The sequence below is a fragment of the Populus trichocarpa genome, chromosome 11 (genome assembly GCF_000002775.5).
Source record: "Populus trichocarpa isolate Nisqually-1 chromosome 11, P.trichocarpa_v4.1, whole genome shotgun sequence".
NCBI lineage: Eukaryota > Viridiplantae > Streptophyta > Magnoliopsida > Malpighiales > Salicaceae > Populus > Populus trichocarpa.
The window spans coordinates 11,525,305-11,597,393 of record NC_037295.2 but is presented as its reverse complement, the minus strand read 5'-3'; the positions used below and the strand labels follow the sequence as shown (position 1 = coordinate 11,597,393).

The following is a 72,089-nucleotide window of genomic DNA, read 5'->3' as shown; positions in this document are numbered from 1 at the left end:
TAGTGCACCCCTTGTATCTTGAAAAGAAAAGGGAAATCGAAAACACACTATGTATATCATTGCTGCAGGTTGCTATCATAGGCAAATACCCTATAGAACACCAATCTCCTTTCTTGGTTTGTAAATGCTTCACAATATTCTGAGTCTTGATAGTCATATTAATCTTGAGTATGAATACTGAAAAGAAACAAAACTGTAGATTTGTAGAAAATGGATTGGTTACAGTTCTTTAGTGGAGAAAGAAATAATTATTTATGCGTGTTCTTTTAATAAGCAGTTCAAAATAAATAGATGGATAATGATGCTAGAGCCTAAATATTTGTGTAACATTCAAGTTTTGCATCTTTAAGAAAATCTTTTATCTTACAAAATATGGACCTTGTTTCTTGTATTGTTAGAAGAAACTTTGGGGGTGTATGTTTGTTTTTTTTTTTTGTAATGTATTTACTGTTTTCTAGATTTTCTTATGTCTTTTTGTGTAAAATGTTTTACAGAAAATTGGCCAAGGTGAAATGTTTCACAGACAGCCTATATAATTAATTCAATTGCAGTGCAATGTTTTCAATTCATTAAGTTCCATAATGTATTTTCTCAATTCACAATTTTCCTCTTATGTCATCATCTAACTATTTCAACCTCATTAGAATATATGCTCAATGTACAATATTTCAAGGGAAAAGACTTTACATGTAAATATTTTATGCAAACCAACACCCCCTTGTTGAGAAAAAGGATTATCAGAATTGAGAGAGGAAAATGCTGTGCATATAAAAAAATCATTCTAAAACTCCATGCAAACATATCTGGCAAGTAATAGATGGTGAATTGTGGGCCACACAAGCGTTAGATGATTGGTTAAGCATTTGTTTGAAAATTTGGTGTGATTTGTTTGTATATATAGCCTTGCTGTTTGAGATATCAATTAGTCAGATACCAGTTTTTGTCTTCATTCTGAAGGTTTAGTAAATATTCTTGTGACATGGTGATGTGATGTGGTTGATTGACATTCAGAACCCTAAAGTCCATGAGCATTTCGCATACTCTTAACAATTCAATGTGTACTTCACGGCAAGCTTGACTGTTGCTGCTTATATTTTCCTTTCACCATTTCTGATTTTGGTATTTGCCATTTTTTTTGTGAATTTTTTTCCTGTTGCATCAGAGATTGGATCTTAGAGGACACAAAGTACGTAGTCTCAATGCTAGTGGGTTGAACTTAGCCCAAAATTTAGAGGTAAACATGTACTATCCAGATGTTTTGGTTCTTATATATGCCAAACTTGTGAATAGAGAATGTTTAACTGATACTTTTGTGTGATAGTTTGTTTATCTTCGAGACAATCTCCTTTCTACATTGGAAGGAATTGAGATACTGAAGCGTGTGAAGGTTTGTTTTGTGTTTCATCATGATTCCATTTCTTATTACTACTCTACTTGGCCATTTTTCACAGTAAATAACTTTTGAATTAGAAAAATTCAAAACGTACTAGAATTCTGCTTTATGCATGTCCATTTTCAAACAAAAGAAGCTTAGTAACTGATTAACAATGCTGTTCTACCAGGTCCTTGATTTGAGTTTCAATGAGTTCAAGGGGCCTGGGTTTGAACCTCTTGAGAATTGCCAGGCCCTTCAGGTTTGTTTCTCATGTCCAGTCATCACGGAAGTTTCATTATTATAATAGACTATAGCTTGTGATGGTTTATTTAACAAGGTGGCGAAATATCTATTACCTGTAGCAACTCTATCTTGCTGGGAATCAAATCACATCACTTGTAAACCTTCCTCAGCTTCCTAACCTGGAGGTAAGCCTTTAAATTGTTGCAGCCTTGCTGATCGGCTATTGCAATTCATGATTGATAATGGACTTCTATATCCGCACGCAAAAGTAATTATGGTTTGATGTCTTGCTTTTCATTTTAAGTTTCTTTCGGTCGCTCAAAACAAGTTAAAGTCTCTGTCAATGGCAGGCCAACCTCGACTACAGGTGTTCATGCTGTCTAATAATACTCCAGCTTATTTTAAATTCGTGATTGAATCACCATCTTTAATGTTTTCACCTTCTTTTACTTCTTCAGGTGTTAGCTGCCAGCAAAAACAAAATAACAACTCTGAAGGGTTTCCCGCACCTACCATCCCTCGAGGTTAGTTTTAAGTTCTTTAATTCTGCCTTTTAACTTCTGGAGACGCATAGTTGCTGAACTAGTCTTGTATTTTCACATTCTTTACTGCCATGCTCAATCAATTTTGAAGTCAGACAGACTTGCCTACATCAGCATTAACCACATTGATGGTACCATAAAACTAGCTACAGTAGTAAGAACCTAAAAATTTGAGCTCAAAATATAAACAAACGAGAGATAGCTTAGACCCATCCTTCTAGTCCTAGAGATAAAACTTCTGTTTCAAATTGTTCATTTTTGTTCAAATTTTTGCTATCAATTCAAACAAAAGGTGATCAATTTAGGACTGTTGGAGGCATTTTGGTCAAAAGGGTTGTTATTATTGATTTGGAATTGAATTGAACCTTGATTGGCACTTGGGGGTTGGCCAGCTGTGGAGGAAGATCACAATGTCAACTTGTTGAAGGTGGTTCTATCATGCCTGTTTGACTGCATATGTGCTGTCATTGAAAAGGTTGACGTCTAAGGTGATACAGAGGTTGACAGTGAAGATGAGGGTGGCAGTGGAGGTCTTGGTGTAGAGAGAGGCAGAATGGAGTCAGAGGGAGGGAGTTTTGACTTTAGAATTGTATGGTTGTTTTATCTTGTAGTTTAGGAGAGAGAGAACATAGGAGGAGGGAAAGAAAGAGTGGGAGGGGGGGAATGGTTGCTGCAAGGAGAAGGGTTCCAAGGGTTAATTTTATATTGGGACATCTTATTTTTTTTTTGGTAATTTCACTAACAGAATTACTGGCCTTTTTTAGCTGTGGGTGTAACCTTTAATATGTGCAACTATAGGGATTAAGTATAATCTTGGTCAAACCATAGAATGCTCAGGGTAATAACCTTTTTTTTTTATACATCTTTTACTTTGTTAAAAAAATAATTCCTCATGCTCAAGAATGTTTAAGGTTAATATGCCCTAGGGTTAGAGACTAATGAAATCTGTTTCAGTGGTATTTGGACTTGGGAGTAGAAGAAACTACAGAAATATTTTCATTTGCGTTCATCTTTCTGCCAGCATAGTCTGAATTCTCTTGGATCGACATGCAGTTAGAATATTTTTCATCTTCTGTACACATATTTATCTTACAATGATGTAAGAGTTGGAGACAAATATTTGATGCATTGATGACATATTAATGAAAACATGTTTCATTTTCTTAAACCCCCAAGAAGATACATATTTTTAATATTGTAATGTGCTGCAGCATTTGCGAGTGGAGGAGAATCCTATACTTAAGATGCCTCATTTAGAAGCCGCCTCGATTTTGCTTGTTGGTCTTACCTTGAAAAAGTTTAATGATAGAGGTATTCTTGGCATGTTTCGAAATGCCTTTATTCAAGATTGAATGATATGTCTGCTCCTTATATACAACAAAACATGCATCTGCATTTTCTTTCAAATGCCTTTCTTCTTCTTTTTTTCTCCACCTTGAAAATAGAGTACTCACTTTGTTACTTTTTTTCATTGTATTCTAAACTTGGAAATTCTGATAGATCTTTCCCGGGAAGAGGTTGCAATTGCAAAGCGTTATCCAGCATGCACGGCATTGTGTATTAGAGATGGTTGGGAGCTTTGTCGCCCTGAGAATGCAGCAGGTATTCATTTTGCAAAACACACTATATTGGTGCTTGGTTTGGACTTTGAAAACTACATCAAATAAATCACCACATCTCTAGCGATGTTGATTTTTTCTAGCTCAGTGGAGAAGCCCCTATGGTAGATGCTTGCTTTATTTAGACAATGATCTCTTTCTCTTGCTTAATTTGTTCTAGGATTGCGTAGTTATTAATTAGTTGCACGTGATTTTTGGTGGGTATTAAATTTTTTATCTTATTTTCCATTTGCTAGCTAATTTTGTCTGTTCAACTCCGTATTAGATTTTTTTTTTTAACTATTTTCTTGAGGTTACATTATAGTTAAATGTTCATAAAAGTTCCCTGTGCTACTTTTTCTGCCTTCTTTCTTGGTGCTGTTTCTCTCATCTTATCTTTCTATCATCTCTGCTCTGATTCTCCTATTCTTGTTCTCCATCACCGAATGCTTAATTACTGTGATGATGGAGGCCATGCCTTTGAAATCAATAACTGCAGGCATTATGACCTGAATGTGGACATGCTAATTCATGTGCTTTGTGCATGTGCACATGAATTTTTACAAAGTTTTTGATGAATAAAAGTTAACGGGATTTATTAAATTAGTTACAAAGGTGGTAGTTGCTATTTCTAGGTTCAATGCATGCCATGGTACTTCATTCCACCTTTATTACATGTGAGCATCTAAACAATAGAAATTGCAATACGGATTCAGTAATATTCCTCGCCAACAAAAGATTGTTCCACATGTCAATAGTGCGTGCTACTGACAAGTATCATTCAAATAAGTGAGATATGATAATTTTCCCTTAAATTTCCCTAAATGGGAACAATACCTTCTCCATGCATTCATGTCCACCTCAATTACACCTGCCATAAATTTCACAGCTTCAAGCACCAATTCCATAAGCATTTATCTGACTCACAGATTAAGCAACAGAAGGTGATTGACAAATATGGCTGCTACTTACACAACAAACACCAGTCAACTTACTGTTATATTATATTTGTATCAACATAGTGAGAATCCTTCTTAACCACCACTCTCAGCCTAACTATCACAAAACCAACCATAAATAGATATATGCTGTTTAGCACCTCTATCTAGTTCTTGTTTTGATTCTTTGATTGCATTGTGAGGACTACTGAGCAGGCAATGTATCAGGTTTAGTACATAGTTAATGAGTTCATGTTGAGGAAATAGCTGGACCACCAAAGACTTTGAAACATATAAGGCAACACAAGCAAGGGCCACATTACGAATCTCCACTGTCATGTTATGTAACACAATGTGAATATTAGGCTGCTGTGACTTGTGAAGCTATCTCACAACAAGTAATTATAGTTGATCTTGCCAATCATGAAGGTTCCTTGGTGAAATTCTTAACCTTGAACTGTGGTCTGCTGAACAGACTCCACTTTTCACTTTCTGTATGAGCAATGGAAAGAGCATTTCCCTCCTGGTTATCTGCTCAAAGATGCGTTGGTAGATCAACCTTTCGAAGGAGATGCTTGCCACTGCCACTTTGTTTTTGTTCAAGACAACAATCTAAGTGCCGCTCCACAGTTAGTCTTAAAGTATCAATGGTTTGTGGGAGAAAGAGCACTTTCAAGCTTTGCTGCCATTCCTGATGCCACTGGAGAGGTAATTGATTCATGTCATATATAAACGTTTGAGCAGATATCTTCATCTTATGCTATGCTGATAGTATCATATGATGCTTAGGTATACTGGCCAAAGCATGAAGACATCGGTAAATTTCTGAAAGTGGAATGTACTTCCGTAATGGGAGAAATAGAGTATCCTCCTATTTTTGCCCTATCATCATGTGTTTCACCCGGTATGTTTTGTTCTAATATATTTAAATGAATGGTTGATATTGAATAAGTTGCTTGTTAATTTAGCTTCTAAGTTATCAACATGTTATTTTATTGTTAGCGGAATAAATTTATAATTTGTAATTATTGATTCACATCAAAGTGGCTTTACATCTACAATAGAAAAGCCCTTTTAGAAATGAAGAAACAGACAAATATACATGCAAACATTCAAGGAATTGTAGGTTCTGATATTCTCAGTCAAAGAGAGTATGGTATAAAATACATGATGACTTTTCCTTCAACCTAATTTCTTCCCAACCTTTTCTTCAACCATGTAACTTGCGTCATACTGTCTTTTAACCTCACCTTTTCATCTTATAAAGGAAATGGAATTCCAAAGGTTGTGAACCTTGAAGTGCAAGGAGAGTTGGTGGAAGGAAATGTTATCAAAGGCTATGCTGGGATTGCATGGTGTGGTGGAACTCCAGGGAAAGGTGTTGCTAGGTAAGATTGATAACGTGGTTGTAGGATATACACATCCAAGGTCAAAATATGCAATTTAACTCCACCATTGCCTTTTTTCAGTTGGCTGAGGAGAAGATGGAATAGTAGCCCAGTGGTTATTGCAGGGGCAGAAGATGAGGAGTATTGTTTAACTTTAGATGACATTGATTCCAGTTTGGTTTTTATGTACACACCAGTCACAGAAGAAGGCGCCAAAGGGGAACCTCAATATAAATATACTGATTTTGTTAAAGCAGGTGTGTAGGAGATGAAATCCTTGATTAGTTAGTGTACGAGCTGTTTTCTCTTCAATTTCTTATTGTTTATTCTAGATGTTTATGAATTTCCTATTTGAATTTATGCTTGGTTCCCCTTTATCAGGGAAACATCCCAAAGAAATATCTGTTGGGAAAAGGTTGACCCACCCCAAGACTTATAGTGAATTTAAACAGAATGAGTTTCCTGTGATCAAGCGTTTTAGCATCCATGACAATTTATTTTCTTTGTTCTGAAGTTTTTATTGGTGCAACTCTCTGAACTTTCTTGTATAAAATAAAAGTCAATTGAAACTTACCATTTGAAACTTAGTATGTTCCTTGAAAAGGCGAGGAAGTAATTTTTCATTTATTCAAATTCAAAGAATGAACCTGAAAATCAAACCTCCTTTTAGCATGAGTGATGAGATATCCTCCTATTTTGCATGAACAACTCTTTTACGCTCAACTCATAATTAATTCAATAATGGATGCAACCCTCTAGGCTCAAACAGTTGACTTGGGAATTTAGTTAAAATTTCATAGAAAACTCAGAATGTTTGTTCTCATGCTCTGAATTTTGACTTTATTGGGTAGTCATATCTGCTATATATTTGCTAAATATTTTCACCATTTATTTTTAAATGCAAATAGTATGGCATTGGATACTGAAGGATTGTGTTTCATTGTGACAGCACCTCCATCGGTCAGCAATGTTCGAATTATTGGAGATATTGTAGAAGGAAATATCATTAAAGGAGTTGGGGATTACTTTGGGGGGAAAGAGGGCCCCAGCAAGTTTGAATGGTTACGGGAGAATAAGAATACTGGGTTAGTGTGCTCAATATCTCATAATCTACCTCTGTTTCTTGGAAAAAAAAGAACTTATTCTCTTGAGTTTGTTTTTTATTCTTGTTTTTAGAGGCTTATGCCTTGCTCACTTTTATGCAAATAGCATTGCATATACAAGGCCTTCTTTTCTCCTTGTATGTTTTCAATTTGGGTTTGGATTTTTTTTTGTGCTCGACTTTTCATGGTTTTCATTTAGACATTTGAGTTCATTTGTTTTTTTAATTGTGGATTCTAAGAGATACACATTTCATGGACTCTTTTTTGATAGAAGTTATTTCAATCTTCTTGGCTGTTTTTATTTTTTATTTTGTAGAGATTTTGTATCCATATCAACTGGTACATCTGAGTATGCCTTGACCAATGAAGATGTTGGACGATGCTTAGCTTTTGTATATTCACCCATTAATTTTGAAGGTAGGTCCATTGCCCTTTTTGTTGTTGAAATTATAAGAAACATGTTTTCTCATCATCTAGATTTCTGATAGATTATATTTACGTAGTATAATAGTTAGCATTCTTTGCAGGACAGGAAGGGAAATCTGTTTCAATATTTTCTCACCCAGTGAAGCAAGGTAGATTGAAATGATGCCAACATGTTTTCACTTTTTTATTTCTTGTGCTAGGGGGCCCCGGAGGCATTGTTATGCTTCCTGGTTATAGTGAAAATGTCTGATAGATTTGAAGCTCGTATCAGTTGGCAAGTAATGGGTCTTTTTCTAAATTAAATTCATTTTTGAACCTCTTGCAGTCTGTGGTAACCCTAAATCAACATAACTGAAGCACATGTTAGTTTTAGTAAATATAAGAAAGTAGATTCACTTTTACTCATGCAAATGCCAACTAGTCAATGACTCAGCATAGTTTTCAAGTTTGTCCTACTCAGGGAAATCACGATCATGGGAAGTGAAATTTGTTTGTGGCACTAATCTTAGTTTCTTTTGCTATGTATGCCATTCTTCTTCTTTAATTTGTTTGTTTCGTTCAGTTGTGTAATACATCAGCTTTAGTGGCCAAGGTAGGAAAACTTTCAGTGTACTTTCACTGTTTCTTTCTTTCTCAAGCCATTCTGTTTAAATGTCAAGGGTGTGTGTGTGTGTGAGGGTGTACTTTTCCTCAAATGAAAATCCAATTAGTGATGCACCAGATATTTTAGCAATAGTAGGGGCACTGTTGCCTAGGTGGCCAATTTTATTGTTTGTTTCTCTCTCTTTATTCCTGCCATTTCTATTCCATGTCAATGGTTGCTTGTTATCCTAGTCAAGTATTATCCTCATTAAAAAATCAAAATAGTTGCTCCTCTATCAAGTTTAGAGTCTTAGTTGTTTATCATGTCCACTGAAAAATGTACAATTAGTTCTTTATAAGCGTGCTTCATCAGTATATACTCTTCAAATATGGTATGGTCTTCTAGATTCTATTCTCGATAACAACGATACAATGAGCTTCATTGAATTCCTTGCATTATAGTTTTCTTCCATTGCTAGTAATATTTATTGCAGTATTTTGTTGTTGGTATCTTTGTAATGTTTTTGCAGTTTTATCGTGTTGCATAAAGTTTCTGACTCCCATTGGTTGTGATGGTTTTGTTTACCCCAAATTCAGCACCTCCTAAAGTAAAGAATATAAAGATAATTGGTCATTTACGGGAAAACAGTAAGGTCACTGTAACTGCTACCGTTACTGGAGGAACTGGAGGAACTGAAGGTTCTAGCAGAGTTCAGTGGTTTAAAACAAGTTCTTCAACATTGGATGGTGAGAATAGTCTTGATGCATTGATCACAGCAAAGATTGCAAAGGTGGGTAAACCTGTATGTCTATATATGTACACAGAAATAATGGGCCAGTGTCTCCTCTTCTTTTATTTTTGTTGGATGTTCATAGTTGAACTTTTGCCTTAATTTAGGCATTACGAATACCTTTAGGAGCAGTTGGTTATTACATTGTTGCGAAATATACTCCTATGACTCCAGATGGTGAATCTGGTGAACCAGCATATGCTATATCTGAAAAAGCAGTTGAGAGTAAGTAAATCCTTTTCCTCTGCCTTGCTAAAGATTCTTGAATATGTTTTTGACACAAGGTAAAGTTCTGGTTTGAAATTCACATAATCTACATGTTATTTTTCCACATGTTTCAGCTCTTCCCCCAAGCCTAAATTTCTTATCAATTTCGGGCGACTACACTGAAGGTGGAATATTGACAGCATCATACGGTTATGTAGGTGGTCATGAAGGGAAAAGTGAATATAATTGGTTTCTTCATGAGGTAAATGCTTAAATCTAATCCATGTGCGCTACAACTTCAAATTTTTTGTCACATTAGTTTCTTTTTCACTTGTTTAGACCTGTCTTCTTAATGATAATCAGATGAAATTAAAGTTTTGTTAACATGGTTACTTCAAGAGATTCATATTTCTAACTTTCATTGCTAGCATACAAGAGATGTTGCTTTGACAATCATTCTACTGAAATCATTTTTGTATTTGATGCTCTTGTGGATAACCCACACCCATGCAATGAAGATTTTCCTTCATGATATCCTTCTCTTATTTCCATGAATAAATTCTTACACTCAGGGTGTGTTTGGTTTTGGGTTAAAGTTGGTCAACCTTGAAATGGGGGTTAAATGTTAACCTATAGGGGATGGGGTAGCAAAATTTTTGAGAGGGGAAATAATTTCGAAGTTTGACATTTTTTTTTCTTTCCAAATTCAAATTCCATTCCCTTTTTTATGCACACCCAACAAATGGATCCTACCATTATTTATTATTGTTTTATTATATTTATTTTAATATCGATTTAAAAATTATTGGGTCCCACCATTACAAGTAGTTTTTACACACCTACCAAACATCTTTAATACCTTACCTTTTAACCAATTTCTTGGATTCTTAACACTTATCCCTTGGTACTTAACCCCTTAACATTTAACCTCCATTTTTTAACCCCAAACGAAACCCAGCCTAAAACCAAAATGAAAAATCATTTGCTATTTGAAAAATAGAAGATTTTTATTGATCTATAACAATATTTTTCTGTAGGTTTTAGTTTATGCATATTTACATATTGCAGTCTTGGTGGATATTCTTACTTTTCCTTACTCATTACAGACTATTTGGTTTTTTTTATTATTTTATTTGAAAGAAAAAACATTGCCATTTTTTTCCATGTGAGGTCGCATTGTCCAGTAGAAAATTGGACACTAGAGGTTCCAAGAGGCTTTCTGAAATAGGTTTTTTTCCTCCCTTTTATGTGGGGTAACGGCTCATGCTGCAAGGTGTAGCCTTTTTTATTTAACTATCTGCTATTTGTGATTCAATTTTTCAAGTCATTTTTTTGCATCTCTAGAGAAATAGATAGGATATCAAGAAGTTAACCATTTGAGTCTTAGCAAAATATGTTCAAATTATTAGTATTCATTTTTGTTTTGCTCTTATGTCATTTGGAATATGTATCTTGGAACTTTAGCTTGTTTAATGTACCAAATGGTTTTCTTGTATCTTCTATCAACTTTTTTTCTAGTCTTGACATCCATTTTATTGCTTTTTTTTTGTATCAAGTATATTTGATTATTCCATTGTTTAGAAACAACAATCAAGCCTCAAACCCAAGCTAGTTGGGGTTGGCTATTTTAGTGTTGTCAAGAGGCGCTCGCCTAGGCAAGGCAAACCACAACACCTTTATTAGTTTCAGGCGATGGATTTCAATGAAGCATTGCCTAAGCGAGCGCCTGATTGAAATACTTTTTTTTTTCCTGTTGGATTTGTTTTTTACTAATTTATGTTTTGACCTATTTGTCCATTTTTAAATTTACCACAAGAAACAACTTAGGGGTATTTTTGTAAAAAAAAACAAAGATTAGTGTAAAAAAAGAATAAAAAAATCATTAAAGTGAGAGGGAGACATACAGTCAAAGAAGGGCACTTGAAGAGAAACATAAGCCAACTTTGCGTTGAATAGAGTCAGAGAACAACACAAGTACAAATGAGGAAGTTTTTGAAGATTAATGAATAATGATGATGATTTTAAGTTTGCCTTGTAATCTATTTGGCTACTTACTGCAGACCACTTTAAATTATCCTTTTTTGTTTTAAGGGTGAAAAATATAACTTTATATGACTATGTCATGGTATTGTATATTTTCTTTTGATTTTCTAATGATCTAATCTTAATTGGGAAGATATATATTTTAGATTTATTTTATATAATATAATATATTATACTATAATATTGTACACATTTTTTAATCTATAACATATTGCCTTGATTCATTTGGGCGAGCACCTCAAGCATTTTACAGGCTTGGTGCCTTTTATCGCCTTGTCTTTAACAACACTGGGCTATTTGTATTCCTTTGCACCATTCCATTCGATTATCCCACTGTTTTGAAACTGGGTAGTAAAGAGTTGAGTGTTTTAGTTTAAAGAAATAAAATTATCGAGTGTGTCTAATGCCTGTTTTTTTATCCAAGAATTGCACTTAAACTAACTTTTCAGTGTTGTTTGGAATTTTCAGTTTGAAAGAGACAATGGAACCTTGATACTTGAGGGTTCTGGAGTTCTTCGGTATTGTGTTACTAGAGATGCAATTGGTAAATTCATATCTTTTCAGTGCATCCCAGTCCGTGATGATGGAATAGCAGGTGAGCCAAGAACTTGCATGGGGGTGGAACGCATTCGACCAGGTGATTTTCTTGTCTCAAGTTTATATAATTTTGCTTGCTTGTAAGTGTGTGAACCAAGAATAGATGAAGCTGCAAAACGTTGCAATTAATGTAAATCACAATATAAAACTAAAGTTTATAAGCAAAGCCAATGATTTGTTTTTTTTTCCTTCTTAATTAGCTCTTTCCCTTAAATGTTTATTGGCATTGAAGTAGATATTAGGCACAATTCCACCACTACTTTTTGTTGATATTAATTTTCAAATAAATGGAGGGATTAGGTTTTGAATTCTTGACATCTAGGTTAAATGGACTTGTACTATATATATAAAAAATTAACATGAAAGTTTAAGTTGTTAAGTGAAGGTTGAAGATAAATTTTGAATCTTAAGAAAGTTGTATTGAAAGCATATTAGTTTCTTGTGGTTTAGGTATTTCTATGGACTAGCTATCTGTTGTGAATGCTTACCAAGACTTGTGTGTTTAAACTGGTTTGTGCTGTCTGCATGTAGCTAGTTATGTTGTTTATGTTTCAAACTTATTTCTTTATGAGAAGTTGTCTTTGATGATTAGGAAGTCCAAGATTGCTTTCTCTGCAAATAGTTGGAAATGCTATTGAAGGAACTTCACTAAGCGTTGACAAAAAATACTGGGGAGGTGAAGAGGGGAATTCAGTTTTCTGCTGGTTTCGGGTACTTTTTTCTTTATGCATGTATGGACTTAGTAATCTTCTCATATTTTGAAGGCGAATTGCCATAGTTGCTTGTGACATAGTGTAGCAGAAAGGAGGAACATCACTTACTGGTAGAATTGGCATTTTTCTGCTACATCTGATTGTTGACTGCTTTATGCTTTATTCACCAAGCTATTCTTTTACAGAGTAGTTCAGATGGTGCTCAAATTGAAATTCAAGGAGCCAATACTTCGTCATACATGCTTTCAGTTGATGACATTGGCTCCTTTGTCTCGGTTTCATGTGAGCCTGTGAGAAGTGATTGGGCTTGTGGTCCTACCATTTTTTCTGAACAGATTGGACCTATTATACCAGGTATGTGATGTCCTTTCCATAGTTGCTACCCTTTTTCTTTGCCGTGTTTCTTTATAAGCTTCTGAATTATGCAGTTTTTGAGATTTAATCTCCTCTATTCCATCATGTAATAGTTGACTCAGTAAGGTCTGGTTTTGTGATTCTATCTTTAAAATCTTGCACAGGTCCTCCAACTTGTCAGTCATTGGAGTTTCTGGGATCGATGATGGAAGGACAACGTTTGAGCTTTGTTGCATCATATAGTGGAGGGTGAGAATTCTAGTGAACAAGATGTCCTTTTCTTTTATTGGCATTAGCAACCTATTGTTTTACTGAGTGCTGGAATGTCTAAGCCTGTTGTAGTTGTTTCTCATGAAATTAAAGCCTTTCTATGATTCAGAGAGAGAGGGAATTGCTTCCATGAATGGTTTAGAGTGAAAAGTGGTGGTATCAGGTAGAAATTAAGTGTGGATGGTAAGTATCTGTGAAGCAACATGAAATATGATGTTTTACCAATTCGATTTGTCTTCTTGGAATTACTAGATTAGAAAATATCTTCTCAAAATGTTGCAGAGCATCTTGATTTGACTTTAGAGGATGCTGGACAATGCATCGAACTTGTTTACACTCCAATTCGCAAAGATGGTATGAAAGGAAGCCCACGGACCATATTATCTGATGTGATTGTACCTGGTGAGTCATACTTTCATAATTCAGAAAATATAAGACACAACAATAATCTTTTTGTGGACCTCAACTTCTCTGAAAATTATTGCCTAAAATAAAATAAAAATTACTGTAGCTTTTGTTTGTCTAAAAAAGATCTTTGATTCTGATTGGACTGCCCACATTGTTGTTATGAACTTATGATTGCTTAATAATTAGATTACTTTAGGGGATATGACATGACTCTCTAGCAGGAATTTTTCCTCATGTCAAATTTTACTCGGGGATCGAAATTAGTACCGGAAAGCTGCACTTGAGGGAAAGCTTTGGGAGGACACATGGATTGAGTTTGAGTTGTTTTGGATTGTTATGTATCATTGTTGTCATGCTTGCATGATAATTAGGTTAAGAAGGTCACAGTTTCAAAAAGCATGTGCCTTTACATTAACTTCTGTGAATCTAAATTAGCACTCAAAAGGTGCTCTTGATGGAAAGCTTTGGAAGGACATAAATGGATTTGAGTTTGATTTGGTTGGGGTTGTTATGATACACTTATCATCAGCTTTGTGCATGTTACTTAATTCAATTTTTTTTTTGGAAAAGTTTAAGTTGTATAAATCCAAAAATAATTACAAGATACAAGGGGTATACCCAAAGTAGTACAAGTCTGAAGACCGGATAAAGAGACCATAAGGTCAAAACAAAGAACAAAGCTAAAACAACAAGAAAACAAAGCAAAAGCTAAAATAGAGACATCTGGTCGACTGGTTTCTGGGAAATCCAGAACCGGTTGACCAGTTAAACAAAGAAAAGCCTAGGAACCGGTTTCTGTCCGACCGATAGATGATTGATTGAAAAAGATTAAAAACCCAAGATGATGCAAGACATATTTGAAATTTCTGTTCTAGGAAGGATTTGTGGTGAGCTAGGGTTTGTTGTTTGTAGAATTAGAGTAGCTTAGAGCTTGTTTAGAAAGAAATAAGGAGAAATTAGGCTGTGAACAGTGATCCGTTACTGTAGCAGCATTGCTTTTATGCAAGAAAGAAATAGAATTACGAGAAAATAGAACAGAGAGTGAAAATGTAGTATCCCTCATTTATAGAGATTAAAACTCCTTAAATGATCAGGATTTCTAATCCTTACTTGACTAGGACTGAAACTAAATAGGAATACTCTATTAAAGACTAAGCTTACAAAATAACCCATGACATAAGACTCCAAATCCCAAACATAGAAATCTACCAAGGACACTATCGTTTTTTTTTTTACCAAAAGACCTCCTGGTTGAAGAAGAATTGCTTAATGTAGCTTTGGGTTTCCAAAGTGGAGAGTGTTTCTTTAAGAATAACATAGCTACTTCATCACAATGGTTGGTGAGTTTAATGTTTTAAATTCCTAAACTTCTGGAAAATCAGCCAAAATCTATATCAAAATAGATTTTCTTGTAATTGAATGCTATATGTGATGCAACTGTTCGTGTTTCTTAAAGATAGACACACATGTCATTGTTCTGTAAAATGTCTTATGGGAACTCAAAAACATATTTCACAGGGGGTTTTGGTACTCAGGTCTTATTGGTTTGTCAGTGGCGTATACTACTTGGATGCATGCTTGACATGACAAAGTGCATTTGCTAATGTGTTTATAGTTGCCCCCCCTCCTAGATGCACTGCTTCATTAGATTCCTGATTGAAATTATTGAATCTAATTGACATTTTGGTGTTTTTAGCACTGATTCTAATCTAGCATTTTCTTCTATAAAATTTCTATCACACTCAAATTTGTCTTATTCTATATTTACTCTTTTTAAATAGCTGATCCAGTGGGATTGGAACTTGTGATTCCTAATTGCTACGAGGACAAGGAGGCCATCCCACAAAAAACATACTTCGGTGGACAGGAAGGTGCTGGAGAGTACATTTGGTTTAGAACAAGGGACAAGCTAAATAAATCTGAATTGTTGGATATATCAAATGCTGGTGATGATGATCTTATATGTGGTAAAACCTTGTAAGTAACTTGTATAATATATTGGGTTCAAAGAGTTGAGAAAGTTCATCTTAACCATGAATTTCTGAGACTGATGTGCACTCGTGGCAGGGCATATACTCCATCAATTGAAGATGTTGGAGCTTATTTGGCTCTGTACTGGCTGCCTACTCGTGCAGATGGCAAGTGTGGAAAGCCTTTAGTCACAATTTCCAACTCTCCAGTTAACCCTGGTATTCATTCATAAATTTCAACTTCATATGTTCTTTGACAACAAAGACCTATCTTGTTATGCAAGGCTATAGATAGTCATAGACCTTCCATAAACATCATCACAGGTGCATGCATTTTGGAGTTCTGTTAATCTTGTGATGAACCTATTTGGCCACCTTTTGAACCACAGTATGGTTGATTAAATTGAATTACATGTACTCCATTATACCAATCCATGGTCTGGCCCAAGTTATGCCAAGAAGCTGCATTTGTTTAGTTCTTCTTTTCCTTAAATTAGCTCATTAAAAAGTGGAATTGATATCTTGTGGCAGCTCTTCCAGTAGTTTCTAATGTTCATGTGAAGGAGCTGTCTTTGGGTGTTTATGCTGGAGAAGGAAAATATTTTGGTGGGCATGAGGGATTGAGCCTCTTCAGCTGGTATAGAGAGACAAATGAGGGAACAATCATTCTTATTAATGGGGCTAACTCTAGAACGTACGAAGTCACAGATTTGGATTACAATTGCTGCTTATTGTTTGGGTAACTGTTCTTACTCTTTTTTACCATCCCATCTAAGTTCCTCAAGTTTAAACTTAGTTATCTATTGATGTGCCAAACATTTGAATATTACTCTAGAATGATTTTCCAGTATTCCTTTGGTTCATAAGGCTATGTGTGCAATAAACATGTCCAAATTTTTCTCATAGGTACACACCTGTTCGTTCAGATTCAGTAGTAGGTGAGCTTAAGTTGTCCGAGCCAACTAACATCATTCTCCCAGGTGTGTAGTCTCTTTTGGGAAAGAATGGGGAATATGATTTTGCATTTACTTGCTAAATAGCGAGCACTTTTTTTTTTTTTACTGTAGATGAGCTGTATAAATTGGACTAGCTGATCTTATCACTTATTCATGCGCCCCCCCCCCCCCCCGGAAACTCTTCAGTGGTGTTGTTTTCTGTATTCTTGTAGATCAAAATGCTGCAAATTTCTGTCCAAATGTTATGTTACCTTAAAAACATTAAATAGAAATGAAGGTGGGTAATATTATCGTTCACAAGATTTATATTATCTCAGTTTCCCTGTTTTTTGTGTAGATGAAGAGAAGCCTTGAAAGGTAAATTAGAAAATCATGGGAGGGAGTGTCCTAGATTTATGAGCTCTTTTGATTTCTTTACTATTCCTGAACAACTACCTCTAGTCAGCAGGATCTAGCCTATCATTCACAAGATTTATATTATCTTAGTTTCCCTGTTTTTTGTGTAGATGAAGAGAAGCCTTGAAAGGTAAAATAGAAATTCATGGGAGGGAGTGTCCTAGATTTATGATACTGTGCTCTTTTTGATTTCTTAAACAAAGTTACGTGGAATTGAATAAAGAAGTTACTATTCCTGAACAACTACCTCTAGTCAGCAGGCTCTAGCCTTTGCCTTGTGCTCTAATTATCTCATTCTACAACTCACAATTTTAGGTGAGTTCTGTTGATGAATATATCTTCTGTGAAACCAAACCATACTCTGTATGGATTCAATTCAGTCAACCTGAAGTCCAAACTAGCTGGGAATGTTGGGGGAGGTGTGGAAAAGGATAGAAGCATGAGATTGTACTTTGATCTAAATTAGGCAGTGTAAGATTGTATCCTTTTTTGGGTTGTGTTCATAAGTTGAATTGGGAAATGGGAGATTGCTTTTTATTAGAAATTTGGATTTTGTCCTTATTTTAATGGGAAAATCGTTGATGGCATTTACTAGGATTTTGATTCCTATTTATTCGAGTTTAGGGTTTTCATTAGAGTGCTATAAATACTTGCATGATGATCCCTGTAAAATGGATCCACAACGAAATCTTTCCTTTTACTTTTTCAACTTTTTTCCCTTGTTTTCCAAGAATCTGATGTAACTCAGAAACCTTCAAACTTTGCTCTTGTTGCTTGCAAGATCGTCATGTACTCAAGTGGTTGAATTTCCTCATGACAATCAAGATTGTCATTATCATTGTTCAAAAACTTTTGTAGTAACTCTTGCAAAGGTTTTGAAGCTAGACCTGCCTTCCGAGTAGATTTATGTTTACATCAAATTATTATTTCAACCTAGTCAATAAGACTAATTCTCGAGAAACTAGAGCTCATGAAATTAGAAAGACAATTGGCTTTACTATGTTAAAAAGCAGGATTAGTAATGTTACCACCAACAGTTTTTGAACAACCATGAAAAAATTGTCCTAATTTCTTGAGCTTTGGTTTCTCATGAACTAGCTTTTTTGGCTAGTTAGAGTAATAAATTTATCTAGACATAAGTCTATCTAGAAGACAGGTCTAGCTCCTAAACCCTTGCAAGAATGATCCATGTGCGTAGCCATTCCTCTTTCCAAATTCTTATCGAAGCTCTTACTTGCAAGGTAATTTTGTTGAACATGGCATATAGTACTTGTTTGCAGACAGATGTGACCTTATATATCTGTCCCCCTTCTTTGATTCTTTGCTTTCCTTGCTGCATTACATTCTTCTCTTCCACCCTGTTGCTATTATTGATACAGTTGCTGAACATTATATATGCTATGATCTATTGTATACTGCGTTGTGGCTACATCTCCTTGGGAGCATCATGCAAATTAAACTATATTTCTTATTTGTCCCAGAGCTTCCACAAGTGGAAATGGTTGCTCTCACAGGAAAGGCAATTGAAGGTGATGTACTTACTGCTGTTGAAGTGATCCCGAAGAGTGAAACCCAAAGAAATGTTTGGAGCAAGTACAAAAAAGAAGTCAAATACCAATGGTGAAATGCAAAATTCTCTTTAGATTTTTTTTTCCCTGTTAGATTTCTAATAATAACTAGTATTGTTAGGCATTCTTTCCCTATATCCTTAGCAAAATTTTAAAGTATATTTATGAAGGGTCAATGCAATTGAAGTGTTTTAAACTTGTTCATATTACAACAGCAACATGTATCTAACCCGATTTTCTTTTTACTGGAACCAAAATTTGTATGTAGGCAAACATTTTTAAATCATTTTACTTCTGTTGGGAATCTGAATGAATAGATGCTAAAACACTTTGGTATACTTTCTGGTTATTGGTGAAATGACATGCATAACCATTAGATGGCTGGTTTCTGTTTCAGAATATGGCATGTATGCAATGAAGTCAGAAATATTTCCAGTCTCTTGAATTTCATCACAAGTCCTTAGCTATTGTCATTCTCTCATTTGACACAAAGATGCTGCAGGTTCTGTTCAACAGTGACAGGGGATGGCTCTTTTGAACTCTTGCCTGCGCAGCACTCCTGTTCTTACAAGTTGCAGTTAGAAGATATCGGTAGACGCTTCAGATGTGAATGTATTGTGACTGATGTCTTTGGAAGGTTGAGTGAACTAGCATATGCTGAGACTGCTGCTGTGTTGCCAGGTCTTTTGCTTTAAACTGTGTTTTTTATCTATTCAGGGGAAATTATTTCATATTTTAATCTATCTCCATCAATTTGATTTCAAAATTTTGTGTCACTCCATGAGATGTATGTACTTATTCTGATGGGACATGGTTTTTAAGTAACACACTCCATTTTCTTGATTCAATTTTTCCAAATTTAATATTTTTTTGACATTTTGGCCAACTATGGATGTCTATTTCTGAACTGACTATTAATCACATGTTGCAAATGTTTCACTTATGCTTGGATATTTCCTCGTTCAGGTTAAAGTCGCCTGTTTAATCTAAATGTTTTGAAAGTAGTGTTATATCGCTCTCTCTCCACTCACAAACACACACACACACACTAACACTAGGGATATCTGTATTTTTTACTAAATTTTACAATATTAGAGGAAGTTTTTTTAAGTCATGATAAAGTAAATCTTGCTATTAATGTAACATTTACCATGGATTATCTAAGATCTATCATAGATTCACACATCTGTTAGTAAAATAATTAATAAAAGGGTGAACCTTTTATGTTTGTATATATATGTGTGCGTGTCTATTTCTTTATGTGTGTGTATATATGTGTGCGTGTCTATTTCAAACTATCCCATTATTTTGGAGAGCATTCACACCTGAACCTAATGTCCCTTTTTATTATCTATTGCATGATTTTACAAATAGTTGTTTTTCTTGGATTTTTCATTGATGAAAGTTTCTGTTCTTTTCTTTTTGTTGACATGTTCGTTGCTAAGATTTTATTGTACCTGCTGCTATTGGCAATTTTTCTTGAATGCCTAACACTTGATTGCATTCTTATATTATTTGGTATTTGTTCTCATGAACTCTTCTTCTTGTTTAAGTAATTGATATATTGATTGATTTTAGGGATTCCTAGAATAAATAAGTTGGAGATTGAGGGTAGGGGTTTTCACACCAACTTATATGCTGTTAGAGGCATTTACAGTGGAGGAAAAGAAGGCAAAAGTAGAATTCAATGGCTTAGATCAATGATTGGTAGTCCCGATCTAATCTCCATTCCAGGTATGACAGCTGAAAAACCATTAAATTGTTATATAAAATGCTGGAACCATACACTCAAACAAAAAGCTCCACATGGACATATTTGTTGACAGTAATCTCTTCATTTAGTTTCATTGCTGGTGGTGGGTTCCACTCGAATGTTGTATTTGACTTGGAAAATTATTTGATCTTGTAGGGGAGGTGGGAAGGATGTATGAAGCTAATGTTGATGATGTGGGGTACAGGCTGGTGGCAATTTATACTCCTGTGAGAGACGATGGTGTTGAGGGGCAACCGGTGTCTGCATCAACAGAGTCAATTGCAGTTGGTATGCTCGAATTCCCTCTGCTACTTGTACTTCTCCTTTCCCACTGTTTATTTTAAACAATTTAGCAAATTGTTGTTGGTATAAAATCAATGTCACCTAAACAGGTTCAGCAGGGTTTGAATTTTTACAGTTATCTAATCCCTCTGATTCTAGCCTAAACCCTAGAAGGAACTGTGGAACAATACCCAACCAAAAGAGCACTAGTATCTGTGTGAAACAATGTCTAAAATAGAGATTCCTTATATGTAATTAAGTGAAATTTTGAGAAAAGAAGATAGAAAGTCATGGTTTTAAAACAGGAAGAACATAGGTTGGTTCGGATGAAATTTATGTTACTATAGTTGATATTTTATATGAAATTAATTTGTTTCTTATCATCAACTCAAGCTCAATAACAATCATGTATTTTATCTTTAGCTTTGGGAATAAGTGATGTTTATTAGAACGATTGGTAATTAAAAAAAATAATAAATCCTTCCTTTTAAGAGTTAAATAAAGTTTGCTGCAATTGAGCTTGCCATAATTCTGTTGAAATTTCTCCGTTGATTTCTGAATCATAGTATTTATGTTTCAGTAATTGTCATGAAGGTGTAACTTTTTTATTGGGTATTTAGGTGGTAGAGTAGTGAACATCTCATTTTTTAAATATATAGGAAGCAAATTTCCAGAAATTTTACAAAATCGAGACTAGGATTGGGAACTTGAAAAGCGAAGAGATTAGGGAAAACAAAGTAAAGAAAAAGAGAGGGTTCGAGTTTTTTAGTTTGTATATATCATGCTCTTTCAATTTGTCTTTTTTTTTTTGGAAAATAGGATCTAATGTGCCTTGCTTTTATGAAGAAAAGATTTAGGAAGTGCCTTGTTGAAAAAGAAATGGAAATTAAAAGATTTCCTGGTTGAACTCTGCTGGACACCCATCTTATAGTATTTGCCGCTTGGTTCAACTTTAGCTGATTGGGCTTTGAGCAAGCCTGGCATTGCAAGTTTCATGGCGGATCAGTCATGTGACATGAAATCATCCAACATTTTTTTTTGGTTCAACAGAACCTAAGACAGGTTTTGGACTACACAATGGGGTATCTCCTTCCATCTTTAAATCCCACAAGCCCTTCTATTACTTGGACTAGAGCACTCCAAGTGGAAATGGCCACTGGGTGTTCTTTTGGGGACAAATTGCAGTGAACTTTAAAATCTTAAATAATGTATTGATTAAGAAATGAGTTGTGTGTGTTGAATTTGATGTATAAACAGACAAGATTTGACTTGCAATTCTTTTGTCCTGCTCCAAGGACAAACCCACAGGAAGCTTTATGAATGGGTTTTCATGTCCATGTCCTACCTTAGTTTCGTTTAGTTTTTCCCCACTCACTTATGTGAAATACCTTCTCTAATTATGATTAATCCTGTATAATCTCTTAAGTTTTTTGATTGTCTGTCATCAATTTCCCCCCCTGATTTTGGCATGATTAACTTTCAGAGCCTGATGTTTTTAAAGAAGTTAAGCAGAAGATTGAACTTGGATCTGTGAAGTTTGAGGTGTGTATATTTTAAGTATTGTGATGAATATAATTTCCTCTATACTAATTGATTTTTGGTGCTCTTGGTATAGTTGCTGATGTTCCTTGTACATCTTCAGTTTTGTATTTGTTGAATTTATTGTAAATTATGCATCTCAGAATGCACCAAACTATACTTTCATGTAAAGAATAGTATTTCAAGATTGTTTCTTATATAGTTTTTGTTTTTCTTTTTAACTGAAGCTGTTTTTGGCCTCTTTTCTGTTGAGTTATAAAGGTTTGGTGGAGGTGTTTTGAACATACATCTCATGTTCTAGAACTCTTTTAATTGGAAGGGAGAAGGATAGGAGGATGAATTTTGACTTCTGTTCTTTTGGGTTTTCTCTGTGAAAGTATGAGAGAGATGCTTGCCTGAATTACCATGTTTGCTATTTTTGTTTGGTTAAGATCTAATATATTATTGCTTGTCATGAAAGGACTGCTTGAAGATGACAATTGCAATAGTCTTGACTGTCCAAGCCAGCTCATTTTTGTGTATTCTCTTACATTATTCAAGAACTGACTGCAAATCTTTGTATACAGGCATTATGTGACAAAGACCGTTCTCCAAAAAAGGTTTTTCCATGTCATTGCAATTTTGAGGTTAAAGTTGGAATGATAAAAAAAAATATAGCATTTTATTGTTACTGTTAATATTGCAGGTTCTTGGAGAGGGTAGTCTTAGTCTTGAGAGAAGAATACTAGAAGTTAATAGGAAACGAGTGAAAGTTGTGAAGCCTGGTTCTAAGACTTCTTTTCCAACTACTGAAATTCGTGGAAGTTATGCTCCTCCCTTTCATGTGAGTTTGTGTCTGAACTTTAATAATTTTGTATACACCTTGCTTACTTTGTTCCGTGGCATACAGTATTATTCCAAACTTGTTTCTTATCATGATTTCAAGAAGGAATTCGTTTTAGGTTTTCATTCAGTCTAATCGCATACCAATTTTGCTTTAAATTATCAATTCAATGTCAACTTTAACCAACATTATACTATAAATGTAGAAGTACTGACAGTTTGGTAAATGAATTTAGAAGTACTCTGATGTGGTAAAAATAGAAAATTGCCCCGGTTTTTGTCTTTTTCAATGCATCTCACTTTATGTTGCTCTCTTCCCACATCACAATAATGTTTTTTGCTCACAATTTATTTATTTAGCTTTGTCAATAATCAGAGCTTAAACTTAAAGCACTTTTAGTCCACTTATAGTTTGCTTTTCCCAATCTTATTACTACCAGAAAAGCTAAGGTTAAAGATATTTTTTCAGGTGGAGCTTTTCCGAAATGACCAGCATCGGCTTAGGATTGTTGTGGATAGTGAGAATGAAGTAGACCTGATGGTCCACTCGAGACATTTGCGGGATGTCATCGCTCTTGTGATTCGAGGCTTTGCTCAGCGATTCAATAGCACATCCCTCAATTCTTTGCTCAAAATAGACAATAACTATGGTGTAAAATGACTTTGCATTTATGCATAGGTTTTTAGTTATGTGGGCGTCCACTCATCTGTCACGCCCATTTCACTTTCGTTTTTTCCTCTTATTAGCTGTGGTGCCTGCATGTATTTCAGAAGTATTTTGTAGAAAATATAAGGGTGAGGTGTTAAGAGATTTGTTGACGATGAAATCAAGTTGTTTACCTTACATTTTGATGTATGGTTTCGGACTAGGCGTTCAGAATAAAATAGTAGTTCACAAAAGTCTTAAACTTTTAGCAAGTTTGATGACCATTCCAGACACTTTCTAAAACTTTTTGTAAATAAAATAGAATGTTCTGTGGTAGTTGACCAGCTACAAATTTCAAAGACAATTGATAAACTAGATAATAGCGCTGGATCCAATGCCTTAAGATAATAGGTATGCTAGACATGGACAATTTTCTAACATGTGATTGATCCCTTTGTTGGGCGAGCTCTTGTGCACAAGCGCACAAGAGTTTTACCTTCTTCAATCCTTGCCTTGAAATTTAAATTATTGAAATAACCTTATCGTCTCTTTTGTAATCTAGAGTAAACAAGATAAGCATTTTAAACATATAATGTTGGCACTAGCTCTTGAGTGATATTGTTTACATTATCTAGCTTAAACCAACTAATATATTGAACTATTGGTTTATATAGATGAAGTTTGATAAACTCTTCAAGATTACTTTAATTTGTGACAATCTAATTTTGAAGAGCCTATCATTATGTAAAAAGAAAAACTAATATTCATGTAATCTTTGCTCGAACTCCAAATGATTCTAGATTGTCTAATGATATTCTTAGGAATCCCAAAAATTTCTATTAATTTATGTTTGTGTTTTAGAAAACTTAATATTATATTCATGTGTCTTTGCTCATTCTATAAATCTGAGGAGCAATTAAGAACCTATCCTCATAGTAAAGTTTCCACTTAACCTATTAAAATATTAAAGCAAGGTATCATATTATAAATAATTTGACACACAAAATAATACAATAAAACTATACAAATCAACTCTTATAAACCATACTTGATGCAACTATTGTCTATCTAGCTCATTATGATAAATGACAAGAAGCGAGTTGGATTATCCTTAAAGATCATACTGCTCCACCACCTGACCTTGCAAATCACAAAGTTATTACGAGTTTTATCTAATTATAATTTATGTGCTAATGAAAAACTATTTAAGAATATATATTACTTCATTCCTAATAGGAGTGTTAGCCTAAAGATTTGACCTATCATTTCTCACCTCTAATTTGAGGACACCTAACATCCAGATGCTCTTAGGACTATAATTATATATTAAAAAAACATGAACTATTATAAATTGCTTATATGTATTGTTATAACAATAAATGAAGATAAATTAAAACACTTTGTTTATATTATTATACTTATAAAAGCAACAAACAACCACCTAACTTGTTTGGCCCTTATCATGCATTAATGACTTAACCAGCAGTATAGATTGACAAGAATTGTCGACCCCCAACTATATCCATGAATATCATCAAAAACCTCTAATAATAGAAAACACATCATTGACACTACATTGTTAGTCATGCATGGAAAGAGGATGTTGCTAAACATATGCATGATTTATGCTTTAATATACCCACACAATCCTCATTCGCATAATTAGAATGTGGGCTAAAAAAAGTTTTTCCAATCCAATTTAGCTTGATGGCATGCCTCTTTAACATACAAGTTGGGGGAGCATGTCCTACTATGCATAAGCATAGATCCTCCTTGTTTATTGACCACTCACAAGTCATAGGTCATCCATTAATGGGTAGGCCAAGAAGAATAACAATATCCTGGAGTCTAGGTGTCATCTCACCTACTCAAAGATGACACATATGGGTCTCATGCCTCTATCTCTTAATCAATACACCAATAAAGTCATGATCAATCCTGATATGTGGCAGACAGGTGATGTAATATAAACTTGCTTGTATAATGTATAGCACCACACCTGGATGTAGATCTATTTGTCTATGGTGCCGACAATAGATGCTATCGTTGGCTTGAAAAGCAAGCAAATAATATAAATATTAGTATAATTGTGATATTGTGAACATAATTGAATATTAAAATGCTTGAATATAATAAAAAGTATACTTATATCTTCCACCTATATACCATTCCATTTATGACCTTCCTATAATCATATAATAATCATATTAATAGGATTTGTAACAAGACTATCGTCCTCGACATCACAATGAACTATATGTGAAATTGGTAAAATTAGAAAAAAAATCACCATCTAGTATTATGGTCATTAAAAAACCTAACTTAATACGAATCAGCAAGCATCACCAAAGAATCCATTAGAGGTACCAATTGAGCCTATTACTAGGTAAAGAGCTAAAAGGTTAAAGAGGCATTCAATGAGTTAATTCAAAGTATTTTAGCCTTATTTCCTACAAGACTTGCGGATTCAACTTATTTTTCTACTTACATGTCAATGAGTTTATTTTTTTGTAATGCATACTTTTATACTAGCAAACATAATTTTCAATGTGATCATTGGATCGAGTAAAATTTTACCAAAAGTTTTCAAAGGTCTTGTTTTATGTTGGTTTGACATTTTAGGTTAATTGGATATCAAAAAGGCCTTGCTATATGGTCCAAAATCTATTATGCAGGATTTGTATTAGTTTTCTAATTGATTTAAGATTCTTTTCTCTATTTTATTTAGAACTTTTTTATTATTTTTTCAGAATTATTTAGGATGATTCACTTATTATAAATAAGGTTATTTAACAGGTTTATTTTTTTTTTTAATAAGAGATGGATTGATTATTCCGAAATAAAACTTGTGTATGAGAGTTTGCTTTTACTCTTGGTTCCTCATGAAACTACTCTAATTTATCAAAGAACTGACAAAGTTTTGCGGTATCTTGTTTTGTTCCGATTTAGAGTGTTTTGCATGTTTCTAGAGTTTTAGTTGTTTTTTATATTTTTTTTAATTCTTGGTATTTTTCATGTGTTTAATTATTGAATTAGGTTGAAATTGGGATGATGTGAAGAGGCAGAAAATTAGCTAAGCTTAGAAAGCAAATCCTAATTGGTCTAATCTAGTCAAACCAAAACATTATTCAATTTTTGGTAATTGGAGTTACATAACTTGGTTTTTAGTGTTATTTAGCTTTCAAGAAATCTAAAATATATGCCTAAAACTTTTATGAAGAGCCTAAAACCTATTTTCTCATTTTGAAGCTCAAATATTAGAAGTGATAGAGAAGCCTGGATTTTTCTAGAAATTACTTTATTCTAGATCCTATTTTAGTTTTTAGCCTATCTCTGAAGTTTTAGAAGTTTGAATAAATTAATACTAGATGCTTTGCAAATACGAGAAATATATCTAAAACTTTTATGAAGAGTCTGAATCCAAACTATATCGTTTTGGCACCCTAAATTGAGCTAGAAGCAGGTTAACCATAAATTCTAAATTTTTAGCACCATAAATCTATTTTAAAAAGAAAAGGAGAATACTTTTAGGGGGCGGGATTTTTAGATATAGAAAAGGGGAATAAGCTTTATCATAGAGATACATTAAGAAAACCCTAGAAGAAGAAGAAGAATAACATCCTAGTAGCCACACCATAGGGAAGGGAAAGTTGTAACTCTGAGGGAAGAGCAAAGCTTAGGGTTTCTGCAATTCCAGAGTTCTTCTTTCTTTAATTCTTTTAATTGTTGAATTTTTATCAAGGATGTTGAATTTACATTTATGTTTGAGAAATAATTTGATTGTTCTATAAATTATGATTTGCTAGTTTTTTTTTATTCTAGGGGTAGGATGTAGTCATTGAATTCTTAACATGAATTGAATATGGTTATATTGATTATCCTTTGTTAATTTCAATTTGATTATTTTGGTTTTAATTCTTGCAATTTATTGGCAATGAATTGCCTATTTAAGATATTGAGTGAAGTATCAAAAGTTAAAGTTTATTATTAGTTCATGGAATCATCGACCTTGGTAGTGTAGTTTAAAAATAATACACACCTTTGTGACATCATTCAAAAATTCCACAAAGCATAATAAATTTATATTAATTTCTATGATGACAACACTAGGCATAAAGTTAATATAGGTATAGGTGTTATTTCATGAAAGAGGACATCATATTAAAAAAAAAAAAAAAAGGAATTCGACCATTGTAATTAGCTTAACATAAATGCAAGCAACTAGGTTTAAACTCATTGAAATAATTCAATTGATGAAATCCAAGCCCTAGAAATCTTTTACATTTGATTTTTTAGTTAGTTACAATGATTTGGGACTATTTAAATAATATAAAAAAATTTATAAATTGATACTTGAATCTCCTCCTTGTGGAAATAATATTTTTTTTTGCCTTGTTTTATTTGTCAAAACCCATTCACTTGTGGTAAAGTTTAGGGGACATCACTCCATGGGGTGGTGATTATAAGTCTTGGAACATCTATACTCCTAGAGAATACCTCATGATCACTAGAAGAAATGGTTAATGTTGCTATTAGAGATTATTAGTTTTTTGACAACCCTTCAATGCTACCATTTCTTTGAACTGCTATTAAGGCTTGATAACATTGTAACATTTTGTTATTGTTGTTCTCAGTGTGTTTGGACTAAAATAGAAATGACAAATTGATAACAACTATAGAGGTGAAGATGACTTCCATTATCACCAAGAAGGTAGTGTTTTTTTTTTTTTTGTTACCTTACTTTTCTTCCTCACTCTCTTGCTTTTCTTTCTCTATATCCCCTTTATCCTTTAAACTCTTTTTTTTTCTAGTTTTTTTTTTTTTCTCCTCTAATACTCTTTTTTCTCTTCTTGGGTAGGGGTCTTTGAGAGTCCTTTCATAGGCAAAAATTAAGGCATGAGAATCTTTATGTTGGCGAGATCAACACCATTGATCCCTAGGAACTTATTACCACTATTAATCATGGTGTACGCTTATTCTTCTATGAACTGGAGACTAGAAAAGTTGGGCACCTAACTGTTTTCGTTGATATTGGCTGGTTTGGTAGGAGTTTTGGTGTGGGTTTACAGAGAGTTTCAGAGGTACAAATAGACAAAGAAGGAGTTAGGGCTGCAGATGGTACATTAAATTAGAGATTGAGCATATCTTTTACTTGGTTTGATAAGAGAGAAAGGGCATCAAATGGTTTGAAAAAGGGTACCCCCATGGCCTCTTTTGCGAAACTTGGCTAGATGAGGGGAGAAGACAATGAACAAGTCTTCAAAACATAATGAACAATATCCTCATTTTTCCTTTTATGAGTATTTTATTATTTCTTTTGCGCTTCTATCTTCACAATGATGTTTTAGATAAGACTTGTTATTTAATTTAAAGTGTACAATGTTATTTTTCTCAACCTTATTTGATGTGAACCCCATTGATATAAAGATAAAAAAAACTCATAGTCAAATTAACCATTTCCAAGAAAGCTAGCTTCAGGTTTATGATTGAGCTTCATACAATGATAACCTATATCAAGGTACCAAAACTATAGAAACTAAATCCCCACCCAACACCTATGAAGAGACAAACAATAAGTATAGAAGATTTCATGAACCTTGGTTAATTATTTGATAAGTCAGAGTAGTTCCATTAGGAACCAAGAGCAAGGGGCAAACTCTCACACACAAGTTTTATTTCTGAATAATCAATCCATCTCTTATATTTTTTTAAAAACCTAATACTAGATAAACAACCTTATTTATACTAGGTAAAACATCCTAAACAATGTTGAAAAAATAACAAAAGAGTTCTAAATAAAATAAAAAAAAGATTCTTAAATCAACTAGGAAACTAATACAATCTCACACGATAGCTTCTAGATCATATCACAAGGTCTTCTCGATGTCTGATCACTATGAAATTTTAAACATATATAAAATAAGGATTTTAGAATCATGTGAGAAAATATAAAATTGATCCAATGGTTGGATAAAAAATATGTTTGTTAACGTAAAATTGTGAATTAGAAAATATAAGCCCAAAACTGCTTTTGATATTCTTGAATGATAAGGAAACCTTGTCAACGAGGAAATTCATAAAAGAAAAGGAAACACAAGTAATTGACATAGAAACCCTTGCCAAAATAATCCCTATTGCTTCTATCTATATTGTCCTTGTAGAAAAGGAGTCCTTACTAAATAAAAAGTTCACAAATCATAAGGAAACAAATAGCTAAATCTATACAACAACTTCTAGCCCGTATTGGATGCCTTTATGAACTTTGATTAACCTGAAATTTTACCCCAACATAAAAAAATATCTTTAGAAACTTCTAGTAAAACTTCAGTCCAATCCAACATTCAAATTGAGAGTTATGCTTGTTAAAGTAAAACTGCACATTAGAAAACATTAAACCAAAAATCGAATCTGATTGTCCAGCCCTTGCATTGATCATATCATTTATTTTTTCTTTAAATGGATTCATCCTCAAATCACCAATGAAAACAATGATAAGATCCAGATCAATAGTAGAACCCATTTTATTAGCTTCTTGTTTAAGCCTTTATAGCTCTATGTTTTTTAATCGATTTTTGCCTCCAACAACACTGTATGAATATAGAAACTCATCTCTCTTGTTTTATATCCTTTCAGTGCACAACTTCTCTCTCTTGATTTGTATCCTTTCAATGATGATTTGAAGCTTCCTAATCATCAATTAGTTTTTTGTTTCTGCAAATGTCATTGTAATTTTCTTGAAAATAGAAGGGAAAGAGTTTTCATATAAGAGGCAAAAAAGAAAAGAAAAAAAGAGAGACATATATCAGTATATTAACAGTAACATAAATTGAGTTTTCATATAATTGATGATTTTAAGCTTCCCAATCATCAATTAGTTTTTTATTTTAATGGATTGCACATTTTAGAACACCGCAATCCACTTTGATTGTGTTGTTGAGAATAGCACAACCTATAGACTATAATGTTTCTAATAATGCAACCTGTATATTTTTAAAAAATTGAGCGGTTTAGGCTATTCTAATAGCACAAGCTATTCTAATAGCACAAACCATTGAGTTAAGCTATTTTCCTAAAACATCTTAGTGTTGTGCTAGTTTCTCAAAATATTTTTGAGAACTTGCTATTTTGAAAAAATAATAATTCATATCTATCTCCTTTAGTTTGAAACATCTCTCTTTTCCTTTAAATTTTTTTAAGAAAAATAACCTTTAACATCGTGTAGTTTGATCCGTGTTTAATTACCTATTATAGTTTGAAAAATTACAATCTACATCGCAAGCCAATAAAAAATTTAAATTGAACAAAAAGACCAAACTATTCTCATATATAATATATCATGAACTCAAACAAACAACATATAAAAAAAATCTCTCTATTCAATGTACAATTTCTCTCTCTTCGCATGACGATACAAACCCAAATTGAAACCAAAATATAGTGTTTTTAATTGATTTTTCTCTTATTATGCTGCTAGAATCTTTTCGTTTTTAAAAAAAGTAGTTAGGTTTTTTTAAAAAAAAACCCTAAAAAAATCATAAATTAAATATTAGAAAAAACCGTAGCTTTTTTATCTCATCAATTTTTTAGCTCAACCCCTGCTATCCAAAAAATTACCTCTTCACTCTTATCTCGTTGGAGATGCCTTGATTTTTCTCAGTGGCTCTTTGAAATCCTGCTTCTCCTTAAACCATGTAAGTTATAGGCATAATCTATTTATTTTTGGATTAATATCATTCAAGTCTTGACATCTTTTTCTCATATTGTACTTATCCGAACAACAAAAATTTAACACTAATTAAAGAATATTCAAAGAATGTGATGTAGTTTAGAATTTGCAAGGGTTATCAAATGTCAATCATTAGAGTGTTATGAAATGTCACAATCTTGCCAACATGTGAAAACCATTAATTTATTTCATTTGATCTGTGTTCTTCAGGTCCACTATTTTTTTTCCTGGTACACATTTTATGATGTGGCTTTTTAATGTTTGTCATCAGTCACTTTGGTTGTAGGCAGATGCTGAAACATTTTGAAGAAGCAATATATGCTTTAAAGATTTGTGATTGGCGATACTATAAATCATGTAGATGTTGTTGACTTTGGCAGCTTAGAATGTATTGCAATTACACATCCTAGAGAGGAGATGGCTACTGAGAGGGTGTGATTCCCCTGAGGTTGGAACATTAATGATGTGCCCATTGTAGGTTAGATACTAACTAGAACTATGCATCAGAAAGTGAAGACAGTTAAGGAGATGGTTCCTGTTAGGCAGGCAGGTGTGCATGTTGATAAAAGGTCTATTGCCCCATTAATGGTAGAGGGATCAACATACCATCTTCTTTAAGGGGATTTCACCGTCCTCTTATTGAGCTTAATGATATTTTGATTAATTCAGATCCTTCAATAGTTGATCATGGCAGCTTCCCTCCCCAGATGTCCAAGTGTGTGTTTGGTATTGTGGTGTAGGGTGCGCTTTTTAAAAGTGATTTTCATTTGAAAATGTATTAAAATGACTTTTTTTTTCAAATCTTTTATTTATTTTTTATACCAGTATATCAAAATCATCAAAAAGTATTAAAAAATGCATTAATTTGATGGTTTTTTAAGCAAAATATGCTTTTAAAATGCATCCAAACATAATTTCAAGCGCAAAAACAAATGGTAGGGTACATCCAGATGGAGATGCGAGGGCTGATTTCCACTGTTTTCTTGTGCTGAAATGTTATGATTGTTGCCTTACCAGAGTCCATGTCAAGGATGGTGGGTTTTGGAGTGGTCTCGTTAGATGGTTTTTATTATTGACTCGTTTGGAGAGCCTCTAGCTATTAGTGGCCATTCTAGTATCAAACTGAGGAGGAGATATAGTTTGTTTGTATGGACTATCCAAACTGTAGGGATTTAGGTTTTGGAATTGATTCTCTAGCAAATGAGCATAGGAGAGTTAGGAAGTTGTTGGAGTCCTTTGATATAGATAGGATGATTGATGAGCTCAAGGAGGAAAAGACTATCATTATAGAGGGGAAATCAAACATTGAGAGAGTTGTGGTGGGATCTCAGTGGTATTGACAAGTTGATGTCTCAAAGACTTTTTTCTTGACGGAACATTTGGTAAAGCCACATGTTGGATTGTCTACATTGCATGACTATTTAATGCTTTACGAGATCACATAATTTTATGCTTTGCAAGATCACATAATGCTCTATATATTTTGAATTGCAAATAAGATGTTCGATGAACTGTGAATGTTTTAGCTGTATTATTTTAATGACAAAATAGTAATTATTAGCTTGATGACAAAGTTATAATATTAATATTGGAAAGATTCTTCGGTCATAAAATAAAAAATAATAGTAATCTTGTAAATAATCAGATATTTTTTTATTTTTTTATAAAGATGTTAAGTGTTAGTGCATGTATATAGTTCAGGATATAAAATATAATTTTCTAAACTATAACAAGTAAGTGAAAAATAGACCAAACTAAAGGTAATTTTTATTATTTATTTTTTATTTGGAAACACAACATTTCCTTCCTTTTCTTTTTCTCTCTCATTTTTTTTCATATTCTCATCCCTTCTTTTGTCTTTTAATTTCTCTTTTGTCCTTGATTTTGTTTTAAAATTCTGATCTCTAATTTGTCTTTTATTTGTTTTTTTCTTGCGTAAATACATCCTACAAAATAAATTAATAAAATCTACATGGAAGTTAACACCAACTTGCAAAGAAAAGAAAAGAAAAGAAAGTTAGCAAGAACAAAATAAAAATTTAATATGTCATGTTGATGTTTAAAATCAAAATCTCATAAGAATAGAAAGAAAGATTCTCAATATTTATTTTGTATATGTTTTTGTTTGTTTAATTAAGTTTAGCAACTGCTTCATATTAATGGTAAAGCCCAACGATAATAGGGGGGCTTATTTCACGGTTAGCCCTATAGCTTAATGTTGAGGTTGTGTCTTGTATGAGACCAAAAGTTTTGGTAAAGGAACGAAAGTTTAAGGGTATAAAAATAATTAAAGGATTAAGCGTTAGAAAAATTACGGGTAATGGGAGATCCCAATAAAGATAAAATCAGAATTTAAATTAAATATAATTTAAAAAATTAAATAATATATAGCTGTGATTGTAAAATGAAAGTAAAAGATGAGAAAAATGTTAGGATTTAAAAAAAAAAAAAAAAGAAGAAGAGGAGGAAGGGATAGAGACCAAAGTTTTTCTCATCCTTGAAATTTCCTTAGCCTTCCCTCGCGAGGTTAGGTTAACATTCCTACTATTTATATCTTAAATAATGATAATAATAATAATAATAATAATAATAAAGCAATATATATATTATTACAAGTATCATGGTATTTTCACGCATCAAAGAAATCCTTGCCCACGCAGCAGTTAGATTATTGCTTTCTTATTATTTCAGACATCCCCGCAGCAAAGCACGGGGCAAAAGCGCTAGTTGATATTTGCCCTGGCGGGCCTTTTAGTGCATGAATGAAAGAAACCGATGCATTTTCTCATTTTGCCAAGTCAGAAATGGTGCTATTTATTTCCATTTGGTTTCATGAGCAATATTCATAAACAAGGCTTGCATTGCCTGCATCTAAATCTTCTGTTTAAGAACATGGCGCAGCTGGACTCTCTGACTCTCCATCCTTGCCTCTAAGAGCTTTGCCTTCAAGCTGTTCTTATGTCCTCGCGGCCAATCAATGCAGCCCTTCATTCCTCGAGTCATGTGAGGATTCACAGAGTCAGGCGAACTCCACTGCCCCACCAAATCCGGGGGGCTGATTCCACTTTCACCAGACACCTTATCTGGAGACATTATTCCAGCATTAGATTTCCTTCCATTTGAAAGCCTACTATTCAACCCATCCACTGAGATTATTTTGTAGCTGTCCCCATTGTTCGGACAAGATCTCCAAAACCTAGTGATAGAAGACGCCTTCAACTGTCTTCTTGGCATAGAGCACAATTCACTGATATCAGTGATCGGGGTTTCATCACATGCATTTTCTTCCCATTCAGTTGCACTACCTGAGACGTTACTTTCCCGGCAATTCTTGTTGACAGATGGGATGCTGCCATCTAGCGAATAACTTGAGCCCTGATCTTCAAGATGACTCACGGTTTCCCACCCACTCTCATCTTCTTCTATATCACCATTCTGATGAACAAAGGCTTCAGAATGTCCATGGTTGCCGTCCTTGTTAATCACGTCAACTTCAGGGCTCACAGTGTAAATTTTTGCTCCGTGGTTAGCAGGGCTGTAAGCAATGCATGGTTCACTTTCTCTATCATTCGTTTCACCAAAGTTGACATCCTCAAAAATAGAAAAGATATCATCTTGGTTTGGGGGCTCATACGTGAATTCCTTTATATCCTGAATATGCACCGAGGCGGCAGCTTGTATGACAGATTCAGCTTCTTTCATTTCCTTTAAACCTTGGGTTGCACTTCTTGACCTTAGAAAAACTTCTAAATCAGCTACAAGATTGTTCATGTAGGAATACTTCTCTTCAAGGGCCACCTTGGCATCAACTAGCTTCATTTGGACACGTTCTTCACGCCAAACCTCAGCCATCTGCAACATCCTCCTTTCCTCATCAACTTCCTCTCTGAGTTTCAAGGACTCCCTCTTTAATGCTTCAACTTCAGCCTTGTCTTCACCAATTTCCTTAGCGAGCTCGTCGCATACTTCCTCGATCAATTCTCTCGCCTTCCTTTCCTTTTCACAGTCCTGCATATATCTCTTTGCTGATACTTTTGCATTAGCCAGATCATTAACCAGCTTGGAATTTACAATTTCCAAACTTCGACGATTTTTCCTTTCATGGCTCAGGTCAGCTTTAATGTCACTAAATGATGCACGGATTTTCTCATGCTCTCTGCTCCTCCATGCAGCCCTTTCCTCGCTTACTTTCTTCAAGAAGTGCTCCACTTTCTTTTTTGAAGATTGACGCTCAATCTCAAGCTCCTGAATGCGTGCTCGAGCCTGCTCTAGTTCAGCTTCAAGTGCAGAAACCACAGAGACAGCACTCACCTGTTGATCAAGACACTTCAACTGGCTATGGGACTGCTGTAGCTCATCTGATCTTTCCAAGCATACAGGGTTCCACTTAGTTGCGCCCTCCATAGCAGAGTTGGAAAACTGAAACGTGGGCCCAGGCTAAACAGCCACAGCACATCCAAAATTGGATAAATAAGCATAAAAGGTATATATAGACCCATCATCATGAAAACATAACCAATAGAAGTGAAAGTGAGGGCATACAATTCTACGCTATGCTACCGAGGTTTCAAAACTGAACTATTCATAGCTGACAGCTTATCCCAAGTTAGAAAACAAGTTCAAAGCTTTTCAACATTAGATACAAAAGCAGACTGAGCTACTTTACAAAACTCCTGTATGACTAATAAATTGCCACGTCAATGTACTGACCAGTATTTGAAACAATGCATTTTCCCGTGGTTAAAAACATCATGCAACCTATCATTTAATGAAATTCAAGTACCAAGCAATATTGCAGCTTAACAAACTCGACATACTTTTGTGGAATTCTCCTTTAATGCCTCTATCTCATGAAATTTTTATTTTTCTCTTTAAAACTAGGTTATTGATGACAATCCAATTTTTAAGTCTGGACTATGTCGATCATGTTAATTGTAATGTAAATTTAATCGATGAGTAATTGTGCCCTATCCTTTAAATTATGTAGATTTTACTAATACGTATCTTGTCCATATAAATGCTTGCATGTTTGAATGTACTCCTACTCATATACAAATACGTGGAACATTGTTTCCAAGTGAAGAAAATTGCAAAACTAAACACCGCATTAACACCCTGCTCTACTGGGAACAAAGATATTCACGTTCTTAATGGAACAGGCAACTTTTGGAATATCATGAGAATTTCAAGAAGTCAATCTTTTGAAAAGAAATTACCTAAATGAGCCACAGAGTCCATAATTATAAACAGAGGCTAGGTTATAGTAACAACGACTGGAAGACTCTTCTAAAACTTCAAGCATGATCATTACTCAATACTGTCAGTATCTAATGGCCATGAACAGTTGAAAATATAGACAAGAAACTTTCAGAAGCCTTGGTACCTTGCACAAGAATCTGTTCCTCGCACCAGTAGAGTTCCCCAGAAGATTGTTTGCATCAGGAACATACACTTTGTCGTTGTGATGAGGTACAACTGCGATGCCGAGATGGCCCATACCATGCTGCACAGACAAGCAGCATTGACAAACTCATGGTGTAAGAATTTAATAAGTCAACGTCAAAATGGCTTTGTTAACCTTGACCACCAAGGTCGAAATAAACATCAGGCTCAACAAGTCAAAATCGTAAGCCATTCAAAATCTAAATGAAAGATTGGGATTTACATAAGCCCAAAACCCCAACAGATCTATAAATTATAAAAGGCATTGAACAGCTAAGGTTTTTTGAAGCACACCAACATGTTTAAACCGGCTTTAGTTGTAATAAATAGGCATCCAAAAACATACTTTAATAAATAAATTACGATGCTATGCTACGGGGAAGAATGTAAAGATAGCAAGAAAACCTTAGTCAAATTATTTTTCACTTAAAAAATATAATTATTATTACGAATACTAACATAGTAGCATCATTATACCACATGAATCTTTAAAGCACACCAATTTTCGAAATTCAATAATTAATCACATTTATGACTGTAGATCTTTCTATTGAAGAAGAAGAAGAAGGAGCGCAGCAGATCGTTACCTGAAACCCTAACTGATCCCTCCACCTCTCTTCACGGACGGTATGGGGCAGCTGAAGCCGCCATAACCCAGCGGCAAGCTTCCTCGCCGAGACGTGACCTCTCAGACGGAAACTGCGATGGCGACCACTATCCTCCTCCTCAACGCCTACATTCCTATTCCTATCATTATTATCCTTATGTTTATCTTCTTGGATCTTCCATCTCAACAAAGGCGTCTCGGGTGGTCTCCTCAATCGGATCAGGCTCGGATTTCGGGTTTTCCTTCGAGGCTTAAGATCTAATAAGTCCAGCTTGGCCGTCGAGAGTGGTTTTCCGGTGATTTTCATAGTTGCTTGGCAAAATAATAGCCAGCCATTAGAGAGAAGCTGCTGAGTTTGTTGGTGGGGGGGGTTGTGACGAGTAGCTGCGGTGCTAGCAGCAGCTGAGTATGGCGGGGGGGTAACCGTGGTGCTAGCCAGCAGCTGGGTTTGTTTGGGTTCTCGTGATGAGTACCTGTGGTGCTAGCAGCTGAGAGTGAGCGTGTTGAACAGAAATAGGGAAAGTAGAGAGGGAGAGAGAGAGGGAGGAGTTTGGATGTTAAGATTGATTAATTTGCTTAGTAATATAAAAAATTACAGACGCATATGGGCGGCACATGCATGTCTGCATGTGCCGCGGTCAATAAAACAAGAGGAAACACTATTCGTGTCCTATTTTTTCCCACCACCTCTTTTTTTTTTTTTTTTTAATCCAAATTTTAGCATCCATCAACGTTTAATTTAATTTGATGAGTTCCTTCATTATAAATAATGTACGGTATATTTTTTTGTTTTAAAAATATTGTAAATTTATTTTTATATATTTTTTTAAATTAATATTTTTAGTATTTTTAAATCATTTTGATGTGCTGGTATCAAAAATAATTTTTAAAAAATAAAAAAATATTATTTTAATACATTTCTGAATAAAAAACACTTTGAAAAGCAACCACAACCACACTCTTAAATAAACATTAAACCGATACAAAAGGCATACATTTAGAATCTATAAGAAAAATCTAGTTTTGATTAATGTGGGATTTAATTTATAAATATTAATTACCATCAAATAAAGAAAAATGTACACCACTATTAATTACCATCAATATAATACAATAACCATTCCTTATAATTATTGCTTCTTCTTTTCTTTTTTATTTACCAAGGGTTATTGATTATTTACCATCAATACGATACAACAACAAATTATATATATATTCGGGGTAAAAATCTACTTGCCTTGGGCTGAATCGGTTTTTATTAGATTTTAAATTACTTTTTTTATTTTAATTAATTTTTTAGTATTTTTGAATCGTTTAGATGTGTTCATATCAAAAATAAATTTTAAAAAATAAAAAAATATTATTTTAATGTATTTTTAAGTGAAAAAAACTTTAAAAAATAATTTTAACCGCACTTTTAAATAAAACACTTAGTTAGATAGTATTCATGTCAAGTTCTTGAAGAAGTATGGTAAATAGATAATTGCAATAATGCAAAAGTGTGTGGGAGGTGAAGTATTAACAGAGATGCTGTATCATTTCTTTTACCAAAGGGGAAGAAAACTACTATAGAGCTACCATGAACATCCACGCAGGGGAAGAAACAATGCTGTCTCCGCATCAATACCACTTGATGCTCATGAAAATAAAATTTGCATACAAAATCACAAATAATTCTTTCACTATTGTTTGAATGTAAATTCTTCAAGAAAAAACTACAAAAACAATTGTAGTTTAGAAAAATAAAAACTATCTTCTGTGAAGTCTAATATAGAAAGCGTGTTAGAAACTTTTTTCAAGTTTTTCTCTTCAATGTATCTCAAGCTATAGACCTGCCAATAATTTAGCATAGTTGGTAAGCAAAGCAGATAAAAAAAAAAACATTATACTATAGAAGACGTGTCTTTGTAGCTAAACTTATGTTTTTCTCTCTTACACTAATTTTCTTAATTCGATGAGGTATAACTTTTTAGTGCCTCTCGTGTTTGGAAATGTGATAATGGTTGTTTTTTAAAATATTTTTATGTTGGAAAAACTTCAAAATAATATATCTTTTTTATTTCTTATATCAGCGCATCCAAACGATCCAAAAATACAAAAAAATCAAGTTTTAATGAAAAACTAGTTCAAACTCACTCCCAAACACTCGTTTAACTAGATAAGTAATTTGGGATTCGTCGCGGGCTAGGTCGATTTTTTTTTTAACTTTAAAAAACAACGTTCAAGTGTTGTTAGCTTTTTTTAAAGCATAGAAAAATCTAGTGACTCAAGTTATAAACCCTACAGTAGGGTCTAATCCAATAAGATTGTTTAATTTAATTATATGATAAAAAAAAAAAGCAACAATGGTAAATGTACTGAATCTTAAGAGAAAAGGTGATAACGATGACTTGTAGAAGAAGAACGCTTACCAAAAGAAAAAAAAATATATCATGAAGCTGAATTCCAAGATAACTTAGTGTTAAAGGATAAAGTTGAAAAACAACTTGAAAAATAACAAAAAACATCCTTGAGCCAATTCAAGTTAGCATGAAAAATTCTTGACTCGGGTTGTGAGGTCAGACTATCCTTATAGAAAGAAAATAAAATAAAAATAAATAAAATTAATTTTTAATAAACCCAATGTTGAAAGTTGAAATTGAAAAAGAAAATCAGTGTAAAAAAAGATATAAGAAAAAAAGATGTTAACCCGGGTTAACATTTCATATCCATGACCTGAATCATGAGACCAAGATAACTGCATCGAAAAAAATTTATGAATGATAAAATTTTAAAAAAATTAATCTAAAAAGGGATAAAAACACAATTTAAAAAATGAGGATGAAGTTTGACATATAAATAAAATGATGTAAAAGCCTTGAGTCAATTTGAGTTAGCATGGTAAATTCACGACCTTGGTCGTGAGGCAAACCGGAAAAAAAAAATTTATCTTCAATAAACATAGTGTTAAAGGTTAAAATTGAAAAAAAAATAGCGTAAAAAAAGATTAGAAAAAAAAACAATGGTAAATTGGGTTAACATTTTATACCATTGACTCAGATCATCAAATCAGAATAGCTACTGTCACACGTAGCGTGTTGTTACCATTTTTGGGGCCCTATATAAACAAAAAAATGGAAAAGAAAATACAAAAAAAATATTGGAAGAAAATAACATATATATATATATATATATATATATATATATATATATATATAAGTGAGAAGAATATATCAGAACGTCCAAGAAATTGCCGAAGACTTGTTGAGGAGGATCAATAGAAAATTTTACAGTATTTTATCGACTAATGAAGGCTCTATTGGCAAATAAAAATTAAATTTAAGGATGAAAATTTAAAATTGTATGTTTAAGGGCTCAATTGAAATTTCTCAAGGTTTAATTGAATTTATTAATGGCATAATTGCAAGGAAAAATAATTCTTGAAGTTAATTTAGGTTTTAATTTGAAGAAATTAAAGTCTGGGGGCTGAATTGTAATTTTTAAAGGTTAATTTGGTCAAATCAGGGGTTTAATTGAATAGATATTGAAGTTTGATGGGCAATTACGGACTTGATTGAAGAAATCCAAAACTAATGACTGACTTGTGAGAAACGCGAGACTTCAGGGTTTGAAATCGATGAAATCAAGAACCAAAATTAAAAAAAATTGAAAGTTTGATAGTCAATTAGGGGTTCAATTGAACAAATAAAAAATAAGGACCAGATTATAAAAGGCGCTTAACTTTGGGGCTAACAATTGAGTTTAGCAGGGGTGAGATTGTATAAAATTAAGAGTTCAGGAAGCTATTACAGGTGAAATTAAAAGAAATTGAAAGTAAGGATTAAATTAAAATTTACCAAGTCTCAAATTAAAAACCTTAATTTGTAGGGTGTAACCTAGACGACGTGTCGTTCAGCTACTGTGTATCTTTTCCCTGATCAGCCATCATTACATTTTCAAACTTTATATTGATTAGATTGGCATCTTTGAATAAATGAATGTGGAACCACATACCTTCAAATTGAGCAGGAATGGATTCAATATAAAGGTATGCAACCCCTTAACCAAGTTCAAATGGTCTCAGGCAACGTTGGTGTCGAAGTTGCTCTGACGAAACTACGAAAGTGGCCAACCCAGTCAGCCTTAACTGAGACACCCATTTGCACATAACCACCCAAATTTCTTGGCGTGTTCACACTTAAAAATTCTCAAAGAGTTCTTATCAAAGTTTGAGAACACTTCTCTCAAGATTAAAGGGTTAAAACACCTCACCTTAGCCTCTAAGTTTGATCAAAACAACCTAGATTCAAAACCATCTATCTCATGATAAAACCAACCTAGATTTGGTTTGTTAGAACCCTAACAAACTCATCTAAAAGCTCTTAATCAACCTATAAAAGGAGAGGGAATCGTACCTAAAAAGGAGAAAAAATAGGGAAGAAATTTAGTTAAGGTCTAAGAGATTCAATACTGAGTTCAAGAGTTCAAAAAAGGTTTAAGGGTTTGGTTTTGCTAGTTTAGAGACAATGAGAAAGAAAAGCAGCAGCAAAAATCTACCCTTATTGAAGATTTCAAGCTTGGAATGTATACTCTTACAAACTTTGAAGGTGAAGTCCACGAGGCCTGTTAGATCCTCTGTTTATTGTTTGACGCAATGTTTTTGAATATATTGACATGAAGACTGTTACCCTAGTATGTTAATATTGCATTTTAGTTTGATTTGAAATATGTCAAATGTGTCAGCAAGATGTTGATGTTTTTCTGTCTGGTTAATGCATGGTTTCAAGCTCCTGAGTTTTGGTTTAGCCTCGTGGAATGTCAAAATATCAATTTTAAATCTTAGATTGGTTAAGCATGCTTGTTTTGATTTGGCAATTTTGGAAAATGGAACTTAATACATGTTTATGATGATTTGTTGTTTTTGTTAGTTTCTTTTGTTTCAACTATGCTTGGTATTGATAATGTGGTTTATTGGAATTAAAAAAGCATGTTTTAGATGCCTAAAATAACCATCCTAGGTTTGACAATGGTTGGCTTTACTCTAGACATGTTCTGAGTTTCTAAGGTAGTGTTCTTCGTGTTCTTAGAAAGAACACTGCCTTAACTCTATGATTTGGACCATTTCTGATTTTATTTGCATAAAACTTTTCAAACAACTTGATTAGCAAATAATCTAGGTTTCTTTTGACGGTCCAAAAATACATTTTGATCAAATCGTGGCTTTTCAGTGATAATCAATGGTTTTTGACGTTTGATTCTTGATCTATAGATGCATAATAATAAAATGATGCCTTTGTTTACTTGAAATCTGGTCTGGTTTAGGTTTCACGTTGTTAGGTTTAAGCTTGAATGATATTTGTGTTCTTCATTTATTTCGTGTTTGATCCGTCTTATCTAAGAAATTTTGATTTTTTTTGTTTTTCTCATGTTTAATCTGTTTTGGCTTTGAATCTTTGTTTTTGGTTTGTTTTCAGGTCACCCCAGTCGGGTCAAAATCAGGTCAGATATTTAAGGCTTTGTTTGGTTTGCTACTTTTTTTATAAAAGGATTTCTGGCCTAAAAAGGTGTTTGGCAAACAAACCCCTATGCCTGTTTTTGGAAGTTTTTCTAAAGAAAAAGTGGGTCTTGCCAAATATGGCCTTATAAAAATATAAAACAATAAAATAACAAAATAGTAATATAAAAAATTGATTTTTTTTCTGCATACAACCCAATCCTTATAAAAATTGCATTTTTATATAAAAAATAATTATAATTTTTAGCATTGTTTTAAAAAATACGTGAATTGTTTTTTCTTTTGCTTTTATTTTGAAAATTACAACAAGTTTGTAAAATTCCTTAAGTATTTGGCCAATATTTAAATAGCCCCTAAAATTTTTAATTCATGAAAATTAATGGTCAATATTCTAGTATAAATATTGGACATACAAGTAGATTGGTATTTAAATAACCGGAATTGACCAGAAAATTCTCATAATTATTCTGCATATTCATCAATTTTAATTGAGGGTATTTTTTCACCACAATATATGAATTGTGAAAAATTCTTTAGTCTTCCAGGATAGGTGAACCATGTTAGGGCATCTACATGGATCCTTTCCATAATAATTCATTTGGGCATACGAGCCTATGATAAATTCGAAATGCTAGATTTATTCTTAAGAGTAAATTTTTTTGAGTCATAGACAGACCATCGGTTAAGAATCCATCAAAACCTTTAAACCATATCTAGACTACACAATGCAGACTATCTCATGTAGGGTACACTAAGGATGCTAATATCTTCCATAGTCATAACCAGCCCCTCACCTTTGGAATTTCTAATAAAGACCAGTACACTCAGGTCTCCTAGCGACCCTGAACCAAACAACTAGGTGGCGACTCCCTGACCCTCAACGTCGTGCGCCCACGTGCGATAAAATGACTACTCTACTAGGGAGTTTTTTTTTTCCAGTATTGGACTATGTTTTGTGAGGTTTTTGTGGTTTATGTGATTTGATGTATTTTTGTATGTGGCTTGTTTTTTTATTTTTATTTTTATTTTATTTACGACTTAACATGTTTTATCCTGCTCATGCATGTATGTTGGATATGGATGAATGTCTTTATGCGTCACTAGTTTATTTGTGATATATCGTTTCGAAATGCACACACATGGAAACTTCAGGTTAGGTAAGGGAGTAACAACTTACCCTATGACTTTCAGTCAAGGTTTAAGTTTGTGAAACCATCTGAATCTTTGCTGAGTGCTTAGACTGGTAATAATTGATATACGTGTCATCTCATTACCTACTGAGCCCCTATATTGCCTTCATGAGGATGATCACTAGGATAACAATATACCCTTTTTAGAGACCAAATAGTAAACCGACCATGTCTTACGTAAAAAGATTAGAACCTACCTTTAGGGTGTATGCTCCTTATATGTGCTTTGCATCAAGGCAAGCCTTTTATGTAACATCTTGAGTTCAGGACTTACGAGTAACACAATGGTCGTCACTTATGGAATTTTCATTGTAGAGTTTGGGCAAGAATCAAAATTCTTACTCATCATGTAAGGGTAACAATCACGTGTCATCTCTTGAAGGACAAGTTCATCGTATTAAAACATGCTCATACATTTAACATGTGTGCTCACAAGTTGAAATATAGGTCCCTCGAATCTGGTTTTTCCCTTAAAGAGCTAAGAGTTGTCAGCATTTGACAGTGTTAAAGAGGATTTGCTTGACTTCCAATCCAAAAGCATCGTTGTGGTTTTCTTCAATCTGGTAACAAAATCTCTGTTTTACCACTCAGCTCGGGACCCATGCACCGACGTCATTTATGAAGTTATAATGTTTTCATCAATAGAGACTATGGGGAAATGTAGGCTTCCTTCCAAGGAGGGCAACAAGTTCACTTATGAATTCATTTGCACGAAGCTTCACAACCAAAGAACCAAAACTATCTTTGGGTTCTTTATACAAAGCATGATAAAAAAAAATGAATATCATGTTTTCTTTGTTTTAATTGACACTCTAAAGCCCCATCCTGAAATGTTACTTGATTTCCTTCATGACTATGTGAAGATTGTGGCATCCATAAATCGAGTGTTACTTTGCCACACATATCATGGATCATAATTAGGAAGAGACGAGAAGCTAAGGCTTAGACATTTAAGCTAGGCTTCTCAACTAGATATTCCCTATGTTAGGTAGTTGCAGCCCTAAAAGGGAACACAATTGTAAAATTAAGCACTAGAACTGGATGGAAAACATCATTGAAGACCACTTACATTATTCTTAATTGATTGAAGAAGTACAAGCTAGACATGACAAGGAAGATCTTATCCCCAACCATCTCAAAAAAAGTTACACACCCTTCAAACAAATCCTGGAACTCCATAAGAGAGTTCCTTAGAGCCTTTAACTACGTCTAAGAGCTCTGGACTTTTTCTCTAGTAATAAAGAGCTCAGCCCTCAAACCATTTTAAATGGCCTTTGCCTGAAGGATCCCCTATTTTAGGGCATCCATTTCATTTTGAGCTGTTTGAAGCTGCCTTTTAGTGTTGCCAGCTGAAGGACAACACCTTGCATGTTATCCTTTAAAGAGGCATAAGCCACCTTGAGGTCCCTCAGTTCAGCCTCCATAACAGCTTTCTCCTCTCTAAGTCGTTAAAAGGCAGTCTGATATGCCCTATATTCAATGATGGCCTCCCTCACATGTTTCATCTTGGTCACCCAACGCCTCTTGAAATAGGCGCACATCATAAAATTTTACAAAAGACAATATGGTTATAAACAATACTAGTAAACTAAAATAAATGATGGTCAGACAAAAAAGGTGTTTACATTAAATACCATTTGTCTAGTTAAGGCCAAATGACGGCTGTAACCCTTATCGTGCATTAATAAAGATATCTAAATGAATTGTGAGAACCCTCTCTAATTGCCTCACCACCTCGAGGCTAGCCTCCCCAAGGCTAGACCTCCCACCAATAATAGTTTTCATGGTCTGCCTTTCCTCCTCAGTTAGGGTGGGGAAGAAAAAGGGTTCGACCAAGGATGAGTCCAGCAAAAGCATCATTAAATCTTTATTCAGCTTCTACATGAATACCTTGGGCAGAGGTCCCAATAGTTATAGCCTCTTTAGCCAAAGTTAGAGGTAGAGATAAAAAGATCATCATCACCAATAAAGCCTCAACAAATGAGGTTAGAACACTAGTATCCACAGGGGTGGAAACCCTTTTTCTTTTTGAAGCAACAACAACACTCATAATTATTTCAATAAGGGTTAGATATGTTTGACCCCTAGCTAGCGAAGTATAGTTACCCCTAGCTTTTATTTGTGAAGGAGTCTTGGCTTTCACCATTGCTTCCTTAAGAACAAAGTCCTCATGAATGATATGCCCGTCCATGTTGATGGTGTCATACTCTATCTCCTTTTCAGTAACAGTTCCACTAACATCAAAAGATGATGACCCTCTTCTTGATACAGACATACTTTCTTCTATAGACCTAGTTGAAATCTCTTTTTCTTCTTCTTCTTCTTCTTTGTTATTGACCCTACATAAAAATAAAGTCAGATATGAATTTAGATGCATAAAAAATAAAGGATAAAAAGGTTGCATACTTTGTAGCATGATCTGTTAATGCCTTTTGGCTATTTTAATGATGTCATACTCGGTTAAGGCCAATACCAATGCAACACACATTCTCTTCTCATTTAAGATTAGATGAGGCTTATTGTTCACTTCACAGGAATGTACCTTCCAATAATAGGAAAAACCCCAAACTTATTGCATCTCATCTAGGGCTGACTAACCCATTATACCTTAGTATCAGCCACCTCCTCCACTATTTCTTGACATGCGCAGGCTTTCCCTGCAGAGTCCCCTTCATAACTCATGTGGGTCTGTTAGCAAAGGTAAAGAACCAATATATATCATTGTCACCATCGATCTCAGCAACCAAATGGTAATAGATCCAAAAAATGCTAACAATAGGCTTGATTCCAACAAGCCTAAGAAGTTTATCAAAGGCACCCAAAATCATCCATCTATTAGGATATAACTGACCTAGACCTAACCTATAATATCTTAATACTTCCCTTGCAAACTCGTGAATAGGAAAGGTATACCCCAACTCATACACACAAATAGGGGCTGTAATTTCAAATAGACCCTAGGCAGAACCTAAAGTCTGTGGCTAATGCGCTCAACCCTAGCAGGTAAATAAGTTATATACTCTCCTAGTTATTGACCATTAATAAATGTCATCTTATGTATACTCAAGGTGCAAGGGGCATCGTTCTTAGGGGCTTGAGGTAGCCCCTCCTCTCGAGGTTTCCTAGCAATGGTAGAGGAAGAACTTCTCTAACAGGGATGGACGCTAGTGCTCTATCCTTTCTAGTTTTGGGGCCTAGTTTGATAGACTTTTATCCCCTACTACTTCCTTCAGTTTCAGGTTGGAACCTGAACTCCTCATCGAATGCAGTAATATTATTGTTTCTAGGGTTAGATCTAACTCTTTTTTGGTCCATTTTTCTATTAGAAAAGGAGAAATAAATTTTTGGTAGGAGATACCTAAGATGGTGGTTTCTTTTCAAAATAGAGTGAAACTGGCTCGAAGAGTCTTTAACAAAACTGCTTTTTTTTTTTTAATATAAAGATTACAAATAGTGAAAGAAAAAAGAAAAAATGAAAGCAAGAACGACTAAAGGTTATAAAGGAAACAACTTTTCACCTTCATTATTGGATAAATGACCTTTCATATCATCTCAAGTCTCCAGAAATCTACTCAATTACTACATTGAATGCACCCCATCATTTTATTCCCCAAATGACATCTTTTTTCATGAAAGTAAGCCATTTGACCACGAAGAATCACATCAGTTCTGCGTGGGACAAACAAATCTCATAAGAAAGGTAAAATGTCTTTCATTAATCAATAAGGACTAGCCATCTGGCTATGAAAAATCCTAATAGTTCTATAGAAGACAAACAAATCTCATAAGAAAGGTGAAAAGTATTTCTTTAAAGCTAATAACCTTTCAAAATCTTTGTGTAATTAATACACAAAGACTTGGGGGATACTGATGGGTCAATATATTTTTTATATGTTTTCTTAAAAGCCTATGATTAAAAAGGTCAAAGGCATGATAATATCTCAATGTATCTATGCTTAGCAGAAACATCAAACCTATATTACATAGGCCTGACTTACTTCCAGGTGCAACATCCTTAGATTTAACTACGCATTAAGCCCAAATACAAGTGAGACTACCGAGATGCTAGACCCAACCTTATTGGGTTCAATTACGTGCTGAGGTCAAGTGTATATGGATATGGGAAGTTGTCAGACCCAACTACCTTGGATTTAGCTACACATAGAGCCTAGGTGCATATAGGTCTGACAAGGTGTCAGAACCCAATTCTGGGTTATTCCCCAAAATCACCTTTTTTCAAAATAAAAATCAAAAAAATAAAATAAAGGCTGGCAATGTGGAGAAAGCAGATCAAAGAGGACTACAAAAATAGGAAAAAATCAAGCTACAATTTTGAAGGAAATTCAAGGCCTAATTGTAACCCATTGTGCCAAAAAATGGAGAAAAAAAATGCAAATTCAAGGTTAAATTAAATGATTATTGGATGGATTTGCATAAAAATTAAGTCCAATGACATAATTAAATTTTTAATAGGCCAATTTGATTCAATCATGGGCCAAATTAAATTTTAATTATGTTTAAGAATTAATTTGAGTCCAATTGAAGGATTTAATTAAGTGCAAGGACTTAATTATACTTTAGATGGGTCAAAATAATTTTATTTGGGGCTTAATTGGTGAAAAATTAAGTTTGGGAGCCTAATTTGGGTTTAATTGAGGAGATTGGAATTTTAAGAGACCAAATTTAATTTTTATCATGATAATATATTGAAATCAGGGGCAAAAGTACAAGAAAATTGAAGTTTTGGGGTCAATTAGGGGCTAAATTGAAGAAATACGAGATCAAGGACCATATCGCAATAGGCGTGTAACTTCGGGGCTCCAATTGAAGTTTATCAGGGGCTTAATTGAAAAAGTTTATGGTCAATTAGAGGTTCAATTGAAAGAAATTGAAAGAGGAAGGACTGAAATGAACTTTGGCCAAAATCAGAACTTTGGTACTGTTCATCATCTTCTTTATTTTTCTGAAAAAACTGGTCCAGTCACCTCCTTTGCAGGTGCATTTAATGCACCTATCGTCCACCAAATTTAACCAAACTTGCACGCAAAATGATCCTCTACAGTTTCATATCAATAGTTCAGTCTGAATGACAATTAATCGGCGCTGGCATCGGCCTAAACATGCCAACTCAGGCAGTTTTTCTGCAGATTTGACAGTGCACCATGCCTACTTTGAGCCAACGGTTGGGATCCTTCCCAACCGAATCAAGGGCTGAAAATTTTTCCCCTGTGTAGACAAGATTGCCCTCTTCCACCGCCTATAAATAGAGGTGGATTTCATGGCCCGAGGGAGGAGAAATTGGGGTCCAAAATAAGCCAAAAAATCAGCTTCTTCCCGGTTTCTGCAACTTTCTCTCTGTTTTTCTTTCTTTCTCTCTCCACCTCTTCCATAGCTGCCTTCTCCGGCGATAATACCAACACACCCGACCTACACACCACCACAAATACCAGCTCCACCATAGGAAGCCGGCATAACCACCAAGAGCCACCGTCGGTTTCTCTCTCCTCTCTACAGCCCCTCCCGTTTTCTTCTTCTTCTTTTGCTTCCTCTGCCACCGACCTCCACCGCCACAACCAGCTTTACCACCGTCATTTCCATCAACCCCGCTCCTCACTAGTGGCAGAGTAGCGACCGTGACCTTCTCTTTCTCTTCTCCTTCTAGCCTTTCTCTCTCCTCTGTAACTTTTTTCTTCTTCCTCCCACAGCCGACTCCGGCCACCATCACCTCAGTCGACACCTCTTGAGCCATCGGCCGAACCACCTCATCACGTCCGAGACCCCCACGCCAAGCAACTTCCTTCTCCTTGCTTTCCCTGTTGCTTCCTCGGCGTGGCCGCTGCATGCAGAATTCATTTCTGCATGCAGCAGCTAATTAATTAACCCATGGTTTGGGTCGGGCCAGTTATGGCCAAGCCTAAGTGGCTGGGTCTGGCCCGGCCACCATTAAAAAAAATCCAAAAAAATTTCAAAAATCATTTAAAAAAAAATTATGATTTTTCTAGCATATTTTCCTACCAATTATGCATAATATCGGGTTGTATATTTACACTGTAAAATACAAATCCGGTATTAAAATACCTGATTTTCTCCAAAATATTTCAAAAAAATAAAATAAATAATATTTCAAAACATTTTCAGAAGGAAAAAATATTTTGTTGCATATGGCCAAATCCTAAAATTTTTCCAAACATATTTTTCATGTTAAAAAAAAATGGATATCGTAACCAGTTTATGATTATCCATTAAGATTTGGCCAACATGTCAAAAATCTTTTTCCAATTTTTTTTAGAATCTAGATGTAGACTTTAATATTTGTGGGGGTGTAAAATTACACGATAAAGTACACCCTCAGGTATTAAAGATACAAAGTGTAAATAAATGCGATGCTAAAATTCAGACTTTAGAACGGTTAGGATTTAACCCAATAAGGTAGAGACTCTCTTATGAAGAGAAATATGCCTTGAGCCTTAGAAAAGACCAACGAATAGAAATCCGACTTAGAAAAAACAATCAAACAACAATGCAGTTTACCTTAGGTAGGGTGCACTGGGGGTGATGTGTCTTCCCCTTGCACAACCAGTTCCTTACCCAGACTCTCGCAGACCATAGGTTCCTAGTGACCATAATACTAGGTGGCGACTCCTGAACCTTAATCATAATTTTATGATTAAATACAAAAACTCTTCCTAACACACAACACCTCACACAGGAGGCGCGACGAAAGCCTCTGCCGTCGCCAGACGACGTCGCCCCGCGACACAAGGTTTTAGACCCATCACCATAAATACATATAAAGTTGATAATCTTTTTAGGCTCTATGTGAGTCACGAGGATTTGTTTGTTTATTCCTATGTCTTTTAACATTAAATATTAAAAGTCAATAATGATCATCTCTCTATATCTATAAGTGCATAAAAAGTCTTCTAAGGTTCTACAATATTTCTATCAATATTAATTTTATGTAAGAGATATTTATCTCTTATTAATACTAATAGGAGGAGAAGTTATTTCAACCATTCAAGCAATATGACAAAGTTTAGATATTGTATATATCATTTGAACTGTCTAGGTAAAGAGTTCACATTTTTCCTATTCTCTAAAGTATTCATACTTTTATTTTAGAGCATTTATCGTATACAACTAAGAACAAAAGTGGTTGTTCTTAGAATTTAAAGCTTATTCTCTTATTTATTGCAATCTCTTATTAAAAGTTACTAAGAGTGTGTTTGGTATTGTGGTAGTTGTTGTGGTTGTGGTTTGAAAAAAGTTGTTTTATAAAAAGTACTTTTAGTTGAGGTTGGTTTGGAAAAATATATGTTTGGTTAAAACTGTGGTTGAAATTGAGGTTGAACAAAAAGTAGTTTAATGTGTTTGGTTAAGAATACTTTTCAAATTGAGGTTATAAAATAACTAAAAAAAATATACATTAATATTAATAGTTTTTAATTGAAATATTGTATATTTAACTACTGCTATTACATTATAAAAAAAACAATATTTTATGTAAAATATTTTTTATTATTCTATTAAATTATTTATAATTCTATCATATATAAAATTCATCCGATAAAAATTATAATTTTCATGTCTTCTTAACCGTACAACAAATTAATAAATATAATGTGGTCGTTGAGACGCACCACCACATTTGATAATTTTTTATTTTTCCATTAAACTTGCACTCCCTACCTAAAGCTGAAATCAACCACTACACCCGGCGTCTCTCTTCACTGTCATCTCCCCCTTCCACTGTGTCCCTCTCTTGGCAGAACCTCCACTGGAACCAAAACCAACACTGCCATTAACTAACCCCCTCACCAATACTAGCCCTCACCTATTTACCTCCACGAATCAGCCCTCTCCCTCACAAACCCAGTAGCCTCTCACATCTTCCACTACCAACACGCCCATAGTGAACCAACCCAACCATCAAACCACCACATAGCCAGCCCTATGTCTTCCTCACACAGACCCGAAAACCCATCTCATCCAGTCACCCAAAACCCATCTGCATCTCTGTTTCAAACCATCAACCCATTAGATTCCCCTAACCAACGGTCAGCTCAGCATCCCCCATCGACCCAACACACACCAACCCAATCGAAAGAACCTAGACCCAAACAACCATAGACCACTGCCACAACCTCCAATGCTCTCCAACAACCCTCGTGGTTTTCTCATCTGGACAAAGATGCACCCATAACTCAAAGCAAGATCTTTGCTTTAACTTAGACGATTCAAGGACGTGGCTGATATGCTTCAGGACAACATTCCTAGCCTTAAAATGGCAAATGACGATTCAAGCTCAATTTTTGCTTCTGATAGGTCTTCCCAACAACTTTCAAGAGAGCAAGTTAACTTGTTGCTATATGAGAAAATTGATCCAAGTTTCAAGTGTTTCCCGAAACACTTGTCAAGGAAGAGGAGAACAATTTTTTATACTGTGTTTATAAACACAGTTGCAATAAATAGAAAACGTAGGATTGTAAAAAGCATGCAGTTTCTGCTTCATCAAAACTGAGGTTCAAACGCAGCTAAAGGTGGGACCCATACATAAAAGTTGCGGCTCGTTTTGTAACCAAACAATATATTGCTACTGTTTCAATAAAAACGCTGCCGCAAACGCCAAGCCAAACAGGCTCTAACTCTATCATTGAAGGATCCTTAAATCCCATTAAAATGGATTGTTTTGCAGATGTCAGGTCTTCTATCACCAACCATCAACTTCATGAACTCTGGAGAAGGGGAAATTGAAGTGAATATGTTATTACCCATTATCCAAACACTAAAAAAACATCATTTCTAAGTATATTGGATTTTTAGAACATCATCAATATTGATTTGTTTTAAATGAAGTGTTATACATGTAATATTTATATGTTAATTGTGTTTAATTTTAAATTTGATAAATTTACATGAGATTGACGATGACTGTGATAACAAAGCTACAAAGAAGCATGATGATCTTTTGATAGACATTGATGAGATTGGCTCAATGTCATCGATAATTTTTTCAAATTCTACTCATTTGGACAAAGAAGAACTCGATATGTTCATTGTACTATAGTGAAGGTGTTGACAATGATGTATCTATATGTGTTGCATTGGTTTTCCAGGTGCTTTTGCATCAAACTTGAACTAAAATGTTATGAGATCTTGAACTTTTCTGAACTTGGTTATAAGGATGTTGTTTGTGCTAGAGTGTTTGTTAAAACAGGACATTGGTAATTAATTACTTTACTTTTAAACCTAGATATGAGGGGATCTTAGAGTGATAAATCTCATTTCAGGGATGATTTGTAGCTGAATGTCTTTTTTCTATTCTCTTGGGTTGACCGAGGACTTAACCACCTGTCGAGTCAACTTTTGAGTCGGGTTTAATAACCATGCATCAAATGCTTAAACTTGGTCTTAACTCAACCCTAGGAACGCTTCAAACTTGTTCTTATCTCAACCCTAGGAACGCTTCAAACTTGTTCTTGACCCCCGGGACACTCGAACCTAACCCTTACTCTACCCTAAGGTGTATTGAACCCAATCCTAAACCAATCCTTATACTTTGAACTTCATCTATGTACCCTGAACTCAATCCTAATTTGATTATTACTGAAGTCTTAAATTATAAATTACTGGTGTAAAAACAAGTTTTGAAAACTTTTGAAACCCATTTTTTTGTTTTCATTTTTTTAAAATTTATTGTTAGTTATCCAAACAAAAAAATTAAAAACAAACAAGGTTTCATGTCTTGGTTTATTTTTTTGAAAAAATATATAAAAAACCAACAAAATTATAAGAAAAACTAAATGATGGGGGGGGGGGACTATAGCTTTCCTCGCAAAACATTCTGGATTTCTATAGTGTTTCTTCACATTGTGTTTTTTTTTACATATGGTTTTTTCCGTAATGATTTTTTTAAAATTATTTTTGTCGATTTTATTTTTAATATTGAGATGGCTGAGAATTTAGTTTTGTAATTTTTTTTCCTTTTATTTTGTCTTTCTATGAGGTTAGCGTGGTTTGTCAAGATAACCCAAGTTGCCCCAGTTTATAGATGTGGTGTGTTTTTTTTAATGGTGTGGGAAAAACACTGTAACTTTCCTCATAAAACATTGTGGATTGCTATAGTGTTTCTTCATATTGTTTTTTTTTTGTTATTATTTTTTTAATATTGAGATGGTTGTGAATTTAGATTTATAATTTTTATTTTTATTTTGTTTTTCTATGAGGTTAGCGTGGTTTATATGTTTGTGGAGGTAACCCAGATTGTCCTAATTTATGGATGTGGTTTTTATTTTAATTGAACTTGACTTTTTTATAGTCTATTTTTTTCTCATATTGTTAAAAAAATAGTTTTAGAAAAAAACCATGTTATTAAACTTTATGAAGTAACAAAAATTAAAGGATATGGGGGAAACCACTGTTCACCTAACACCATTATACTGTGGATTACAATAGTAATGCATAATGTTTTGCTTTATTTTTTTTTTCTTTTTTTTGAATTTTTGTTATGATTTTTTTTCAAATCTATTTTTATTAATTTTATCTTTTAAAATTGAGATTGTTGAGAATTTAACTTCATAATTTGCTTCCTTTTATTTTGTCTTTATATGAGGTTAATATGATTTACGAGTTTGATAAGGTAACTTAGGCTGCCCCAGTTTACGAGTTTGGTAGGTTGCTTTGTTTTTTTTAATTGAACTTGACTTTTTTATAGTCTATTTTTTTGTCATATAGTTAAAAAAATAGTTTTAGAGAAAAGTCATGTTATTAAACTTTATAAAGTAACAAAAATTAAAGGGTGTGAGGAAACCATTGTTCACTCACACATATTGCAATGTGAATGACAATACTATCCACATTGTTTTTCTTTTTTCTTTATGGTTTTTAATTTTTGTTATGATATTTTTTTTCAAATTTGCTTTTATCAATTTTATCTTTTAATATTAGGATGGTTGAGAATCTGACTACATAATTTCTTTCGTTTTATTTTACCTTTCTACAAGGTTAGCATGGTTTGCGAGTTTACCAGAGTAACCCGGGTTGTCATGGTTTACGAGTTTGGTGGGTGTTTTTTTTTTAATTGAAGTTGACTTTTTTATCGTCTATTATTTTCTCATATAGTTAAAAAAATAGTTTTAGAAAAAAAAATGTTATTAAACTTTATAAAGTCCATAGACTTATTCACATGTTTGATTGGTTAACTTGGTTCGTGGGTCTGACAAGTGTAGCTTTTTTATATATTTTATTCATCTTTAGATATTAGGTTAATTAAGAATTCAGTTTCATAATTATTTTTATTTTGCCTTTTATGAGATTATCGTAATCTATAAAAACATCTCGGTATTGAGTTGGTGTTTGATTTTACAATCATTTATTTTTGTTATTATATAGTTAAATAAAAAATAGATTTGAAAAAAAAAATAAATTATAATCCTATTGGAGTCCATAACTCAGTTCACATGTTTGGCGTACTAACCCGACTTACTCGATTCACAGGTTTGACGAGTTTACCCACCAATATGATATGCTTTTTCTATTTTTGGTTTTTTAATTATTTTTAATTTATTTATTTTTAATTTTATTATTTAATATTGGATTGATTGAAAAATGGATTGCATTATTGATTTTTGTTTGCTTTCTAGAGATAATTATCTCAAATAAGTGTCTATTTTTAGGTTGATATTCAATTTCATGGCCTTTGTTTTTATCATATAATTAAATAAAAAATATTTATAAAAAAAATATTAAACACAATAGAGTTCATGACCCGGGTTACAGAGAGGCGAAGTTGATCATTATCTCAATATTTTTTTTAAAATTATTATTTTGAAGTTTTATTTTTAAACTAAGTTATGTTTTTATCGATTATGTATTTGGATCAATAAAATTAATTAATTTAAATTGTGTTAATTTTCATATAATTTAATTACTTGAATTAAATAAAAAGTTGAGTAAAAAATTTTAAAATTAATTTACACTGTTAAAAACTTCTCATATTTTAAATATTTTTTTAAAATATTAATCCAACCCACACTACAGAACTGTTATTTTAAAAGGCGAATACTAAACATGAATTTAGATTATTGGAGGGTTGCGTTAACCATTCTAAAATATTACTTTATCTGCAATAAAATTTTCAGAAGTGAACTTATTGATTCAAAAAGTATGATTGGATATATTAATGTTTTTCTTTTAAAATCAATTTACAAGTAGTTTTCCGAAGTTCTTTTTTCCCCAGAAAATTCACTGCAGACTGACTGGTTATCTGCAAAAAAAAAAAAAAAAACCGGCTTCCAATTTCAGTTTCTGCTCAACAACCGTGTAGATGGCTTTGAAATAAAAAGCCCTAATTACATATCAGCTACGGCGGCGGCGGCATACCATGGAGGACCCAGAGGGGGTTTTAAGCTTCGACTTCGAGGGCGGCCTCGACTCGGGGCCCACGAACCCTAGCGCCTCCATGGCAGCGATCCCATCTGACAATCAGGGATCCGCAATGGCAGCTGCGCCCAACACCGCAACCACCGGCGCCAGCACCAGTAACACCACCACCAACAACAGCAGCGACTCTGGTGCGGCGGACATGCAGGCGGGGCGACGGAGCTTCCGGCAGACTGTATGTCGGCACTGGCTTCGAAGCCTTTGTATGAAAGGCGACGCCTGCGGATTCCTTCACCAATACGACAAGTCTAGAATGCCTGTATGTCGGTTTTTTAGACTTTATGGAGAGTGCAGGGAGCAGGATTGCGTTTACAAGCACACCAATGAAGATATCAAGGAGTGCAATATGTGAGTAAGCCTCCTTCTGATTCAATTCTACTAAATAGACAAATAAATAACAACGTCCTTTGAACCAGTAAATAAGTTTTTTCTATGTTTTTGCAGGTACAAGCTGGGGTTTTGTCCCAATGGTCCAGACTGCAGGTATAGGCATGCAAAGTTGCCTGGACCTCCACCTCCGGTTGTAGAAGCTGTTCAAAAGACTCAGCAATTGAATTCTTACAATTATGGAAACTCTAACAAATTTTTTCAACAACGGACTGCTGGTGTTCCCCAACAGATAGAAAAGTCTCCCATTACCATCATAAAACCTTCAGGAATGGAATCTGCTAATTTGCAGCAGCAGCAGCAGCCACAGACACAGACACAGGCACAGGCACCAAATCTTCCAAATGGCCAGCAACAGCCTAATCCATTGAACAGAATTGCAACGACCTTACCTCAAGGAATATCTAGGTGTGTTCAGAGTTCTGAGGTCTTTTATCGAGTTATATGTAAATCAATTATTGTATATTCTTTCTCTTGGATATTCTGATTATTGTTATTAAAACTATACATATAGATGGGCATTGGTCTTGGAAGACTTTCTGTACCAAAAGTCTGTGATCATCTAATAAAGCCCATTGTTACTTCAAATGTGAGAGGCAATGGACCTTTTCTTTCCTTTTTTTTTTGAATTTTTTCCTAGCTGTTTGCGTGTATATGTTGGTCTAGACGTCCCCAAACCCATAATTGACAAACATTATTACTGTGCATTGAATCTTACTGATGCTAAATTGAAATGTCTCTTGATGTGCCTTTGACATGAAGCCATCCATCCTCTATGTTCTAAAGAGGGTGGCACAAATGTGATTGTTTCATCATTGCTTGAAGAGCATGAAGCAGCTGTAACTATTCTTACTACTGAATTTACTCCTGTTTTTCTAACAACTTCTCTCGTAGTCAAGGCTCTTGAAACTGTTTCAAAAGATCAACTACCCTTCTCTTTCTTTCAAAAAAAAAAAATAAAAAAAATCCTTCTTGTGAAGTGGATGTCTGAAAAATGTTGCTATTATGTTTGTGTAAAAGGTTGTAGATATTTTTTGTTGGTATATGCTGTTTTAGTCTTTTTCTGTGCTTTTACTTATGAATTGCTTACTTCTTAGTTAAATGATGTTTTGCAACCTTCTTGCTTTATTATTTTTTCCCTTAAACATGATGACGAGTCATTAGTTAATGCTTCACATACAGGAACAGTTCCTTTTCATGTCTTGATGCCTTGGGGCATGGCTGTTTGCTGTCAGATAATGTAGTCTAGTTTGATGATTTTTTAGGCTGTCGTTGCAAAATGATTGACGCCCACCAATATGTGTGAAGTAACAAAGAACTAACGCAGGATGTCTTTGAAGTATCTGTTCTATTAGGGTTTTGAAGGATTAGGGTGTGGAAATTGGGCATTTAAGGGTTTAGAGTATAAGAAAAGGGGAATTCAGGATTGTAATTTAAATTAGAACAAAAGTAAAAGGGCCACTGGCTTTCACATTACTAGGTTTCTGGGAATCACATCTAGAAGATAGAAAAACTAAGCAAGCTTCACACCTAGGCTTCTCAGGATTTACACCTAAGATTGGCTACATGACTCTATATTAAATCGTAATATTGCTGGAAATGCTTAGACTCCACATAAATCTGATACCTTAACAAAGCTTTACAAACATAGTTATTCTTAGACTCCACATACACCTAAAGCATTACGCTGTTAAATTCTAAGACTTAGATCTTAAATAAGAGTATACTACTATCCCATTTTAATCTACTTGACAAATAATAGATAACTTTCAGCAGATCTGGAAATTACAGAAACTTCTTTACGTTCAATAATTTCAGAAAAAAAGACTAATCCTGCTTGTTTTGTTGTCCGCATCATATGTGATTCTCAAGCTTTCTGTCTTCTAGGTGTGGTTCAATAGAAAACCTACTAGTGTGAAGCTGGTAGCCCTTTTAGTAGCATCTTAATTTACCTTGGATACTTAAATAAGAAAATACTGCTATCCCTATTCAAACCTAATTAATTAAGGAGTTCTTTTATACTAAGGACTAATCAGACAACTAAAACATAAAATAGAAACCTGGACCTGGATAATTTCCAGCAAATCTGGAAATTACAGAAATATCCTTGTGTTTGATAATTACACAATAATATAATAATCCTGCTTATTTTTCTGTCTGCTTTATGAACTTAAGCCAAATGCATGACTTTTCTTATTGAATCACCCCTTTGTTCCTTTTGCTCCTTTGATCAACTGACCTCAAAACTTCCTACTTCTTCTCATACGTGTCTTCTAGTCTAATTTCCACAAGGTGATAAGTGAATTTGCAAGTACATGCTGAACTTGTTCAGTTGATGCATTTTGTATTAATGGCTGATAACTGGTTAGTTGTGTTTCTCTTTTGAAAGTTGGCTGCTTCTGTAGTAACGGTGTATTGGTAGCATGTGCTTTAGTATCTTTTTTTTATTCAGACAGCTAACAGAAGAAGAAGCTACAAGTGACTGTTCTTCCTTTGCATCAAAAAACATAGAAAAGGTTCATTAGAGAATTAGATGAATGCATGGAAGTAACTGATGCACATGGCTGTAATAAGTGCTTGCCTGAACAACCCAAAGAGAATGCTAGTTTGTTTTTCATGCTCTTTATTCTTATTGCTTAATGCTTAACTATTCATTCACTCACCTATCTATGTACAAATTGTTTTATTAATATGTATGTCTGTGAAAGTTCTCATGTGTCCACGTGAGCGTATACATGTATATGTGTTACAGTCTGTTTTGGGTTAGGAGGTGGGGAATAGTCAGTAAGCTTTCGCTCATGTTTCAAATTTTGTGAATGGATTAGCTCCCTTTGTGAGTCAGCTAAGAGTGATCAATGCTCAGTTCGGATTGCGTCCTCAAGACAGTAGTCCTATTTTTCAATTTGTTTGATGAAATTGGGTCCTGCAACGCTGTTTAGACCTCAGAAAACAGAATCTGGATGTGTTCTTAAACAATCTCTTAAACATGAACACAAAATTCAAGCGGTATATCAGTATGCAATGCTGTGTTATTACAAGTTTGAAAGATCCTAGGATGACCACACTGATTGTGTGACTTGTAATGAGTTGTGATGGGAGAAAATGTCACTTGGAGTTGGGTTGAGATAATGAATGATGCAAGAAAGATAAGAAGCAACAAGTAACGACAAAAGAGTGCTAAAATCAAGAATGAAATTGATACAAGTGAACATAGATTTTAGTGATGGAAAAAATTATGATTTCGGTAAGAAAGCATAACTGAAATCCTAATGGTTGAGAATAATTTGGGATGACATGATAACTAGGAAGAAGAGTAAGAAACCTTCAATATTAACCACACTCAAATGAATACCTCAATACCCTGATATTAACACAGCTTGGAACAATATCAAAACTACGAAATCAACAAAATTAATGATTAATTGGCTATAGCTCTTGTATTATGTTCCCAGGTTAAAGCAACTTGTCGCTGTATTGGTACATCAAGACTATAAGAGTCCAAGATATTAGCCTCATTTATGATTGCAATTGTTGAAAAATTAACATGTGCTTGTTATTTGTCGCTACTTTTGATTCCTTGGCCTATATATTGTAAGTAAAGTCCCATTTTGCATCATCAACATTTGTTGCCACCATATAACTTTCTGGATTCCTTCTTTGAGCCTGCATTATACATTTAGGCAGAGGATCATTATAGTGTGGTAATTTAATAATATTTCTTAAGCTGCTCCATGCTCTCCATGTGTTCTACTTGATTTCAGCAACATCATAAAAAGGGGGATAGACATCATAGGTCAGTGGAGAATCCCAATTTTCACTTGTCAATAAGTTGTAGACATCATAGTTTGGTGGAGAATCCAAACTTTCTTCAACGAGGTTTCATTTTCAAAATAAGGACACAGGAAATCAACATTATGATGCAGCATAGGGAACCAAGTCTAACTTTCACTGTACATGCGAACAAGGTCAAAACCATAATTTCAGTGATTTTCAGGTTGGAACTTGAAACAAGAGAATAAAGTAATAGTGTGTAGAACATACTGTTTTGCTAATAAACTAGCATTTCTAAAACATAGAGGAGGTGCCGCATTTACATTTAAAAAAGTCTAATTGTTCTTAACTAAGGTAGATACAGCTTTCTGAATAGGAACAAGACCACCTTGAGTTAGAACAACTCCTAGCTAATGTCCTCATAACCCTTGGGTGATAACGAAATGATTTTAAAACTACTAAATTAATAAAAGGAAGGATTAATTAATAATAGCTCCTCTAATTAGATAATAGCAGGAGTATGTACTCGTCTTTTATTATACTGGTTCCTAAGAAAAACCAATCAACGAGAGTGAGGAATTATATCCCCATTAATGTTGTCAAAGCTTCATACATGATTTTGTTAATGGTGTTATGAAGTAGGCTTTTTTTGTGGTGTTGGTGGATAGTGGATACAATTTTTGCTCTTTGAGTTAGAACAACTCCTAGCTAATGTCCTCATAACCCTTGGATGATAACGAAATGATATTAAAATTGCTAACTTAATAAAAGGAAGGATTAATTAATAATAGCTCCTCTAATTAGATAATAGCAGGAGTATGTGCTCAACTTTTATTATACTGGTTCCTAAGAAAAACCAATCAACCAGAGTGAGGAATTATATCCCTATTAATGTTGTCAAAGCTTCATACGTGATTTTGTTAATGGTGTTATGAAATAGGCTTTTTTGTGGTGTTGGTGGATAGTGGATACAATTTTTGATCCTAGAGTCTATGCATGTTCCATTAGATTATAGATGCTGCTTTGGTGGCTAATTAGGTACTGGAGGATGCCAACTAGGAGGGGAGTTTGAGAAGGTGCATGCTGTAATTTAGAACTTTCATGGAGGAAGGTGTCAAGTTGAGTTGAGAAATAGTTTTTTTATTTTATTCAAGAGGTCCTCGGAAAGGTTATCCCCTGTATAATATTTTGGTTTCTGTGATAATGGATTTTCTGAGAAGATTGATTTATAAAGGGGTTTCTAGTTGGTTGTGAGGATATTTTCAGTCACATTTGCAATTCATTGATGATAACATTTTCTTTCTATCAAATGATAGCCAGGGGTTTGGATATGTGTTCTCCATGTTGATTTTTGAGAAGCTATTTGGCTTGAGAATTAATGCGAAAAAGAGTATCAGGGTGGCTATTCCCATGTCAAAGTCTATTAGTAATGTGCTTGAAGGCTATGCCTCACTCACTGGGTTGGTTACTCGAGATTGGTATTTGACATGCTTAGGTTTCTTTCAGAGGTGATCTACCCTTGCCAGCCTTTTGGGAAGCTTTGCTTGAGCAGGTATCAGAAGGATTTGGATGGGTGGGAAGGCGTATTTATTTATTTATTTTATGTTGTGGGTAGGATCGCTCATTTCAAGCTTCTTTGTAGCATCCCTTGATAATTGTTCTTTTAGGATTCCAATTTTTTTTGCAATGGGGATTTCTTATGATCCGTCAAAAGGTCAGTTATAGAGACCATGTGGTCTGCTGGGAGGTGTTGCTGCTGTACTATTAAAGGGGCTTTTAGTGCAGGTCAGTTTAAGTGAGAATATTTTCTTTATGGGAAAATGGCTATGGATCTTTCCTTCTGAAGTTCATTTCCTATGGCAAAGAGGCATTGACAGCAAATGTTTTCTTCAAAGAAATGGTTGTTATTCCCACAGTAGGATGGCTAATCATGCATGTGAGTCCTTGGAAGTTCATAGCACAGTTTTCTCCTTGTTTCTGCTCTAAGATATAAAGTTGGTAATGGTTTGTGTATTCATACTGGGGGTGAGTCTATTGGTTGGGATCTTTAGAAATACCAATGGATAGAAAACAGTGGACTTCCTCTTGTTGTTACCTGTTTTACATCCTACATCCTTATTGGACATTAGATAGTTCTAGCAAGTTTTCTTGAAAACTTTTGTACACCTCAGACTCTTTGTGCTTTCCTGTGGTCAATCATATCTGGAAAGCCAGAGAAGTATCTGATGTTAAAACATTTGTTTTTATTTGGTACTCGATATGATTAAGTCTAGATGATTAAGTCTAGTGACTCGTTGCAGGTTCATGAGTTGCTTTTTCCTGACACTTTTGCTGTGTGTCATGATGGGAGTCACCTGTTACTGTGCCACTGATAGCATATGGTATGTGGTTCAGACTGTTTTTATGTTTTAGTAAGAGCAAGGGTTGCAAGCTTTTACAGACAAGTGCTATGCTAGCAGTTATATGGACTCTTTGGATGTGAAGGAACTTCAGAACTTTCAGGACTGTTCTAATTTAAGATTGCTTTTGTGGGCTAGGATAGTTCTTTTCCCATCGCTATGGATCTTAACTCCAGAGTCCTTTAGAGGAATTTCTTTAGCTGACACAGTGGAACTGGAATGCTCCCTTGTCTTTGGTTTTACCTTTCAAGGAGTGTATCTTATCTTCCTAGTCTCCTTTGAAAGTATGCTCTTTCCTTCCAGTAAATTCTCATATACATAATAAAAGCCCTTACATTATTTGGTGAGTAAGTGGAATATATGGCATTGATTGTTTAAGTTAGTAGAGAGCCTTGGTTATTCCAAGTGGTTGCATGGTTATTGTCAATTTCCTATGGGGTTTTGGGAGAAGGAAGGACCATAATATTTTATGGTGTTCTGCAGCCTGTGGGGTCCATTTGTTGTGTTTGATTCGAGAGGAATTTTAGAGCTTTTAAGCCCAGTTTACATAAACACAATCGATTTTAGGTAGAGTAGTGTCTCTTGCTTCATTATGGTATCGTGCTTCAGGTGCTTTTTTGGGGTTTTTTTTAGCTGACTGAAGTGAAATTGGAATGCTTCAGGTGCTTTGTTTCTTAGTTTGGAGGATGGCCTATTCTCCTAACTCTCTCTATATAATTTCTTCCTTTCATTAATGATATCTTTCATTATCTTAAAAAAGGTGCCTTCATCAATGTAATCAGGGCCTAGGCTCAAGCTTAGAAATAATAATTAAATTAAATATCATAAAGATAAATACAAGATAGAGGATTATACTCTTTTTAAGGTTTGGTAAGTTGCAGATCTAATTAGTTGGTTGTTTTAGTCTTCATATGGTTACAGTGAGGTTATTTTGACTAATTTTATTGAAATCTCTCAAACAGGAATAATCCTCTCAAAGTATAGAAGGAGCCAAGCATCTGACATAATTGAAAGGGCAGGGATGGCTAAGCTATAGGATTATCCAATAAATTAGATCATCTAGTTGAACCAACCTTCAGTTGATGGTTGTACTTCATAGTTTTTAAATACTAGAATCAATTATCACTTGTCTTTCCTTTGCTATGCTAGAATCTACCTGGAAAGACAGGAAAGGAAGAGTAGAGGAAATGGAGCATGAAATCATGATGGGAGTGGCATCAACGAACTGTGATTCTCTTACTTGTTTGACTTTGTTGAGTATGAAGTCGTGATGGGAGTTGTATCAATTGGTGGTTTTTAAGGTGCTATGGTTTGAGAATTTTTATTTGCTGCCCTGACTTACCACATAACTGGTTTGTTGTTAGCTAGGTTTAAGGTGTATGAACTTTCCCACAACTTGTTACTAAATTTAAGATACAGTTGTTAATGATAGTATCAAGCCTTTCAAATACCTTTCCTATTGAACATCATTAATTGCTATCTGTAATGCGACATGTCATTCAGCGAATAAGTTGGGTCTGGAAGAGTTGAAAGTGATTTAATTGATTGGGGGGGGGGGGGGGGGTCCCCTTCGTTGTAAATAACTAAGAATATAAAGTTTCATTATAATTTAAGTTGCAAAGTTAAGTAGGAATTTCTTTATGCCATCTGACCTCATCACAGTGAAGCCTGCACTCCTATGTTTCTGATGTTCCATGTGCTGTATGTGGTGGTTTTCTGGTTGCGGGTCAAGCTGTTAGTAGCCTGTTCTTCGTGGCTATGAATATGCTAGTTCACTATGTTTTTTTCTAATCTAATTCTTGTGTGTTTTCTGTTTATTGAACTTCTAGGGTGTTATTTTGGTTTCCTTCAATTGAAGCACCTAGTTTTCTCTTTTCCATAATTGAATGCACTTAACTTATTTCTTTGACTTGGGCTTTAGGTACTTCATTGTTAAGAGCTGCAACCTTGAAAATTTGGAGTTATCTGTGCAGCAAGGAGTATGGGCAACACAAAGGAGCAATGAACCTAAACTGAATGAAGCTTTTGACTCTGCTGAAAATGTAATCTTGATTTTCTCAGTAAACCGGACTCGGCATTTCCAGGTATGTTTGGAATTTATTGCTCAGTTAGTTGCTTAATTTGGTAGAGTGGATTCCTGATTTTCCAAAAAATATATATTGTTTTGGATTTGTCTTGATTAAGGCTGCTACATGGCTTACTTGGTTTCTAGTTGCATGAAATTGCTCTTGTTTGCTCTGTCTGAGATGCTAAGCATTAAATCATATATGGTTGATAGGGTTGTGCAAAGATGACATCCAAAATTGGTGCTTCTGTTGGTGGAGGGAATTGGAAATATGCACACGGAACTGCACATTATGGGAGGAATTTCTCAGTCAAATGGTTGAAGGTATTTTTTCCTTCTATGTTTGTTTATGATTTGAATGGCAAGATGTGATACTTTCATTATAAAATGATTATCAGTTTCTTGATCCGAAGTAAAAGTGATAGATAAGAGGGCCCTTGTTTATTAAGGAGGAGAATTTGGAAAACAACTTTTAGTAGTTCTCTTATTTTCTAGAGAACTGGTAGAATAGAAAACATATGTTCAAGTAAATACTAGTTTCTAAACACATTTCTTATAGTTTCGTGTTTTCTAGACAACTAGAAACAAGCAAGCACAACTTAAAGCATCAAACTTAGTGTTCTCAACTCTCACGTGTCAGCTTAATGCACCACATGATCATATGGAACAAATTGCTGGAATTTTTTAAAAGGATTGTGTTCTCCATTAAATTAAATGATTACATTAGCATATGTATATAGGACTGAAAATTCATACTGCTAAGTAGACCTGGACTAAATAAAGAAATACTAGTATTCTTATATTGAATAAGAAATAGAATGAGGAGCTCAAATCTTCTTCATGAGAAAGATAATATCTTCAAAAGTTTATTCAATTGCTCTGGTAACACTAACTACTTTTAGACTGGTTCTTTGATGACAATCAGACTATATATACATCTCAAAATGCATGCAGTTGTGTTTGTTTTTGGGCATTAATCATGCAACATAAACATATTGTATTTTAAACTTGACTTGGAGGCTACTTCAGTTACAGAAGTAACAATGGGTAATAAGAAACAATACAGGCTCCTGAATGTCATGATGCATTAATTACTTGTCTTTCAGAGTCCTGAGTGGCCTTGCTCAAGATTTTGGCTCCATATCATATGGGGTATTTTTGTTTTGAGTTCACGGCTATCCTTCAAATGTTTTGCGTGGCTAACAGAAACAGACTGCAGCTGCTTTTCAAAGTCATATTTATCACAACAGATATGTGCATTGGACATTTATTAATGAATGGGGGCATATTAAAATTAAAAAAAAAATGTGTACAATTTAAATATTAGTAATGTATGATGTAGCTAATTGCAGTTTCCCACTTGCAGTTGTGTGAACTGTCCTTCCACAAAACTCGTCACTTGAGAAACCCGTTCAATGAGAACTTACCAGTGAAGGTAGTACCTTTGGTCTTTGTCTAGTTTATTCTTTTGTTCATCTTCTATTTCATTGCATGAAAAGATATACTGTTTGTACTGTGTGTGAGGACTTACAGTTATCTGCTCGTAAAGAATGAGTTTTTTTGTTTTTTAATATTAGTATTAGTTTATATGAAATTGTATTCTAATAAATCTGCCTTACCAACTACATTCAAGTTCCCAACTATGGGAATTAATATTTGATTGTTTAGGAATTTTAATGCTGTATGACTTCTATTAGTATTCATTAATAGTTAAAATAGGAATTTAGATTATTTTAGTTTCTTACTGAATTAGGACTACTTAATAGGTTTTCTTATTTATATGGTTTGGTTCATGTAAAAAGATAAATAAGCACCCTACCTATGCATTTGGATAACATTGAATATTAATTATCAGAATAAAAGTAACTTTTTCTCCCGTTGAATATTATAAACAACCCAACCTTGGTTGCCTCTCATAAACATACTGTATTTGGGTGTTGCTTACAGCCACCTCATTTGGTAAATAAAGGACATAAAGCATTAGCACTATCCTTTTTGAGAATCATACAAGTAACTTCACTCTTATCAATGCCTGTAGGATACTTTCAGGTCTGATGAATTTGATGATACCCAATGCCCGCTCTTCAAATCTATATTTGAAAAGATTGTATAATTCTTTTGTGTCAAGCTTAGGGTTAAAGTAAATAGAAATCATAAATCACAGTTCACCAAGTTTTCAATGGTAAATGTAATGTTTTGAGGAAATGATAAATTATTAGTTAGTTCTTATATTTCCAATGTAGTTATAACTTAATTATTTTTATTTAAAATTTCCATATCAACCCCGCTGCTTTTTCATAATCCAATCAAATTACAATTTGTGCATGCTGTTTTCAATTTAAGCAATAACTTTAATTTATTTTCTATTATTAACTATCGGTATCCAGCAAAACAGACAACTTCTATGATTAATAAAATGCAATTGTTTCCTCGGTTGCATTTCATCTATTGAAATTATCAAGTAATAATTTATCATGCCAGTAATTTTTTTTATTTTCAATAATTGAAAGATAATATAGTTGAATTTAATTAATCTGTTCCTTTTCCTTACTATCTTCACATGTTTTGGGTTTTTGTATTCTTATTGTTGATTCAAGTAGATAATATGCATTGATGCTTTATCTAAGTTAAATAAATAAATAATTCATTAAATAAAATTTGGGGATAAGGCATTAGTAAAAAAAAAAAAAAAAATCCAAGTGACAAAGGATCTGAAATATATCTTTACTTAAGAAATTTTTCTTTGATTTATGTGAATTATTGGATAATGTTATACTTAAAACAAAAAAACTGCATAACAATTGAAACAAAATTGTAATCATCCAAAGAATCACCAGTGTCTGTAGCTAGTAATTAATTATTATTGTTACCACTGTTAGTTTTGTATTAGTGCAATCATCTAGAAATTTAAGTAGCTCTTTCATAAAATATTAATAACTGAACTCCACATTTCAAAATCATTTATATCAATATGGTTTTACCACACTTCTTTTGTTATGATAGTTTTCTTGGTAATATAAATTGCTTATTTGAGCTGTGTGTTGTAGTGAAGTCCTAATATTAGTCCAGCTAGCCATTTCTAGTCTTCTCTAATGCTATAGTGTGTCTATTTACTTATTTCTAGTTATGTTTGTACTTTTCATGAATGCAGATTAGTAGAGATTGTCAGGAGCTAGAACCCTCTATTGGTGAGCAATTGGCGTCCTTACTTTATCTGGAGCCAGATAGCGACCTCATGGTATGCTTGTTCCATGAATTTTTTATTTATTTAAAAACATGGTGAGGTAGATAAAGAAGCACTTCAACTAATTATAGAACGAAGAAAGAGATGGAAAGAAAGAAGGATGTGATGTGTCATTGTCCTTTCCTCATTTGGCAATTAATGCGGTTATACACTTATATCAACAAAACCTAATCCTAACTGCAAGTGGCCACGGATCAATCCTATATATTCAATGACTAGTGTCACGTTTTCCAACAAGGAAGTCTTATAAAATTACTTGAATATACCTGATTTCATTCGTTTCCAACTCAGTTTGCATTTGATTTAACAGCATAGTAGAATTTACAGTAGCTTGAATATTAAATGATTTTATTTGCTTCTACCTGCAGTTTGTGTTTGACTTAACAGCATAGAAGAATTAACATTAGCTTGTACAAAAAATACAGAATTCATGCATGTTGTCAATGTCTTTTAGATGATAATGTCCTTGCTTGTTAAAGTAGTTTATTTTAATTTCTGTCGATCACTTGCAAGAGCTGGCTACTTCATATTTCAGTCACGTGTGTGGCTAACAACAGGGGTTCTTATTTATGCTTCTCACTATATATTTTGTAACTAAATTACATTAAAGGCATGAATCGAAAATGAAAGAAAATATTTATCTTCCTCTGTGTCTTTATTTTTTTCTTCTCCCTCAATGAATTCTTTCTTTTCTTCTACTAAACTTATTCAACAGGTTCAATTACTTTTCATGATACCAATTGTCATGGTTCAAAAGTGATTGAATTGGTTAGTAGAAGAGAGGGAAGAGTTCATTGAAGGACAAGAAGAAAATAGAGGATGATATTCTTTCTTTTTCTGTTCATTCCTTCAATGTAATTATAGTAAGAAGCATAAAGGATCGAATTAATGTCAGTTTTATTTTTTCTTATTCATGTTCTAAGGAATGAATTAACTTCAGTTTTCTTATTTCTTGTTTATGTGCCAACTTATCTCAATCGTGGAAAACACCTCCTTCCATCTCTTTGTTGTCTTTGATTCTGTACACTTAACCACACTGATTTTGTAATCTTTGAATCATGATATGAAACGAGTCATCAATAAATGTAGCATAAATTGAATTTTTAGAACTAGAAACAAATACAAAACTAGAAGTCTGTGGTTGTAGGTAAGGTTTTAGGGAGGTGGGGACTATGTTCAGAATCATAAACATTTCTATTTTTGAACTATTCTTTATATTGACAAAACCGATATGCTTAATGGGTGGCCGTGCTACACTCGCTATTATTTGATTCTAAGGTGCAGCTCTCCAAATTATGGAATGCAATGAACCAAATGTATTTAAATAATATTCCTTTATGGGATGCAGGCAATCTCAGTTGCAGCTGAAGCAAAACGAGAAGAGGAAAAAGAAAAAGGAGTCAATCCTGACAGTGGTGGTGAAAACCCTGACATTGTCCCATTTGAGGACAATGAAGAAGAGGAGGAGGAAGAAAGTGAAGAGGAGGTGGAAGCCTTCGGGCATCCTCTTGGAGCAGCAGCTCAAGGCAGAGGGAGAGGTAGAGGAATCATGTGGCCTCCTCACATTCCAATTGCCCGTGGGGCAAGACCCATCCCCGGCATGAGAGCTTTCCCCCCCATGATGATGGGTGCTGATGGTTTTTCATACGGAGCTGTACCTGATAGCTTCGGAATGCCAGATCTCTTTGGTGTGGCTCCCCGTGGATTCGCCCCATATGGTCCGAGGTTTTCTGGTGATTTTACTGGTGCTACATCTGGCATGATGTTTCCTGGGCGGCCTTCCCAGCCAGGAGCTATGTTTCCAGCTGGTGGATTTGGGATGATGATGGGTTCAGGACGTGCTCCGTTTATGGGGGGAATGGGTCCCACTGCATCAAATCCTCTTCGAGGCCCTCGGCCCGGTGGCATGTTTGCACCACTTCTCGCATCATCCTCCCAGAACAATAACCGGTCTTTTAAGAGAGATCAGAGAGCAGCACCCAGTGATCGAATTGACAGACATAGTATAGAATCAGATCTGGTTAGGGGTGCAGCTGGGGAATCAAATGATGAGACAAGATACCCGCAGGAAACATACAAGGCTTCCCATGAAGATCAATTTGGTGCTGTAAATAGCAATAGAAACGATGAGAGTGAAAGTGAGGATGAGGCACCTAGACGGTCAAGGCACGGGGAGGGGAAGAAGAAGCGGCGAGGATCAGAAGGAGATGCTAATCCTGGCTCGGATCACAAACAGTAAGATGCACCTCCTAGATTCGTAGTGGAGCATAATTAATCAGAAAGGCCAGCCGTAGCACATGCTTTTCTCCCTCTTTTATCAGCTCCCTTTGAATGTGATATAACTGCGGACTTGTCGTTTTTGAACACTCTTTTTGGGGCAGAAAAATGTACGCCCCCCCAAAATTTCTAGGTTAACATGTAAAATATATAGTAGTGTACCAAATGAATGGGTATATAATGAGATTAATGGAATGCTGATCTGATATATAGCAATGTATCTGGAGGTTAAACATTATACATGGACGTAACCATTCACGCCGGGTGGGGATAAAAGCAGAGGGAGAAAACAAATGTTAGGCACTCAAGCTGCAGTTGAGACATTGCTGGCCAATTCACCGCTGTATGGCTGACCGGTGATTAGCACCGAGTCCGGCTTCATGCAGCCGAGTTGCAGCCTGCGATTGCTAGTTTGGAAAAAAGGGTTCCCTGTAAATTAATATTCCTGTGACGATATTCTTTCTTTCTATAATTTTCAAGTTGCTATAACCCTTTGTTTTTCTTTCTATGATTTATTTATTGTTTTGCAAAATATCGTTAAAAATAAAAATCAACCAGTAGTGAGGAATAGCCTTGCGTACAAAAAAGTGTTATATTATCTCCTTTGACTGCAGTTTTGTTATGAGAAAATCTAATGATTTAACACAATAAAAATAATTCCTAATAAACGACTTAGACGGGATAGAAAGTTGATAAATTATCATATAAACCATGTGTAGTGTTCGGTATGATTTTAAATTTCTTTCATTTAAGCACACCAGGTTTTATCAATCTTCTAATCAAGCACTTCCATTAATTTCTCTATTTTCTATTTCACCTTTACTAAAGGAAATTTGTCAGATTTCAATTTTTTCGACTTTCAATTATTCCAATTCAATTTTTCTATAAAAATCTATTCATATTTTCTATTTATTTTACAATCACATGATTTATATCTTTTTAAAATAATAAATATTTTCAACTTTATTAATAATTTATTTATTAGTTTTGATTAATCATAAGATAGTGTTAACCTCAATTAACGTAGATAACTACTATAATTAAAAAGATTTTCTTTTTAAAAATATCTATTTTAGTTTAAATTATTTATATTTATTATATAATATATTTTAGCGGGTACTCTTTTATATATATATATATACCGCATTGAAAAATCAAAAATTGATTGAAGTACTTCATTGAGATAATAAAAAAATGTTAGTATATCAAAATAAAAAAGTGTTTATATAAAAAATAATTCATCTTATGTGATAGGAGAAAATATTTTTAAAACAATTACTCACTTTGCTTTTTTTAGTAAGACAATAAAGGAAAATGAAATCTACAATCGATTAAGGGATTAGGATTCATAATAACAATCAACAATCAAGTTTTATGTAGAACAAGAGTCTTTAACAGCTAAATTAATGGATGTTGCAGTGTAATGAGAACACATGTAATTTCCTAGAGAATATAAACAAATAAAAGAATACAAATTGTGCTAAGATTGAGATTGTAAAGTCCTTATTTGCCATAAATATTTTGTATTATACTAGG

The 72,089-nt window shown here is 34.1% G+C and overlaps 3 protein-coding genes across 3 annotated transcripts in view; 2 read left to right on the top strand and 1 right to left on the bottom strand.

The window, feature by feature from the left end:
- LOC7471865 (187-kDa microtubule-associated protein AIR9) overlaps window positions 1–23,764 on the top strand; it is a 26,013-nt gene extending 2,249 nt beyond the window's left edge. The window contains 36 exon segments of the mRNA XM_002317309.4: window positions 1,163–1,234; window positions 1,322–1,387; window positions 1,563–1,634; window positions 1,738–1,803; window positions 1,923–1,985; window positions 2,077–2,142; window positions 3,372–3,471; window positions 3,661–3,762; window positions 5,172–5,404; window positions 5,486–5,600; window positions 5,964–6,084; window positions 6,166–6,341; window positions 7,034–7,169; window positions 7,504–7,604; window positions 7,715–7,762; window positions 8,793–8,986; window positions 9,094–9,211; window positions 9,328–9,455; window positions 11,705–11,873; window positions 12,426–12,544; window positions 12,732–12,900; window positions 13,065–13,149; window positions 13,280–13,353; window positions 13,453–13,572; window positions 15,360–15,555; window positions 15,646–15,767; window positions 16,080–16,287; window positions 16,455–16,528; window positions 18,382–18,520; window positions 18,971–19,149; window positions 20,047–20,202; window positions 20,378–20,509; window positions 21,987–22,045; window positions 22,609–22,641; window positions 22,728–22,865; window positions 23,334–23,764. Coding sequence (XP_002317345.4) covers window positions 1,163–1,234; window positions 1,322–1,387; window positions 1,563–1,634; window positions 1,738–1,803; window positions 1,923–1,985; window positions 2,077–2,142; window positions 3,372–3,471; window positions 3,661–3,762; window positions 5,172–5,404; window positions 5,486–5,600; window positions 5,964–6,084; window positions 6,166–6,341; window positions 7,034–7,169; window positions 7,504–7,604; window positions 7,715–7,762; window positions 8,793–8,986; window positions 9,094–9,211; window positions 9,328–9,455; window positions 11,705–11,873; window positions 12,426–12,544; window positions 12,732–12,900; window positions 13,065–13,149; window positions 13,280–13,353; window positions 13,453–13,572; window positions 15,360–15,555; window positions 15,646–15,767; window positions 16,080–16,287; window positions 16,455–16,528; window positions 18,382–18,520; window positions 18,971–19,149; window positions 20,047–20,202; window positions 20,378–20,509; window positions 21,987–22,045; window positions 22,609–22,641; window positions 22,728–22,865; window positions 23,334–23,525 — 4,341 coding nt within the window. The 3' untranslated portion in view covers window positions 23,526–23,764.
- A 10,235-nt stretch (window positions 23,765–33,999) lies between these two features.
- LOC7471864 (uncharacterized) lies at window positions 34,000–37,848 on the bottom strand. Its single transcript, XM_024581506.2, has 3 exons — window positions 37,266–37,848; window positions 36,620–36,739; window positions 34,000–35,673 (listed from the first exon to the last, which is right to left on the bottom strand). Exons 1-3 carry the CDS (start codon window positions 37,590–37,592, stop codon window positions 34,108–34,110), a joined length of 2,013 nt encoding a protein of 670 aa, XP_024437274.1. The 5' UTR covers window positions 37,593–37,848; the 3' UTR covers window positions 34,000–34,107.
- An 18,242-nt stretch (window positions 37,849–56,090) lies between these two features.
- On the top strand, window positions 56,091–70,791 carry LOC7483632 (30-kDa cleavage and polyadenylation specificity factor 30). The gene is made up of 7 exons (XM_002317308.4): window positions 56,091–56,758; window positions 56,855–57,205; window positions 64,889–65,051; window positions 65,246–65,356; window positions 66,399–66,467; window positions 68,184–68,270; window positions 69,625–70,791. The coding sequence occupies exons 1-7, from the start codon at window positions 56,352–56,354 to the stop codon at window positions 70,513–70,515; spliced, it is 2,079 nt and encodes a 692-aa protein (XP_002317344.3). The 5' UTR covers window positions 56,091–56,351; the 3' UTR covers window positions 70,516–70,791.
- The last annotated feature ends 1,298 nt before the right edge of the window (window positions 70,792–72,089 follow it).

Bases quoted from the DNA above. Each gene is read 5' to 3' on its own strand.
- LOC7471864 (XM_024581506.2), bottom strand. From the start codon at position 37,592: ATGAAAATCACCGGAAAACCACTCTCGACGGCCAAGCTGGACTTATTA. The intron at 36,740-37,265 runs GTAACGATCTGC...TTGTCTGTGCAG, and splicing joins GGGATCAGTTAGGGTTTCAG to CATGGTATGGGCCATCTCGG. The intron at 35,674-36,619 runs GTACCAAGGCTT...GTGGCTGTTTAG, and splicing joins GGAACAGATTCTTGTGCAAG to CCTGGGCCCACGTTTCAGTT.
- LOC7483632 (XM_002317308.4), top strand. From the start codon at position 56,352: ATGGAGGACCCAGAGGGGGTTTTAAGCTTCGACTTCGAGGGCGGCCTC. The intron at 57,206-64,888 runs GTGTGTTCAGAG...CTTGGGCTTTAG, and splicing joins TTACCTCAAGGAATATCTAG to GTACTTCATTGTTAAGAGCT. The intron at 66,468-68,183 runs GTAGTACCTTTG...TCATGAATGCAG, and splicing joins ATGAGAACTTACCAGTGAAG to ATTAGTAGAGATTGTCAGGA.